Source organism: Sorghum bicolor, chromosome 10 (assembly GCF_000003195.3).
Source record: "Sorghum bicolor cultivar BTx623 chromosome 10, Sorghum_bicolor_NCBIv3, whole genome shotgun sequence".
NCBI classification, from domain to species: domain Eukaryota; kingdom Viridiplantae; phylum Streptophyta; class Magnoliopsida; order Poales; family Poaceae; genus Sorghum; species Sorghum bicolor.
In genome coordinates, this window is record NC_012879.2 from 49,053,038 (window position 1) to 49,123,980 (window position 70,943).

The window sequence follows — 70,943 nt, forward strand, 5'->3', positions numbered from 1 at the left end:
CTCTCTCTCTCTCTCTCTCTCTCTCTCTCTCTCTCTCTCTCTCTCTCTCTCTCTCTCTCTCTCTCTCTCTCCTTCCTCGTCCACACACCGCCTACTTCCATGGCAGAGCTCCCTCCACACCCACGCACACGACGAGCTCAGGTAGCTCTTGAATCCTCCATCCTCAGCGTCGGGGAGCGGGATCTACTTCTTTCACATCGGGGAGCTACCTAGCTCGATACGAGCGTGAGCACGGCCGTTGCTAGTCCCCCTCCATGCGAGCCCGGCCATCACCGGTCCGCCTATGTGCGAGCGTGGCTTTCCATGTGACGCAGGCCGAGAGGGCTTGTAGGGAGAAGAAGGAAGAAGACTGAGAGAATGACAAGCGGGCCCTATTTGCCAATGTCTACTAGAATGAATTTGGGGGCTGCTCCTGGAGTAGAAGAGAACAAACTAGCGAAACAAAAATAGGGGAGCTCCCAAATCAAAAGTGGTCATAATTCTAGAGTTACTTAAGAGCAAGTATAGTGACTGGCTGTAAGCTGACCAAATGTTGAGGTGGAGGAGAGGGGAAGAGAGAGAAGAGGAGCGGGATGTAAGCTTACAGCCAGCTTAGGCACAAGAACTAAGAAACTTTGTGAGAAAGATAAGTAGATCATGTATTAATAGTGAATAGCTAACTACTATATGAGTGGGTTGGAAGAAGGCTACAAATAACATTGCAGCTAGCAGGTGGGTTATATTATTAGGCTTGCTCTAATATCGAAAGCTTAAGCAATACATCCCCCGAAACCTGAGGGGAAAAAAATTGGGTCTATACTGCTGCTGTTTGTGGCTGCGCTTTAGGGTTTGACTAGGGTTTAGGGTTTGGCTAATAAGCCATGGCAGAAAGAGTACCGTTGGCTGATTTCTTGTGAGAGAAAAACACCGCTGAATGGCTGGCAGATTCGGTTGATAAGCTTAAGCGAATAAGACATTCTCGGAAAGCAAACAGTAACATATGGGGATGACATCGTACACAGTGACTATTACAAGGATAACCAAAATGTAATAAATGTTACCAGTGAAGGAAAACCTTGACAGTACTGTTAGATTTTCCTTGGGTGTGTTCAGGCAACTCTGTTAACATTTGCAATGCACTCATTGTTGTTATAACTTAATTATCTACATGCATGTACATTTTGATCATAATAAGTAAGAATATAAGATGATTCAACAAGGCTCTAATGACACTGATTTTCTATTACAAATTGTGTTTTTATAATAAAGTAATTATTTTTGGTGAGGCTGATCCTAGTCCTAACAAAACAAAATATGCTGACTATTCACTGACAAAGGGTATTTACCTATGATGCTAAGAGCACATCCAAACTCACTCTCAAAATCATCATTTATAAAGCCATTTGTATAAATATTGTTTTCTATATCTTTCCACCTATTCTATAAAAATTATTCCCGCTCTTCATCTTTACTACTAGGAAGAAATTTGGAACAGAGAATAGCTACATAGAGAACTTTAATTAAATAAGTGTTGACATTTCTTAGCACAATCATCAAAGATAGAATAGGACTCTACCCCTGACAATGGCACTAGAAATGCTTATTGATATTTCTAATATGATTACAAATAAGAAATTCAAACCCTACAGGCATTAGAAATATTCGAAACATCTCCTAGCATTGCTTAAGTCAGGTTGTCATTCCCAACACAACACCAAAAGATGTGGTTGTACTTATGATCATGGCACTATATAAAATGAATAAAGCTTATCCGCAAGCGCACTGATAAAATACACTCGTTGTAGCATTTCACCTAGGAAAGTTCTAGATATCGTTATTTATAATTTTACCACTGGGAAGGCACCTGGAGGTATAAAAGCTATATCTTAAACATGTGATAAGGGTTCCACTAGATCAATACTCAAAACAAGGATCGATCATAAATAAAGGATAATTAATATTAGATCAACGTAATCCCAAAAAGTTTCCACCGAACATTTTCCTACTTGGACGTGATTTTGGAAAGAACTAGAGACTAACTCCTAGGGTTATTCTAACTATAGGTCATTGAGCTACATTAATTAGTGCAGTTATATTCAGCAATCATAGTCATAACTTAACTTGTATCCATACACAAGAGACATTGCTAAGGTGGGTCAGAAACATAGCAAGATATCACCCTGCAACTCAGCCTTACTAGTCCTATATTCAGGGAGTGGACTATGTAGGACTCAATAAAGTTGTCACCTTCGCGATCTACCACATGACCCGGAACATAGGGTGCATTCACAAATAAGCATTGTCTAAGTACCACGCTTACACAACTTTTACCACCCACCCCTAAATTCAAAGGGTAAGCGCTATACGAATAAGAGTATAAACACAAAGCTAATCCAACTATACTAAATATATAATTAAAGTAGGCAATGAACATTATAATTATGAATATATAATTATACCAAGTCATATCAAGTATTCGACTCAAACACAAACTAGAATAATAACTAGAGGGAAACATGAACTAGACAAGAACACGATGAATTAGACGATAAACTAGATAATGAACTAGACGAACTAGAACAAGAACAAGATGAACTAGATGATCTAATTGATGAACTAGAAGAACAAAAGATGAACTAGAAGACAAACACAATGAACTAGAAAACAAATAACTCAAATAGATTAACAATGTTGAATACAATAGAGAAATACAAGGCTTTACCTAGTCTCCTCGCGACTATATCCAGAATCCAAGCATTGCTTGACTCCTCTAATTTATATTCTTATGTTTCTAGCTATACCCTAATTGGTGGAGCTCAAAACTATGGGATATGATTGACTGATAGATCTATGGTTGAAAGCCCAAGTTTGGTTTTGGTAATTAATGACACCAAGTTGCTAATGCCTTGTGATTAAGTGATTTGAGTTAGGCATAGCAACACATGAGATGAAGGAGCAAGGTGGCATGGAAAGGTGGCCACTTGATCACAAAGAGATGTAGCATGATGTGGAGATCATGATGATAGACAAGGAGCTAAGTTATCAAGGCAAAGGTATAAACATAGGGTTTTACTTTTGCCGGTCTAAGATGAGTAGAGAAGTGATTGATCGGGTTTAGGATAGATAGCCGACTATCAAGAGGGGAAATCACGGTCATCTCTCGAATCAAGTGCTACTAGGTCCATATCTTGAGCATATGCATTAGGATCTAGTAAAGTGCTAACTTAACTCCTTTGGTGAAAATGTTTGTGAAAAGCTAACACACATGCACTTTGGTGGTGGACACTTGTTTGTGTTAGCACATTTACAAAGGAGGTGGAGTTCCTAGGGTTGAGAGGTGGAGTCCGGTGAGTGTTTCGGCGCTTTTGAGAAAAATAAGTGTATATTTTCTATTGCGCCGGTGGGAAATTTGGAGAAGTCGCAGGAATGTTTCTCAGTTGGAAACACTCACCGGACGCTCAGTGCGGAGGCACCGGACGCTGGCCCGAGCGTCCGGTGTACTGTCAGAGCTTGACTCTGCTAGGGTTGAGCACCGGACACACTCTGGTAGCGTCCGGTGGTTAGCGTCCGGTGTGAGGGTTTTTGCAACCCTCTCTGCGCACGAGTCCGGTGAGCATCGGACCGTCCGGTGCCCAGCGTCCGGTGAGGTCGCGAGTTTGACAAACTCTCTGCGCATGAGTCCGGTGTGCACCGGACGTGTCCGGTGTGGACTTGCAGAGCGTCCGGTGTGTTGCAGGTAGCCGTTAGAAACTGATGCGCAAGATTCAAGATCGACACGTGGCCAACTCCAGTGCACCGGACGCAGGGGGTCGAGCGTCCGGTGCTCACTTAGTAGCGTCCGGTGACCCCGTTTTCAGCCCAGTGAAAACAGCCAACGGCTAGTTTCTTTGAGGGGCTTATAAATAGTTGGTGGCCGGCTTTGGGAGGGATACTCTTGCACATTTGATCACTTGTGGCATACATTGAGCTAGAGAACACTCCCTCCACTCATCTCCTTGCTTGATTGCTCATCCTAGTGAGATTGAGTGAGATTCAAGTGCATTGCTTTGAGAGTTGCATTTAGTGGCACTTGTTTCTTGAGTTTGCTGCGGATTTCTTGTTACTCTTGGGTGTTTCCCGACGCCCTAGATGGCTTGGAGCAGCGGTGGTGTTGAGCTCGTAATTGGAGATTGATTCGAGCCTCACCAAGTGATTTGTGAGGGGTTCTTGAGCCTTCCCCGCGGGAGATCGCAATTGGCTACTCTAGTGGATTGCTCGTGGCTTGGAGGATCCCCATCTTGTGAGTGGATGTGCGGCACCCGCTGAGGGTTTGACTTTGGATTGCCAATTAGCTCGTGATCCATCAAGTGGGTGTATCGCCACAACGAGGAGTAGCTTGCCGGGAAGCAAGTGAACCTCGGTAAAAAATCTTGTGTCATCTCTTGCCGAGGTTTCTCTTGTGTTTGTGCACGTGATTGATTGGATATATTTCTACTCTACAACGTCGGTATAACAATCACTCCCCTCTCCTTTACCTTTGTGTATACCTTACTAGTTGTGTAGCTTGTTTAGCTTAGCTTTCTTGTTTAGGAGTGTAGCAAGCTTCTAGTTGTGCTTTCTTGTTGTAACTAGTGTTTAGCTTTCTTGCTAGACTTGTGTAGGTGGCTTGCATAACTTAGTTGTGCTAGTGCTAGAATAGCTTCGCCTTTTGTTTTACTAATCAACTTGTCTAGTTGAAGTTTGTAGATTTTTTTTAATAGGCTATTCACCCCCCTCTAGCCATTTGGACCTTATAATGGTGGACTATGACAGATTGATTGAACGATTGATTGATTAATGCCTCCAGGGGGGTCTGCCTATGCTTATATAGTCCGGTGGGATAAACCGCAACCCTTGGATCAAACCGACATAGAACAAGGGTCAAGATGCGTTGTAGAGGTCGGTTAGAGGCCGTCACGCAAAGAAAAGGTGGTTTCCAGATGGGCTCAAGCCGGCTGGCCTGGTATGTGGGGCCGGCCGGCCCCACCTGGCCGCCGCTGGTCTCCCGCTTCATTTTCGTGTCTTCTAGTGTCTTCTACGTCCTTCTAGTGCTTCTTTCCCACCCGTTTGCGCAATGAGACGTGTCGTGGATGGATTCTTTCCTTTCCCAACTTCTAGATAGATCCTTAAAAAAAATTATTTCACAGAACTATGAAATCTTGTCGGTTTAGTCTCTGGTCTTGTAATGGATGATGGTTCTAGGGTCTTGTAGAGTCTTCCAGGTCGTATCCATCGAGGACTTTCTCTCTGTTGCTCCAAATATGACAAATGATATGTCCGTTTTGATCGTCTTGACGAGGTCTCCACAATGTGTACTCAAATTCTTCACTTGAGATACTTTTATATAGTGAAATATTAAATATCCTGCAAGGCAAGCGAGAACAACACAACTCGTGGAACTCATTAGAATAAACCCCTATAACTTTGCTTTATAAGTGATTTTAGATCTCTCCTATGGTTAGTTGACGGATGAAAATTTAAGTTAATTGCCATCAACGCTGTTGGAAGGTCTTTTTTTACTAATAAAAACTATTTCTCTTAATTGAGAAAGATAAGAGGCTTTTGGAGTTGCTCTAAAGAACCCAAATCTATCTTAACTGGAACCTATCTTGACTTAAATGATGATACTATGTACAAATAGTAGTACAGGTCAATTGTTGCCCCCATGATTGAGTTAAGAGTCCACAAATTTACACCACAGGACCACAGGTGGTTCTCATTGAACTGAGCTATTTTGAATCTCAATTTTTGCGATAAGTACAACTACGGATATGCCAAGTCATAATTTTTCTGAAAGCTTCTAGTTTTTTTTTCAGGAAATTGCAAGGTTTTCAATATACATATATGCCACCTAGCATGTATACTTTTTGTCCCGGCTGTGCTTCATACTGTCTTCTAATGTGGCTGCTTGCATAGTTGTGATCGAATGCATTGCATAACAAGTAGAGTGAGAGCACATGCTCTTAAGGACAAAAAAAAAAATCGCCTCCAACTGGTCACTGAGATCTATCTACACTTACGGTACACCATCTGACAAAAACATGCCATTTCAGGTAATATCTAGTTAATATAAAAACTATAAATAAATATCACTAAATACTCTACTTTTATAAATATCACTAAATACTCTACTTTTAGTTTCAAAATATGCAAGATATATGTATAAATTTTGTACTCGCAATGCTTGCAAAAGTCTTACGTTTAAATGATTTTAAAAATACATATTAGAAGAAGCCAGTAGTAAAAAAAATATATGCATCAAGATCGTACAAGTCAAATGTGTATTTTTGACTGGAGGTAGTACCTATTAGCATCTTGCTCTCGTAAAAGACCTTGATTGCCTACTCAATTACTAACATCTTCACTAATGTTATCTCTAAACATATATTATTTCATTTTTATAGAAGAGAGAAACAACTAAACTATCTCTTAAAAAAGAGTTATTTTCATACACATACTCGATGATCATTTAAAACTATTCATATTATAAGCTCTATGTTAAAAGTTAATATTATCAGAGAAGTTGTCATAGATAATAGATATAGAGCTAGTAACTAGCTTCTACTGCAGGGTGCCCTGATGGGTGTTTAAACGTCCGATGACATTGTGGGATAGTAGTTCCAGTTCCAGCAGCCCACGAAACTTTTTTTCTAGCCTTTCGTTATAGTCCTGAAATGAACTTTGTGACTATCAGTACAACTGGAAGGGTACAATTTACAAATGAGACTGTTACTGTTACTATTTACATGTCTCAACAGAAAATTTGTGTCAATTCATTGAAATCATAGAAAACTTCATAAGCTATGCATTTTCTTCAAGTGCCCGCTTGCTTTTTTATCGTGCGCTTCAATTTGAAAGTTGGCCCAGTTGCTAAAACAAGCTTTTGGAAATGGTTACTGAGGCCTTGTTTAGTTCTAAAAAATTTTGAAAAATCGACACTGTAGCATTTTCGTTTGTATTTGACAAATATTGTCCAATCATGGACTAACTAAGCTTAAAAGATTCGTGTCGTCAATTCCGACCAAACTGAGCAATTAGTTTTTATTTTCGTCTATATTTAATACTCCATGCATGCAACTAAAGATTCGATGTGACGGGGAATCTGAAAAATTTTGCAAAATTTGTTGGGAACTAAACAAGGCCTGAACATGATTTGCAGACAAAAATACAGCAAAATCAAGAAGATAACTTCTCACTGTTATTTTCCTCAGATAAATCTTTTTAAATACTTTCCTTCTATCTCAAGTACTAATGAAAATGTTACTGAACATGATTCTCTTAAGCACTAATGATTTTCCAATCTGGCAGCCACCATCAAAAGAATCATGTCCTTAACTTAGTTTCTTCTATCTGTTGTCGCAGATTCATAATACTCGAATCATCCCTAGGTTATCCAAGCAATCTTGTCTTTGTATTGCACTCTACCGAAGCTTGTCTTTGATTAACCTCGACTTGAGACGTTGATCCCAGAATGAGATCATTGCCATGATGGCAACTCCAATGAGAACCTCTGGGCATGATCTTAATGCACCAACTGACCAACAAACTATGAGAAAGACAAACTCCAGATGATACTCCACACCAATTACTCAAGCAACAGATCAGAGCTAATACCTCATCTACGTCAAACAAGACCAAGCTATGTCAAACATAACAGCTGTTCCTTTTGACTGCTGAGGAAGCCATACACCTGTTTCAAGTTTCCTCTAGATGGCCGTGCATTTACAGCAAATTTGCAGATGAATACCAGCCTCTTCCTCATCTCCAACTTTGTGACATCTCTTTTGACAAAATAATTTCCATAGTCAAAGCATCCTTGAAAGAAACAATTAGTTATAACTTATTCATTCATGATGCAACCATATTTGACATAATTAAAGTACAGACACAAGAAAGTAGGACCTGCGGGCACAACTACTCATCAACAATCTAGAACATGCATCATTATGTTTCTTGGCATGGCATAACAAAAGTGCATCTGCAGGAACTAATAATCTCAAGCACTAATGCAAATTAGGAATAGCATCAAATCCTTGTGTAGCAGTGTAGCAGTTTTGCAAGAGAAGCAACATTATTATGCTTACCGTTATCATCGAATAACAAGGCCAATATTGCCAAGGCCACACAAATACTTATATCTTCTCCTGAAGGGAAGTAAAACAATTAATCAGAGCTCAATTAACCATGGACAGAAATGCAAGAAATCACATGACATTCTTATTTGCTGTGCAAGAAAAATAGATGAAATACTGTTTCTTTTTGGCAGGTGAACCTTGCTAACTTACCATTTTGACAGCACACAAGGATTTTTCTCCCAGCAATCAAATTCCTCTTAGCAAAGTCAACTGCTTTTGGAAGGTTTCTCATCAATGAAAATCGGTCATCCTTTGAGCCCTACCAACATTATCAGCATGATGTAATGTAAGAAACCTTACATAAAGTGAAAACACATAAGGTCACAGAAAGGTGCGCTTACCACAATAGATAGCTCAAGGTAAGAATTTTCTGATGAATTAGAAGGTAGCTTTGACGTGCTGTCACAGTTCAGTATGCAGTCCACACCAACTAAGGCATCTCCAACTAAACAAAAGGGCATACCAAAATAACTACCATAAATAGAATAAAGAATTCAATAACACTCTTCGCCAGCAAAATAGTAGGCTTAGTTTCCTCGCAGAACTAAATTAAGTACAGAATTATTATATGGAAGTGACTGCTTGCCACACAATTACTAAGTATAGCAGATAAAAAGTAATCATCTAGACATATATTTGCAAATTTTCATATGACACATGACAACAGAACACGCTATACAGAAAATTGCAAGTGCCCAATTATTCATCATACCTTGGAAAGTAGATGATACAGCAAGGTTTGATGTTCCAATCCAAAAGAGTGGAAGACCACTATTAGAACATTGTGCATCCATTGTACTGGTACAAGGATCTAAGTTCATAGCCCACGTCTCGCTTGTCTGATCATCATTACATTTTGCAGCATCAAGGCTCTTCAGAGACTTAGATGTAATTTGAGGACAATGTTCACCTCTCTGTGAACGATAAACCCTATCTTTTTCAACAATATCTGCAACTAACTGGTTACAATGATCTGGTCCAGCATCAAGAAGGTCATATGAATGCTTCCAGAATAAGGTAGGAGTTAGACCACGTGCCCAACTCTCTTCATCGTCTCCTGCTCCAGGAATATAGTGCCAGCTGAATTCTGAAGACATCCTTTGTGTAGCAACTGCTTCAGATGCAGATGTGGAAATTAGAATAATAGGAGTAAAATCCCATGACTCAAGTTCCGGCACTTCATTTAACCATATACGTGTCCTTTGTGAGATCCATAGAGGACGTAGTGGTTTTTGCAAACCTATTGCAAGAGAATTAATATCTGCACCACACGATTCAAATTGGTCTGTCCATTCATCAATACGCCCCTCTATAGCATTTTTCTCAGTGCCTAGAACCCATACAGGAAGGTGCACCGAGCTATCCCAATTAGATAAATCAGAGTTATTTTCAGCATCTCCATTCAGCAGAGTAGATGACTACAAAGAAAATTGAAATATTATGAGAACAAGTGGACAAAGAAATCATATGACTCTTACTTCAGATAAAAACGATAGAAATATAACGGGGATTTTGTTATAGACACTGCATAATCCAAGCATCAATTACTGGAAAGGTACTATAATTTTTATCTGAGATAATATTATTGGCATTTATTAACAGTATTGTGAAGCATTGCTGAAACTAGTGAACTACTTATTCCTTGCATCATTTGCTCCTAAAGTTAAGCTTAACCTAAGGATACAGTAAACAAAAGGAGGCTTCTGATGACATGTTCACAGTGCAGAATTATAGCAGGATTTAGAATTAGAAAGGCATGACCAACCACTTGATAATTCACTTCGACGCTTTTGCGGAGAGCACGCAGCCGGTGCCTCTCAATTGCTCGGTTCAGGACAGAGCACCAAATGGGTATGGTCTTTGACATGCTATCAGGGAATCGTTTCCCTCTCCTTGTTGAATCAACTATTATGCACCCTCCTCTCTCCCCTGCTCAAAGGAAACAAACAAATAAACTGAGGCTAAATCAAGCTATTACTCAGAAGTTTAGGTCTTCTGCATTGTCCAGGTATATTTATGCTATTCCCTCAAAACAAGGGTGATCTCCAAACACATAGACTCAAACTCAAATATCAGGATAGTTTACCTAGGATATTTGTGCTTCAGTTCACCCCAAGCTTGTGTTATGAGTATTGAGAAACCAATGAAGCAAAGTTCCTCAACCTTCTTGGCCAGGGAACGAAACTACACTCATAAATCCTAAATTCTGGTTCAAGATTCCTGAAATGCCAGAACATATGCTAAACCCAGATTTCAAGGTTCCTGAAATGCTTTAACAGTAATATAACTTTGCAATTTATTATTATTTTTTGAACAATTATTTCGTTTCATGGAAAAAACATTGTATATTATATTAAAGTTGAAAGCTCCCCCAATTCACAAGTTGAAAGCACCCCAATTTACAATTCAATCCAAGTAAAAACTACCAGGATCAGCCGTCTACCAAACTGACCACAAAAGATGTAGTACGAACAATTCAATCCAAGTAAAAACTACCCGGATCAGCCGTCTCTCGCTTTGAGTAAGCGAACGGCACCAATAATTTTTCCAGTATGGAGTAGCAAGAGCCACCAAACTGACCACAAACACAACTACACAAGTGGTACGCCAAGAATAATAAGAAGAGAGAAGCAGCACGCACCAGCGAGGAGGGCGAGGTGGAGGTTGAGGCGGGCAGTGGAGAAGGACCAGTTCCCGGCGTGGCCATCCGTGGACTTGAAGTAGCAGGTGGCGGCGAAGGCACGGGGCGGGGCGTACCAGAGGCCGCAGCGGAGGTTGGCCACCAGCGGCAGCGAGGGCCACAGCGCCGCGACCTCCGCTACGAAGGCCGCGTCCTCCGCCACGCTCCGCAGCGCGTTGTACAGCGTGCTCGCCCGCCGCTTGATGCGCCGTGCCGCCTTGTAGACGCTCAGCGTCGCCGACGGCGCAACGTCTGCCGCAGCCTCCGGCGCCGCCGCGGCCATGGGGAGAGGGGAGAGAGAGATGCGAGCTGCGGTTTTGCGAATTGGGGGCCGGGAGAAGTCCGAGCCCATGAATCATCTAGATGGGCCAAATTCTAGTTCAATACAAAGTAGTGTCCCATCAACGTGAATTCTCCCGGATTTCGGCCCACGCAAAGGAGGTTCCAGCGAACTCGAACAGTGTTTTTCTCCTGTACCAAATCAGTGAAAATATTTTTAATCATGACTTTTCAGTAAAATGAATAGAGTGATGTTTGTTCCTTCATCCATCGGCAGTCAAAATTCAAAAAGGCTAAGGCCTTGTTTAGATCTAAAAAGTTTTTAGATTTTAACACTATAATACTTTTGTTTTTGTTTGACAAACATTTGTTCAATCATGGAGTAACTGAGTTTAAAAGATTCATCTCGCGATTTATAGATAGATTGTGCAATTAGTTTTTATTTTCATCTATATTTAATGCTTCATGTATGTGTCGCAAAATTTAATATGACAGAAAATCTTAAAAAGTTTTTGGTTTTTAGGGTAAACTAAACAGCAGTGGCGGAGGGAAGGGGGGCCTGGCACCCCCCAAGCTTCCCATAACTCCCTTAATACACCTCATAGATTAGATGTTTAATTATTTAATTAGCTAGTTAATGATATTATCTGTACTAAGATTTTATTCTTATTTTATATTAATCTCTAATAGTTTCTTATACAAATAGATATTTCTAATATTTTCTTCATATCTTTTATTTTTATTATTGCCTATCAAACATCAGTTTGTCCCCTACCACACACTCTAATTAGCTAGTTAATTGAAAATCAGCATTTTTCTTGTTTAATCATTCTGAATTGATCTCCAACAATGGGATCTATATTATTTAGCATTAGTCTTCCTATTATCTTTCTTATCTCCTATGTTTCTATCATTATTCGTCTAAACTCTAAACAATCATTTAGCCCGTTGTACTCAACTTTTAAACACTAACAGTGGTATGGTGTTTCTGTTTAACCTTCTATTTAAATGACCATCTTTACATGTTTAAGTGATCGTTTTGTCTAAGACTAAACGATATGTAACTGATTGTTTGTCATTTGATGTTAGGATCTAGTACTAATTAATTTTGCCCCCGTTTAACTACTTGTTTTATTGTGATTCTTTTCCTAGGCAAAGAAATAGAATGATCAAGTGAAGGTTAGAGGCCTGAGACTAGTTAAATTTCTCTTTTATTTTTTTTATTTTTTCTGCTTTTTTGCATCGCAACGCAAACGTTTGTTTTGGTGCTATGTACACCTTTGTCATATAATTTTTGATACACGTGATTGTTTTTGGTTTGCACGACCCCCTATGTTTAAATCCTGGCTCCGCCCATGTAAACAAGGCCTAACTTAACTGAGTCATTGATGATCTCCTGCGTAAACCTTGTAGACCAACGCCTTGTTTAGTTCCCACCGAAATCCAAAAAGTTTTCAAGATTCTTCGTCACATCGAATCTTGCGGCACATGCATGAAGCACTAAATATAGATGAAAACAAAAACTAATTACACAGTTTGCCTGTAAATCACAAGATGAATCTTTTGAGTCTAGTTATTCTATGATTGGATAATATTTGTCAAATAAAAACGAAAATGATACAGTACCGAAATCTGAAATCTTTTCGAAACTAAACAAGGCCCAAACGAGGAATCAACACTGGCTTTCAGGTGCCATCCGTCACCAGTCACCAGTCACCACCAGAGGTGCCAATTTCCGGCCGCAGTTAATTGACTGTTTTAAGCAGAAAACAATCAAGAGCCTCGACGTCACGTTAACGGCTACTCCCTATGGTTGTTCGGCAGTCTTCATCCGCAATCGAACGCGATCTTTGTATGTTAAATGATAGCGTTTCCACTTTTCTGTGTACTCTATGGTTGTGTCAATTTGATTTATCACCAAGTTCTGCCACATCCATCCGGAATTCAACTTATTCATCAGCCGAAAATGACACATAGGAGGGGGAGTTGATGCAAACTGCAGCAAACGTCCAGCCAAGGTGATCAGCTATGTGCAACACTGCAACTACATCAGGCATAACTTGTATTACAGGCATAACATTTTCTATCTTATAGGTACTCACTTCGTTCTAAATTCTAAGACATTTTAGCTTTTTTAGATATGTTGATTTTACTATTTACATAAATTTAATATATATTTAGGTGCATAACGAAATCTATGTATATATAATAATTTGCAATGGACGGGTAGAAACACTGAAATAGTTTAACGGGAACTATTACAGACTTGTATACAATGTAGTGTTAAATTTCTTCTCATCGTAAAGTCAATCTTACCATCTCCACATGATTAGATTTTTTTTGAACGAAAAGGCAGAAGCTCTATGTCTTAATTTAGCAAGAAAATTAGATTTTTATGTACAAGAAGCACCCATGGACCATGGTGCCCAACACAGCGGTCCTAGAACCCAAAGAAAAGCCCTCCCCCCATTCTGCATTTGAACTATGTCTTCTTTGGTCAATGAGGCGACCTGCTGCGATGTCTTGTACACATTTTCAAAAATCCTTTTATTTGTCTTCCTCCACGGGTTCCACACAATGTAAATTAGTACTCCAATAAAACGCTTGTGTTCATACTGTTGCACCTTGTGTGCCACTTCCTCCCACCTTGCATCCTCTTGGGGCAGCTACACATTGAAATTTTACTAGGAGAGTACCTAGCCTCAAAGAGCTCTTGCAAAGGGGCACAACAAAGAAAGGTATAACCATGTCTCGCTCCAAAGGCCCATTACACAAGATACAATGCTCCTGATGAGGCCATCTTCCTCTTTTATAGATTATCTATCATTAGGATTTTTGTTATGCATGAGTATCGAGGTGTGATCTTTGCATTTATTTCCTGCTTGCGCCTTCTAAAGCCTTGTTTAGTTGGGGAAAATTTTTGACTTTGTTTACTGTAGTATTTCGTTTGTATTTGGTAATTATTGTCCAATTGTGGACTAATTAGGTTCAAAAAATTTGTCTCGCAAATTACAGACAAATTGTGCAATTAGTTATTTTTTATCTATATTTAATATTTCATGCATGCGTTTAAAGATTCGATGTAACGAGAATCTTGAAGTTTTTTTAGGACCTAAATAATAATAAGGTATGCGTGGAATCTTTTGGTGTGATCCTTCCAACTGAATCCTGTACGCCGAAATGTGCAGAGTAATTTTCGTCAACCATAAGTTTCCAAGTTGTAGAATCCTGGACGTCGGGCAGCAGTTGTACATTTTGTAGTCCGATCCATAGAGCGACGAATTCTTAGATTTGTGTGGAGGCTGTGATTCTTGTCTGCCATATTTGTCAAAAAGAAAACCATATATTTGTCATCAGCAAAGACGGTTTGGAGCTGTATTTCCTTTGCACTTCAATTCGTATACGCCTGTATTTGTGTTGGAATATGACGACAGACTATAATTGTTTGCTGAAACTGGTATTCATATATTTTGACCGTTGTGTCTGAATAGAACTTCATCTACTAAAATACAAATAGAGTATAATTGTTTGCTGCAACTGGTATATGCATATATTTTGACCGTTGTAAATAAAATACGAATAGAGTACAGGAGAAACAGGAGTCCAAAGAGACCACATGTGAAAGGTAACAAACATCCACAAGCAGCAAACGCGCAAAGAGTATCTGATATTAGTTAATTGTTGCATCTAGCATATTGTATTTCTTAAGCCTTGATCAATCAATGCAATATATATAAACCCACGTGACAAAGAAAGCTGCAACAGATCCGCTTGAATATATATGCTAGTCCGCGTGGACATCGCGACATGTAGATCTCAGCCCTTGTTTAGTTCCAAAAAATTTGATAAAATGGACACTATAGCACTTTCGTTTGTATTTGACAAATATTGTTCAATTATAGACTAACTAGACTTAAAAAATTCATCTCGTAAATTACAGGTAAAACTGTGTAATTAATTATTTTTTATTCATATTTAATGTTCCATATATATGCCGTAAGATTTGATGTGACAGAGAATTTGAAATTTTTTTAAAAGTTTTTGGAACTAAACAAAGCCTTTGTTTCTTCTTATACTAGTTAGCGCACCAGAGAATAATGCCCGTAGGTATGAACGCCGCGTGCGCCGTGCCATGTGAAAGTGATCAGTAAGTTTGGGCTTGTGATACACTGATACACATTTGTTTAATTACGTACGTACGTATGCGATGCGAATTTGAGGACCACAATTGTTGGCTGATTGATGAAAGTTTTGTTCATTACCAGAATTATTATTTTGGTACATAATAAAGAAAAGGAGGTAGTAGTAGCAAAGACTCTCCTACTTCAACTGCATGCGCTGGCGCTGCCACCGGTACTAGTATTATTGGAAGCGAAGAACCTCAGTCATTGATAAGGTTCCATAGAATAAAGGCAAAATTTGCTATTGGATATGATGGCTCTTTACTGACGAATATTTATTTTTGAGCGATTTCTGTAAAGACACTTTAGTTCTTGACAAATTAGTTGGTAGACACCGTATCTAACAAAATATTTTTATAAAATAGATATAAAATCATATAAGTATCCTAAAATTATACCATAAAATCGTCTAGACTTTACATGATGAGAATCACACAGTAAAATATTGTTTTGCACTAAAAATAATTATTTTGTCTCTATTCATAAATAAACAAAGTTAACCATGGTTAATTTGTTGATGTATTTGTAGGACACTAAAAATCTTGAAAAAAATCATAGAATACGTACATCACCAAATCATGACTATGCTAAAAATATCAGCTCAAGATAATAAAATTCATAATGGTATATTTAGCATAACTGAGTTATAGATTTATCTTCTGTCAAGCTTAATTGATATATGAAACTTTACTATTTTGAGCTGATATTTTTAGCATAGTCATGATTTGGTGATGTACACAATCTATGATTTTCCAAGAATTTTAGTGTCCTACAAATACATGAAAAAATTAACCATGGTTAACTTTATTTATTTATTTATGAAGAGAGACAAAATAATCATTTTCAGTGCAATACTGTGTGGTTCTCATCATGTTGAGTCTAGACGATTTTATAGTATAATTTTGGATACTTATATGATTTTATATCTACTTTATAAAAGTATTCTGTTAGGCATGGTGTTCACCAACCAATAATTTATCAAGAACTAGAATGTCTTTTAGAAATCACTCGAAAATATGTGTCTGCTAGCAAAGAGCCATCACTTGACATGTCCAACAACAAATTTTGCCTATAATAAAACATGTCTATTTGGATTTGAAAATTTCTGATTCGAGTATTCGACTCTAACATACATATGCTTATGGTTTGGTCTAATTATTCTTTCGCTCGTTGGAGCTGTTATCCTTTGAAATAAAAATCCCTTTTTCTTTATGTTTATTTAAGTAGCTACGGTATCAATAGAGGAGCATGCGCGTAGGAAAAGAAAACCTGAAGAACAGTATGGTTACCTTGAGTGAACTTGCCTAAAACATGTGTTTCATGCATGGAGGTGGAGTGTAGCCAGCAGTGTAGCTGCTTGGCGATCCACATCCCACTGGATGCGATGAATCAGTCGCCGTGATGCAACTTGCTACTCCGATCCGATCCTTCAATAATTCGATCTCAGCTCAGCCAAGCCAGCCTTGCTGACTGCTGTAACATATAGCGCTCGTTCGTTAGTGATGTTGAGGCCATTTTCCGCTTTGTATGGGACACATGCTACACACTATCTCCGATCGAGGACAAGCATATTGTTGTGTTGGAGAAAGTCTCCATAGTGTCATGTAATCTCTTGAATTGACTTAGGTCCTGTCTGAATTCCAATTGCTCCCGTACTCCTTTTTCTAAAACTTGCACAGATCTTAAAGCGGCTCATTTAATAACTAATTAAATTATTTTACTAATTTATTTTCAACTGCCCCCGCGTGCCCCCAGACCATTCAAGCCCACCACATTCTTAGCCCACAAAGCTAGCAAGGAGCAGACTCATCGGAGGAAGAGATGTGGACCTCTTCATGCGAGCTCTCCATGGCGGCGCCGGCAGGCGGCAGCGCTGGCTTTCCAGCGGCGTACGGCGACGCCATGATGGCGAGTGCATTGCGCAGTCTCCCGGCTCTCCACAGCATTGATCCATTCTATTCTTCGTAAGCGTCATCGGACCTCACTAAAACAAAACGAACGCATCGGACGATTAGCTACACAATCCTGCAATATAAGGAGGACAGAGGCGGCGACATGTCCCAGTCCCAACATACTGGTCTGCAGTCTGCTCCTTGCCGGACCTCACGAAAACGGAAACAGAACAAGGGGTTTTGGGGTTCGCCTTGGGTATGGGATAGGCATGCACCGGGCTTGAATGGGCTCAGGTGAAACCTGGTAAAAGATACTTTTTAAAAATAATTAGTTAATTAGATAGATGTTTTTGAAATCTGTGCAGTTTTTAGAACAGGAGTACTGGAGCACTTCTTAAAAAGAATTCTAATGGATAAACTAAGGGTCTATTTGGGCAGGCTCCCTCGGGCTCTAGCTCAGCACTAGAGTACTTGAGAAGTTTAAAATAGTGGCTTTTTCTGATTTCACTTTCATTTTTATAAGAAGTGAGAAAAATGACTCCTGTGAATAGAATTGCTACTATTGCTGGTGTATGTAGGAGAAGCCAAAACAAAAAGTTATGCCAGACATGCCTTAATTATCAGCCCACTAGTCATACTCCTTGTTAGACTTTTAGGCTATAGATATGAGCTAACAAGATAAGTTGTTAGTCCTGGTCCATCCAAACAAGCATTTATTAGACAACATTTATAATGAATTATTTTTCGAGTTACTAAATCGGTGTTTTTACTATGTATCTAGACATAGTGTATATCTATATACATAGTAAATACAACATATCTAGAAAAGCTAAAAACATCTTATAATTTAAAAAACAGAGGGAGTATTAGATAGAAACTCACAATTTAAACCCCGAGAAGTCGACATTGTTTATGCAATGTCCAGCCGACTAAATACGTCCTCCATGATGATACCTACTACCTCTATACCCATAAAACAAGTCGTTTTGGATAAGATTTGAGTCAAACATTGGCAATATAAAATCATAAATAACTTTTAAATTGTTGAATTTGAAAATATAAAAACTATATTAATAGATTTGTCTTAAAAAAATACTTTGATAAAAATATATCTATACCACTTTTTGATAAATATTTTTTAAAAAATAAGAAGTCAATATTAGACTTTGGAGACCGTGCCATTGTCAAAAAGACTTGTTTTATGGGTATGGAGGCAATATGTATTATTTGGTCTGAAGTTGGCGTTGGCAAAAAGAAGACCAAAATAAATGGTATAATTGTCATTGTTTTGACTTTTGTAGTTTAGCCATTAGAAGATGTTTTTAAGCCATGAATTACCAAAGAGTGAACTTGCAATCAAATCCCACCTATATGATGTTTATAAAATATATCAATGTTGAAGCGATATGAACACTTTATTATTACTCACTATTTTTTCTTTTAATAAATTACGGGTTATTAGTCCATTTTTCTTCTGATATATATATTTGAACTGTATTATATGGAAGAACAATATTTGTTCTCTAAATTTAAGTTATCATCTCAAAACATCATCTGTGTTCATCCATGTGTTCGCTATAGTTTGTGCTACTGTAATGCCTTTGGGGCTTTGTTTAGTTCTTGAGAAATTTTGCAAAATTTTCCATATTGACAAATCTTGCGACACATGCATGGAACAATAAATATAGATTAAAAAATAACTAATTGTGCAGTTTTTTTGTAATTTGCGAGAAAATCTTTTGAGCATAGTTAGTCTATAATTGGACACTATTTATCAAATACAAACGAAGTGCTACCGTGTCTATTTTGTCAAAAATTTTATAACTAAACAAGGCTCATACTCTTGGTTTATCTTCTGCAAGAGTTCCCCTCACCTATAGCTTTTTTCCCTGGGTCTACCGCTAGTTAGAGCATCTCAAGGGTTATGCATTTTTAGTTTTGTATTTGATGGAGTTTGCAAAGTTCTAAATAAAAATGGCAAGGATAAAAAGGCGTGATCTCCAATGGCTTTGTATTTTCACTTGGCATTTGAGGAAATTTTAGGCCCACACTTTTTTCCACGGAAGGTTTTTCTCTTGGCGCGCAATTTTCTTCGTCGCCGGTAATTCTTCGCGCATCGCACGCCTTCGTATCGCGGCATTCCTCGCTCAGTCATCATCGCCCCGTCCAGGTCCTCGTGCCACGTCGTTTGGTCCTCACCCGTCATGAACCTCGCCTCTGAAAGGTCCTAATATGGCTAGAGGGGGGGGTGAATAGCCTATTTAAAAATTCTACAAACTCACTAGAGCAAAAGGTTAGTAAATAACAAAGCGAAGCTTTTTGCTCTAGCTCTAAAGGGGTGTTTGCAAGCCACCTACCCAACAATTCTAGTTGCTAAGATCTCTATGCACACAAGAACTAAGCTACACAAGTCAAAGTAAGCAACTAAACTAATTACACTAGTTTGCGGTAAGTAAAGATAAGATGAGGTATTTATACCGCCGTGTAGGGGATGAACCAATCACTAATATAAACAATCAAGCACCGGGAGAATGCCAATCAAACTCAATTGAGACACCGATTTTTCTCCCGAGGTTCACGTGCTTGCCGGCACGCTACGTCCCCGTTGTGTCGACCAACACTTGGTGGTTCGGTGGCTAAGAGGTGTAGCACGAACCTCGTCCTCACTAGGACACCATAAGAACCTACCCACAAGTGAGGTAGCTCAATGACACGAGCAATCCACTAGAGTTACCTTTCGGCTCTCCGCCGGGGAAGGTACAAGACCCCTCACAATCACCGGGAGATGGCCACGAACAATCACCAACTCGTGCCAAAGCTCCTCCGCTGCTCCAAGCCGTCTAGGTGGCGGCAACCACCAAGAGTAACAAGAAAACCGCAGCTAGAACGATCCCTAAGTGCCACTAGATGCAATCACTCAAGCAAATGCACTTGGAATCACTCCCAATCTCACAAAGATGTTTAATCTATGAAGGAGATGAGTGGGAGGTGTTTGCTTAGGCTCACAAGGATGTCAAGTATGTTAGAATGCCAAGAGAGTGAGCCCCAAGCCGGCCAAACACGTATTTATAGCCCCTCAAACAAATAGAGCCGTTGGCTCTTTTCACTGGGCAAACTGCGGGGTCACCGGACGCTCTTAAAGGGGCACCGGACGCTCAACACCTGCGTCCGGTGCTCCAACGTCAGCCGCGTGTCAGAGTCTAACGGTAACCTGCAGAGCACCGGACGCTGAGCAGGTTGGCACCGGACGCGTCCGGTGCACACCGGACTCATGCGCAGAGAGCTCCGCAAACTCGCAGGGTCACCGGACGCAAGCCACCGGACCGTCCGGTGCTCACCGGACCCATGCGCAGAGAGGGTCGCAAAACGCCTGCACACTGGACGCGCACCACCGGACGCTCAAGCCAGCGTCCGGTGCCTTACCCTAACTGGGCCAGGCACTGTCTGCACCGGACGCTCAGACTCAGCGTCCGGTGCTCCAGAAGCCAGCGTCCGGTACACTCTCGCGACTTCTCCAAAAATTCCCACCGGCGCAAAAGAAAATATGCACTTCATTTTCTCGAAAAGCGCCGAATCCCGCCTCGCAAGCTCGGCGGGAGGGAGAGAGGAACCCATCCTCTCTCTACCTTTCAAACTCCACCTCCTTCTCAAAGTGTGCTAACACCACAAAGTGTGTACCAACAAGTGCACGTGTGTTAGCATTTTCACAATCATTTTCTTTGAAGGAGTTAAGTTAGCTCACTAGGTTCTAAATGCATGCACATGAACAATGACACCTAGTGGCACTTGATAATCGCTTAGCCAAAGAATTCCCCTCTTTATAGTACGGCTATCTATCCTAAATGTGATCACACCCTCTATGGTGTCTTGATCACCAAAACCAAAACCCTAAGCAATACCTTTGCCTTGATCTCCATAGGGTTTTGTTTTTCTCTTTCTTCTTTTCCAAGTGGAGCACTTGATCATCTTGTGGTCATCACCATCATCACCATGATCATCTTTGCTCCATCACTTGGCATGTACCAACCTCATTAAGTCTACACACACTTAGTATAGAGGTTAGTACTAGGGTTTCATCAATTATCCAAAACCAAACTAGGGCTTTCAGCCTCATCCTGAACCTCGCCCGTCCTGATCCTCTGTGGCAAAGCTTCCCGGCAAAACTTGGCGGCACTCGCGGGTGGACGGAACGCAGCCCGAGTCGTGCGGGCGTGGGGACGATCACGATTTGCAAAGCCTGGAGGGCTTGGCATATATGCCAAGTCTGGACCTCTAAATGCGAAGTTATGCAAATTGCAAAGTCTAAATGCAAAACCATTGGATAACACATTTTAAGTTTTTTTTTTACAAATTAGTAAATGCAAAGTCAAAATGCATAACCCTTGGAGATGCTCTTAGAGCATCTCCAACAGTTATGCAATTGGACTTTGCATTCTTGAAATTTGCCAAAAATCTTAAAAATGGCTCTCCAACAGTTTTGCATTTGACTTATGCATTTTGGCAAACTTGGCATTTGATGGACCAAACTTGGCATTTTTGCATAGGCACAATGGCTTGGCAATTTTGATATCCCGAGAATCTTGGACTCCTTGTCGTGCTCGTACTCCCCACGTCGTGGTAGTTTCCCGCGATACGAGTCCTCGCACACGATTATTCTCTTTCCCCTGCGCGCCGCCTCCTTTCTTGGCGCGGGGACGAAGGAGATCCATCGCCGCCTCCTTTTGTTGCAGCGACGCGAGGCTAGGAGATCCATCACCGCCTCCTCTCCTTCCTTCATGCGACGCTACTCCAGCTAGGAGATCCATCGCCGCGTCATTTTGTTGCAGCGACGTGAGGCTAGGAGATCGATCGCAGCGACGAGATCGGATCTCGACGACCTGGACCAAGCGGCGACGTGGACTTGCGGGACGACACGGCCGCGCGACGCGCGAGACAATTGGCGGCGACGAGCGAAAAAATTGCGCGCGACGGGCTCCCGCGCGACACGCGAGAAAATTTCCCGCGAAGATGAAAGATTCCCGGACAAAAATAGTTGGGTCCACTATTTTGGGAAATGCCAAGTCAAAAATGCCAAACACTTGGAGATGAACTTATTTTTTCTTTGGCAAAACGTTTAGGGACTTGGCAAACTCCAACAAATGGCAAATTCCAATTGCATAACTGTTGGAGATGCCCTTAAGGCCTTGTTTAGTTCATCCAAAAACCAAAAAACTTTTCAAAATTTCTCGTCACATCGAATCTTGCGGCAAATGCATGAAGTATTAAATATAGATAAAAACAAAAACTAATTCCACAGTTTGCCTGTAAATCGCGAGACGAATCTTTTAAGCCTAGTTACTCCATGATTAAACAATGTTTGTCAAATAAAAACGAAAGTATTACGGTGTCAAAATCCAAAAATCTTTTTGAATCTAAACAAGACCTAAACCCAATCTGATCTAAAGGTTCCATGTTCTGTTTTAATCCGGACGGAGATCACATGAAAAGTCCATAATCCAAACTTATAGTGCAAAATTGTCTGCTCTAGTACTAATTCTATCCGTAGTTTGACTGCCCACGCCACGCACGTTGACCGCGTGGCAGTTGGCAGGGGCCCAGGCACGCGTTTTAACAGCCTTTTTTTTTTTTCTTTCAAATCTGGCTGCCCCTGGCCGGCCCCTAGCAGCAGTAGCAGGCCTGTGCGCGTCACTACTCTACTCCCGCGTGTATAAAATCTGGCGCGGCGGCCCTGCCCCTTTGCCTCTCCGCACCGGGTTTCTCTCAACAACAAAAATCCCCCCCGCAACCGCCGCCCCAGGCCCCAGCGCACGGCACGCCCGCCCCGTCCCAGGCGGCCGCTGAGATGGCGCAGGACCTGGAGATGGCGGCGCGCAACGGCTCCGGCTCCGGCGCCGGCGCCGACGGAGCGCACTACTACCCTCAGCAGCCGCGGGACGGCGGCGCCGGCGGCCAGGAGCTCGACGACGACGGCAGGAAGAAGCGCACCGGTAAGTGATCGAACCACCGCCCATATGTCTAGTACGTCTAGCCCCGCCGCCGCCGTCTCTTCTGTTTGTATATGCGTGCCTCTCCCTGCTTTTTTTTTTTTCTCTCTGCCTTTGCTGGAATTGAATAAACTTGTGCGGACAGTCTGGCCGGCGTCCATACGGCTCACCATTGGTAACATACTCGAAGTAACCGTTGTTCTTATTGTTTGCTCCGGAGCGCTCCTGTGTTGCATTGATGTTCCCATGATGGAGTTCAAATCCTTTAGAACACTATCACAACTCTGAAGAATTTTCTCGTCTAGATTCGTCTAGACAATTTGCTTTGCTTTTCTCTTTCGAGGAAGTACCGAGAGCGTGAGGAGGGCCACTCTTTTTTTTTTTTTGGACAGGCACGCATGCCTGTTTCAATTATCCTCCCTTACCTTTCTCTTTGATTAGCCAATCTCTCCTGCGTTGTTAGCACAACACCAACCTTGTATGTAACGCCAAATTTAGCATGGGCGGTGTAGTTATCATCTGCCTTGTATAATCATATATTAGCCATAATCATAGTAATAGTTAGTAATGGCTTAAAATTTGGGCGGCATCGACGGAAGCAGAATCAGCAGGCCACTGAAGCTTGTTGTGGATGAGCGCGTACGCCATACGCGCTAGCCGGTAGCTATTCAGCAGGTCTTGTATCCGTCGTCCCTGACATCATGACGTGCACCGCCCAACCAGTTGGGGTTGGGGACGGCAGCAGCTGTTGCCGCATCGTTGCCTGATTAGCTCCATCGTGTTTGTCTTATTGCGCCCCGGGAAGCAAGGACGAAGACGCCGTGGCGACGACCGGCGGGCATGGGATGGGTCGTCGCGCTGGTCCAGCGCTGACCCAGGTCAAATGCCACGGCCGCCGCAGGGCTGGGGCCATCCTGTGGTCGCCTCTTGTGGCTGTGCAGCAGCAGCTGCTGCAGCTGTAGCTACGGCCACCACAAGTTGCTTAGGCCCTGTTTTTAGTTGACCCCGAAATCCAAAAAGTTTTCAAGATTTTACGTTCGAATTTTGCGGCACATGCATGAAACAATAAATATAGACAAAAATAAAAACTAATTACACAGTTTGTCTGTAAATCGCGAGACGAATCTTTTGATCTTAGTTAGTTCATGATTGGACAATATTTATCAAATAAAAACGAAAGTGCTACAGTAGCGAAATCCGAAATTTTTTAGAAACTAAACAAGGCCTAAGAAACCAATGATAACTTATTCTTTTGATGAAAACCAATGATAACTTATTCGTATCTAGTTTTAGAGAAACTTGATTATCTGTCTATCTGTCTCATAAAAAAAATAACATTCTAGAATTTTTATCTATTTGTTAGACCATCTCCTATAGAAAACATAGATTTATTATTGAGGGCCTATTCGATTCTCCATGGAATACAAAATACAAAATATTAACTATTTTTTTAATGATAAAATATAAAATTCTAAAATTTTTAGGGTTATATTTAGTTTTATCCAAAATGCAGAATTTATTGTCCTCGTTGTGGCCTCTTGAGGCTCTTTAGACCTTTTTTTTTTGTCTCTTGAGGCCAAAATCTTAAATGGAGAATGACAACCATTTTGCCAAAAAAAATTGCATAGTGTTTAATTCCATTATTATGCAAAATGATGGACCAAAACCTAAAATTTTTTGGATGAAAGGGGCACTAAAACACCCTATGAATGCACAATTGAATCAGTTAATTACACATGTAGCTATAATTAATTAATTAATATTTACATGGTATTACATTAGACTGGATATATATAAGTCAAAATCAAAGTATACTTGTCTTTAAAATCGGATTGGCCCACGTACACGTTTCAGCTGCGTCCTTGTGTACTAATGTGAAAATGGAAGTACACGGTTGCGACTTTCTGATTGTTTCACAGATTCCTTCTTCACATGGAAAAAAGTTACAGTGCTTTTTGACACGCAACGCATCGGCCTGAATTTCTATGCCAGGGCCCAGGGGGCTATATTTTCAGCTAATAAACATTCCTGACTGAAAGTTCCATTTTGTCTGATCTTCCTGGTGGTTCTCTTTGAGCAGAATCTGTGTCCTTGACGCAAAATCAAACTACTCTTGTTTTTTTAAAACTTAGTGTACTCTTTATTTTTGCTTCACATGGAAAACAAAAGAATACTATACTGCTAGAATATTCTGGGTCAGCACTCAGCAGAGTTTGTTGAGTGCACAATATGTGCTTTATGTATATGGCTGCACCTTTTTTTACGGGAGCTATTCGGCGAGGAGATATCATATCCAGGAGGCAAGAGTCTGTCAACTGCGGCGATGAGCATACCAATGCAAGAATACATATATGTGCCATAAGGCCTGCCGTCTCTGACTTTTTGGCGCAGCCCTATGAAATCTTTTGCTCATTTTTTTTTTGAATTAACCCCCCACCCCCCCTCCCCTCTGTTTTAGTTTTGCAGTCTTGCCCATTTTCTGAAGAAGCATAGAACACCTGACATTGTTTGTTCATCGGGGAATTAATTTTACTATATATTCACTTGTTTTTTCTCGTTTCACTAATGTAGCATGAGTTCATCTGCTTAGACTATTTTTTATTAGATTATACTCCCTCCGTATAGGATTTAGAAATTGTTTAGGACAGCGACTCTCTAAAACACAATTTTGACCTTTTATTTTAATAAAAGTATTTAGAAAAAATGATATATATATTTTTATGAAAGTATTTTTTTTAAGACAAATCTATTCATATAATTTTTACATTTGCAAACTCAGCAATTTAAAAGTTATTAATGATTTATATTCTCAATGTTTGACCTAAATTTTATCAAAACGATTTCTAAATCCTATATACGGAGGGAGGGAGTACACTCTGCATTACTAGGATGACCAGGGGTGAGGATGACGAGTACGTCACAAAAGAAGTGCATTTCCCCTTTTTTAAGAAGTCCATTATCTTTAACCTTTATCTAATCTATATAAAAGATATTAACATCTGTTGTACTGAATGAATATTATATTAATTATAGAATATATTTTTATAATAAATCTATTAGTGACATAAATGATATTTTTTTTTATAAAATTAGTTATTTTTTTTAGAATGTGAGATGAACATATATTTTAGGCAGAGGCAGCACATGCTACTGGACGAGATAGGATAGCCTTTTGTGCGCCGGCAACTTCCGAGCGATGACAGCAGCAGATTTTAGCACACCGGACCAACGCAAATCAGGGAGCCTTTCACCTTTGTTGACCAAGGGGCATGCAAGGCCTTTTTTTTTGTTGAAAAATCATGCAAGAGACCTTTGTCTCGCTGAATTATGCACCTGTGGGCAGTGGGAGGGTGACATTTATCTCCGGGCTTCAGTGATTCCTTTGGACTTTGTCCCTGTCCCTTTGGTGACCGTGTGACCATGTAAGACAGAGACATGGGTCAATGGCATGTGCCACTCGATTTGGTTGTAGGTAGCAGGTCAAAACTATAGCTTGTTGATCCCCCAGCCCTACTTATAAATTTTAAATTGCAGAAATGTAATCAAGCCTGCCAGAGTGTAACTTAGAGTCTGTTTGAATTTGCTCCATCGACTATGCTCCATTTTCTATACAAATGTGTCTAGCGATACTAATTGGGTAGCTCGAATTTTGAGCCATCCATTTCCACCCCTAAGAGCAACTCCAAGAGTTTGGCTATTTTCGTTGCGGAGGCTATTCTAGAATTTGCATAGCAAAAAGTAAGCTGTAACAGTGTACTATCCGGTTTTGTAAAATAGAACGTTGACTATCCCTTGATTTTCGGTGGCCATATATAGCCAAGCACCGACGCTGACTATCTAATTTTGTAAAATAGCAAGGCTGTTGTGGACTTTTCATTTTTTTAAATTTTTCTGTTTTATAAAATAGCTAAACAATGAAATTTGGCTACTAATTTTAGCCAAGCTCTTGGAGTTGCTCTAAGGCCCTGTTTGGTTCCCTTGCTAAATTTGTACCAACTAAAATTATTTTAGTTACTCTTGGATGACTAGTGGGACTAAATTATTTTAGCTCCTTTTAGTCAATGTGTTTGGAAGTTTAGCTACTAAAGTGACTAAAATTTAGCTCTAAAATTTAGGCCATGTTTGGTTCCCCTTGCTAAATTTTAGTCACTTTAGTAGCTAAAGTTCCAAACACATTAACTAAAATAAGCTAAAATAGTTTAGTTCCATTAGTCACCTAAGAGTAGCTAAAATAATTTTAGCTAGCTAAAATTTAGGAAGGGGAACCAAACATGTCCTTAGCAAGGGAACCAAAAAGGCGTGTAACTTTAGAGCCTACGACACTAGTTCAAAACTGTGCCTTGTGGGTTCTTCTGAGATGATGAAGAAAACTTAGCTCTAATAAAGTCAATTGTTTTATGATTGTATGTATTGTGTTATATACGGATGACTGATTGGTTTTACAATATCTTGATAATTGTTTCAGGAACGGTATGGACGGCGAGCGCGCACATCATCACAGCCGTCATCGGCTCCGGTGTGCTCTCCCTCGCCTGGTCAACTGCACAGCTGGGCTGGGTCGTGGGGCCGCTCACCCTGATGATCTTTGCCCTCATCACGTACTACACCTCTAGCCTTCTCAGTGACTGCTACCGCAGCGGCGATCAGCTCACTGGCAAGAGGAACTACACCTACATGGACGCTGTCGCCGCATACCTGGGTACTTCTTTGCGCTCCCATCATCCCAGACAAACCAACGGTTCGTTTTCTGAATTTCGACAGTGAAGATGATACATGTCGTGTATAATGCAGGTCGATGGCAAGTCTTGTCCTGTGGTGTTTTCCAGTATGTTAACTTGGTTGGAACTGCCGTTGGGTATACAATTACAGCGTCCATCAGTGCAGCGTAAGTAATTCTTGAAATGGGCTCATTTATATGTTTTGGTAGACTTCAATCTCATCGTCGATTGAGATATCCCTTTTGGCTGAATGATGATGAGCAGGGCCGTGCACAAGGCTAACTGCTTCCACAAAAAGGGACACGACGCCGATTGCAGCACCTATGACACCATGTACATGGTTGTATTTGGGATCGTTCAGATCTTCTTCTCTCAGCTCCCTAACTTCAGTGACCTTTCGTGGCTGTCCATCGTCGCCGCCATCATGTCATTCTCTTACTCGACCATCGCTGTCGGCCTCTCATTGGCGCGGACCATTTCAGGTGAACTATCTACAAGGCTATAAACTCTATCATGGTCTCACACAATACGATTAAGGCCTTCTGATCATTCTCATTCTCTGATGCCACATTGTGTTCTGTAATGTACGCGTTGTCACAGGCCGTACTGGTAAATCAACTTTGACTGGCACTGAGATCGGAGTCGACGTTGATTCAGCCCAGAAGGTCTGGCTGGCGCTTCAAGCTCTCGGCAACATTGCATTCGCTTATTCCTACTCCATGATTCTCATTGAAATCCAAGTAAGCACAAGCACTGCATACGATCGAAGTGTATGTTCAGAATTAGCATTCTGAAGACCGGTCGTCAGTCACTAACTCTGAACTGAAATTTCAGGACACGGTGAAGTCTCCTCCCGCCGAGAACAAGACGATGAAGAAGGCGACCCTGATGGGCGTGACGACCACCACGGCGTTCTACATGCTTGCTGGCTGCCTTGGGTACTCGGCGTTCGGGAACGCGGCGCCAGGGAACATCCTGACCGGGTTCGGCTTCTACGAACCTTACTGGCTGATCGACTTTGCCAACGTCTGCATCGTGGTGCACCTGGTGGGCGCGTACCAGGTCTTCTCGCAGCCCATCTTTGCGGCCTTGGAGACGGCCGCCGCCAAGCGCTGGCCGAACGCCAAGTTCGTCACGCGCGAGCACCCCCTCGTGGCCGGCAGGTTCAACGTCAACATGCTCAGGCTGACGTGGAGGACGGCGTTCGTGGTGGTGAGCACGGTGCTCGCCATCGTGATGCCCTTCTTCAACGACATCCTGGGCTTCCTCGGCGCCATCGGGTTCTGGCCGCTCACCGTGTACTACCCAGTGGAGATGTACATCCGGCAGCGGCGGATACAGAAGTACACCACCAGGTGGGTGGCGCTGCAGCTGCTCAGCTTCCTGTGCTTCCTGGTGTCGCTCGCCTCGGCGGTCGCGTCCATTGAGGGAGTCACCGAATCGCTCAAACACTATGTTCCCTTCAAGACCAAGTCATGATGACTGATGACTGAGCTTCTGCGTGTACAATGCAATGGCCTACCACACACCTTGCAATGCTCACTCAGGGTCAGATGTTTAACAGTCGCCTTTGTTGTGCCATAGCTCAGGGTAGGAGAGGTTCAGTCATTATGGATGGATGCATAATGTTATCTCCGGTTGTGTAGAGAGGTTTCGATGGCGTCTTGGATATGTTGTAAAGTGTGCAGAAGCTTGAGCTGATGATGTAGGAATCGAATTGTTACAAGCTTTTGCTCAAATTAAAATGAATTAAAAGGTAATGCAGCCAACGCAAACCGAATTACAGTGTTGGTTTCTCCGTCTTTATCCTGGTCGACCTACTAACGTGTGTTGAGCAATTATACACTAATAATCTGGTTGCAAATTAACGCATGCGGTTTAGACACATATGATAAATGGATTAGGAAATTAAGGCCTCAAGTAGCTAGGTCTCAAATGGCACTGTTGCTTTTTCATACTATATTGTAGAAAAATTAGATCATTTATGTAAGTACAAAAAATATTCATCAAGAAGAAAAAGGAGAATATGATAAACTTATATGTTATTTGCATTTGTTAGAAGAAAAAATAATGGACTACATTAGTAACTAGAGGAAGTATCTAATTAAAACGTCTGAAATAATAAATTTTCCATTCATGTCTTGATAGTGTCTAGTGAATAGTGATGGTTGACAACTTATATGTAGTTAGGTGAGGATATATAAGATACAATTATGATTTTTTTTGACAAACGATACAATTATGATTGTTGAAACCTTAACTAAAGCCTCTTGGCTCTTTCATGACTTCTAAAAAAAATTCCCTGGATCGATTTTTTAATGTCAAATAGAGAGCTTAAAGATCTGGATCCCTATGCTGCGTAGTGAATCGACATGGCCATGCAGATAATTTCAAGATGAAACTATATTAAATGATTCTATCAATAAAACATTTATAAATTGATGTAGCCTCACCAAATAAAGTGGAGGCTATAATCTCATTTTTTAACAATAATATATTTTACTAAAAAATAGTAGTTCCCAGCACATCATCGATCAATTAGGAGTCGAATTGTGAAGATACAAATTTGAATTAGAGCTTCGCAATTCATTATATGTTATTCAATTTGGTCTCCTAAGAGCATCACTGACCAGATAAAATTTCGCTGAAATTTTATGAATTTCGGTAATTTCGGTGGTGGCCGAAAGAAAAATCTAAATTTTTGCAATACACTAATACATGCGATATATAACTCTTAGGCTCATATTTTTCTATTGTTTATATTGTATATTATTCTATTTGATGGATGTGTAGTCATAAGTTATTCTAATATTTGTTTAGATTTATTTTTTTAAAACATATTTCATGTCCTAGTCTAAAAAATTTTCGATAAAATTTTGGCCGAATTTCATGAAATTCGGTAATTTTGGTGGTGGCCGAATTTTTTGTGATATGGAAATTTAAAACCTTGTCTTCAGCAGCAACCCTTCATTTTAGGGCTCCTCTATTTTTGAGGACTTAATTTTCTCAAATTCATCTCAATATTTAATGACAGATGGGACCACCCAGTCATTTTTTTTCTCCTTTCTCTTATAAAAAGAGCTACCATCCAAATCTCGATCGTCTTGGCAATGGAGGGGACGAGCTAAGATCCACCCATCATGGAAGTGGAGGGGAGAAGTCAAGATCCATCAGATGAGGAAGAGGGCATTGGAAGGAAGGAGCCAAGATCCGACTGTCGTGGCAATAGAGGATGAGCAAAGATCTACCCATCATGACTACTGGGGAGGAGCCAAATGGGCTAGTTGAGGAAGAGAAAGATCCACTCCTTGAGGAAGAGAGGACACTCGAAGATTCATCATGCTAGGAGGATCTTGTCGCGCATGACTCTTTAGGAGGATCTTACCCAACCCAAAGAGAGGAACTATTGGAGACTTGCTAGAAGATGGCTTTGCTAGGGAGGGCTCAATAGTGCTCGATAGCCCGACGTGCTCGATAGCCTGACGGGTGCCATTGAGAGGACAGAACATGGCGCACGAACACTCACGAGAGAGAGAGAGAGAGGCCGTGATGACATCAGGCTAGGATATCGAAAACTTGCGGGTGAGAAACCACCTCAACTGGTAAGTAGATGTCGGGTAGAGAGTCCTTAGAAATATGGACCAAAGAGAGATATTCGAGGTGTTTAGATATAAGGCCTCAAATATGTATTTTGGGGGCCTCAATAGGGTCTTTGGTGGAGTTATTCAAAGTAATTTTTATATCCCCATACAACTCCCTCTTTCTCTCTCTCATACACACATGTCCACGTGCATCTCATTTGTTGGGCCTCTCTTGTTTGTCTCATGACCCCGCGGGTCTTCTCCGTCTTCGGGCCCCGGCCGGGGCCATGACAGGCGTCAACCCGTGGTCATTCCACGCCCATGTTTTATTTACTTCCCCATGCCTCATTCATCACTTCATTTCCGTCGATCGATAGCGTGGCGCTCGATCGCTCCCTCGCCGGCGCCCCTTGCCTATATATAGTTTCCTCCGCCCCTATTCCCTCTCCCGACCACTGCCCGGCCGGCACCGCCATCGGAGCACACACACACGTCCTGCTGGTGTCCTGCCACCACCGGGGCGGCCGATCTCGAGCGAGCCAGGCGGAAACCAATGCAACAACTGAGCACACATTCCATTGTTTCTGCAGCTGAGGTCTAGGGCACACGTACGGGAGCAGTAGTGGAGGGGTTGAGTGACGGAGGAGAGAGAGCCATATATATCATGGAGGTCGACATGCCAACCCGCGGCGGCATCCATGGCGAGGTTGACGACGACGGCAAGGAGAAGAGGACAGGTAAGTAACCTGCTTTAACCATCGCACTGATGTTGAATCGATCGATCTGGAGGGTTTCGTCTTCCTCCTCGATGTTTTCATGAACAAAAACATGCATGGGGGCAGCAACCGAACGTGCATATATACATGCCTCCTGCAACGTGAGGTGACAGTGGCGGCACCATCAATAGAGCCGAGTTCAGTGAGATCCGACAATGTGATATGCTACGGATTATTATGAAATATATATGGATATATATTGGATATGTGCTGGACAATTTTCACTAGTAAATGCAGCCTTTAAGTGTTTAGGACATGATATTTCACAGTTTTATGATACAGGCAGGCAATAGCTAACAAAAAAGAGAGGTATATACAAAGTGATATTTTCCATTTTAGTTACTACTGTATTGTATAGTAGAAATGATCAATATATAACTGCAGTACAGGCTGGCAATAGCTTTCCGAATGTAGGTTATGTATCAATTCCTTAGAAATCCGTATCCCAATCTTATTTTAATGGCTTAATTACCTTTATGTTAGCAGCACACTTTAGTGAAAGCTAGCAGCTCAACTAGTCTTGTGTTGCTACTCACTACTCCGTTCCAAAAACATAGGAATTTTTTGTTTTCTTCCGAGTCCAACTTTTGTAATGATCAAAATTATAGAAATAACATGTACCAACATCTATTACACCAATTTGGTTTTTACTAAACCTACTATAAACTATATCTTGGTACTTGGTAGTGTATTTATTATGTATTGGAGATGTTAATATATTTTCTGTACATTTGGTCAAAACTACAGAGGTTTAACTTAGGACAAATCTAGAACCTCTTATGTTTTGGAATGGAAGCAGCAGTGATGATTTTTGTGGTACAAATTTCATGTTCCTCAATTATGTTTAATTTTTTCCTACTGAAGCACACATTTTTGTTCTGTTTTGCACAAAAACAAAAAAAAGAGAGAATTTTAGACTAAGACCTTTGGTTCTGCTTTGAAAGCTTATTAAACATATTTTACTGGTGTTATAAGTTTACAGCAGAGTTCACAACCAAAAGATAGTAGCCAACGCCACACAAACCTACACCCCTTGCCACATAGCAGAAACAAACATAGAGCAAAATATAGCAACAAAGGTATGGGGTGGCATGGAGTTTAGGTAGCTGAACACCAAGCAGAAATTTAAAGGGTCTGGCGCAGCTTGTGCCTCTTAGAGTTCATGTATGTATTTTATGCTCCCTTCTTATCAGTGGAAGCTGGTAACCGATCTTTTGAAAAAAAAGGGCTAGGTAGGCTAAGAGGTTAAGTGTTTCACGCGTTTGTCACCATCTTGAAAGGCCATCCTTCATCATATTTGAGTAACTCCTCTGACTTCTAGACTTTGCCCTTCCTTGCATCTTCTTTCACCGATGTAAGAATCTCAGCATTTTGTAAGCCACGTTTTTGGGAGGTTTAAGGCCAGTCTTAGTGGATAATTTTATAGTATTATTTTCAAGACTGCCATGTTATATAGAATGAAACGAAACTTGAATGAAACACTTATCCTCAATGCAAAGTTTCATTCTACAGTTTTATATTTAATTTCATTACTCACATAGAGTTGGTAATCATGTCATAAGAGTTTATGTAACACTGTTATGTCATAAAAAATGTTTATGTAATAACCTATTTAATACAAATAAAACCCATATGAAACTCCTTCTAAGACTCGCCTAAGAGCATCTTTAGGAGTTTGGTATAATTTACTTGCTAAACTAATAGATCTAGCAAGTTAATAAAAGAAATAACAACTTTAAATTTTGTTCTTCTCCAACAATAACCTATAATAGCTTTCTAAAATTTAAAAATTTATAGTAGGGTCCACATCTATTTGTTATTTTTGGTTTACTAGAGCCGATCACACCTTTTACTAGATGGATGGAGAGTTCACTCCACTTTGCAAACTTATGAGTTGAGGAGGATATTTGACAACTTTTTATTTTAAGTACCTCTTTTACCAAACTGTTGGAGGAGACTTTTTTCTTTTTTTTTTGCTAAAAAATCAAGATAGGGAGTTGTTTTACCAAACTTCTAGAGATGCTCAACAAGAATATTATTGAACACCCAATCATTTTTAGTGTCCCATAAACTCCAACCCACCCCCAACCACAACTACAATCCTCCTCCAGCTGTCATGCCACACCATCTATGAAAAAAATTGAATTTTTAACGACAATTTGGCATACCACATATCTAGAGATATCCAGTTGTATAATTACGTAGACCCCGTTTGGATCCATCTAGTATAACTAATAGGTCATTAGCTGTGTATAACTACTATTTAATTGTTAGCTAGGTCTAGGTGATGATAGGACATTAATTACCTTAGATCTAAACAGAATTCAGCCTGAAATCCTGAAATACTTCACTTGCGAGAATACTCGACGTCCTAGAGTACCCTTGCGCTGCTGCTGGTTCGCTTTGAAGCCGTCCGTTCGCATCGCCAGGCATTAAACACCAACGCTTCAAAGCCGCCCGTTCGCATCGCCAGGCGTTACGACTTAGGCTCGCTCGCTGTTCTCGCACGCGCTCGCTCGCAGGATGGACGCCGCTCGCAGCTCGCTCACCGCCACGGCTCGCCCGCCGCACGTCGCTCGCCTCGCGTCCAGCGCTCGCCATCGCCGCAGCTTCGTGTTTCGCTCGCCGCCCGCCGCTCGCCTCGCGTCCTGTGCTCGCCATCGCCGCAGTACGGTTGCATCTCGCGCTCACCATCGCCGCAGCTTTGCGTTTCGCGCTCGCCATCGCTGCAGCCTCGCCGTTCCATGGAGATGGACATGGTGCCATCGCCGCTGGTGGTCATAGAGCTAGAGTCAGAGGCGCTTGCCGCCGAGGACGTCGATGCGGACTCGCAGGAGCCAGACGAGGTGGGGTCTTGTGGGGATGTCCATGAGGATCGTGTAGCATGCAAAATCGCCATGCAATCCAAAAAACAACGCGGCTACTAAGGATCGAACCCTCTCGACCTCACCCCTCAGGACGTAGAGCCTTAGCCAAATGAGCTACGCTATATTTAATAAGGGCAAAACAGGAAAGCTAACCCTTACTTAATGACACCTTGGTAATCACACTCATGTCCTAAATGTCAGATATGGAGGGAGTACAATGCATTCTGTGTAATGGCAAGGTTTGTTAAAAAGAAAGTCATGATTTGAGAAAAAACTCTATAATTGGAATTATCTATGGATACAATTCGTCATTTGATTGTTCCTTTAAGTTATATTAAAATTTTTAGAATGCACTATATTGAATAACTGTTTGATATGGATGCAAAGAAGTTCTTATAGTGGAAAACTTTCCTGAAGCCTCCACTCCGGTTGATCCACCCATGACCCATTCCATAACTTCAGGAAAAAGAACAGAAATAGCTCATGCGTGATTTCCCTCCCTTGAGAAATCTGCAACTTTGTTTTCTATGCATGGCAGGGACGGTATGGACGGCGGCGGCGCACATCATCACGGCAGTGATCGGTTCCGGCGTGCTGTCGTTGGCGTGGGCGATGGCCCAGCTCGGTTGGGTGGCCGGGCCGCTGATCCTGCTGCTCTTCGCCGGCATCACCTACTACACCTGCTGCCTCCTTTCCGACTGCTACCGCGTCGGCGACCCTGCCACCGGGAAGCGCAACTACACCTACACTGAGGCTGTCGAGTCCTACCTAGGTACTACTACTTGTTACTTGCAAGCAGCACTTAACAAGAACCTGTTCATCACCTGCAAATTCAGCCGATCAAATATGCAGAGGTCAATGTAACTGAGTAACTGACATTGCAAGATCTCTATATGTTTCTATCTTGCGCGTGTGTGCAGGCGGATGGTATGTCTGGTTCTGCGGCTTCTGCCAGTATGCCAACATGTTCGGCACCGGCATTGGCTACACCATCACAGCTGCTGCCAGTGCTGCGTAGGTCCCTCCAACTAATTAATTAATTACTTTTGTGCTGATTTGATTTACTGTAGTAACTAAACTAAACCAAATGATGTCTCTAGCGCTACTTGATGGATGGATTTGATTGGCTTTTTGGTGCCACTGTGCAGGGCTATCCTCAAGTCCAACTGCTTCCACTGGCGCGGGCACGACGCCGACTGCACCCAGAACACAGGCTCCTACATCATCGGCTTCGGCGTGGTGCAGATCATCTTCAGCCAGCTCCCCAACTTCCATGAGCTCTGGTGGCTCTCTGTTATCGCAGCCGTCATGTCCTTCTCCTACGCCACCATCGCCGTCGGCCTCGCCCTCGGCCAGGCCATTTCAGGTACGTACGGTATACGCCTGTAATTGTCTCATCAACAACACCAATAACACTACTCATTCTCTGGCTGGCAATGGCCAATGGCTATGGCAGGTCCCACGGGGAAGACGACGCTGTATGGCTCGCAGGTTGGAGTGGACGTTGATAGCTTCACGCAGAAGATATGGATGACGTTCCAGGCTCTGGGCAACATCGCGTTCGCCTACTCTTACACCATAATTCTGATTGAGATCCAGGACACGCTGCGATCTCCGCCGGCCGAGAACAAGACGATGCGGCAGGCGTCGATCGTCGGGGTGGTGACGACGACGGCCTTCTACCTGATGTGCGGCTGCCTGGGCTACGCGGCGTTCGGCAACGCGGCGCCCGGGAACATCCTGTCGGGCTTCTACGAGCCCTACTGGCTGGTGGACTTCGCCAACGTCTGCATCGTGCTCCACCTGGTGGGCGGCTTCCAGGTGTTCCTGCAGCCGCTGTTCGCCGCCGTGGAGGCGGACGTGGCGTCGCGGTGGCCCTGCGCCAGGCAGCAGCACGGCGGCGTCAACGTGTTCCGCCTGGTGTGGCGCACGGGGTTCGTCGCGCTCATCACCCTCTTCGCCGTCCTGCTGCCCTTCTTCAACAGCATCCTGGGCATCCTCGGCAGCATCGCCTTCTGGCCGCTCACCGTCTTCTTCCCCGTCGAGATGTACATCCGGAAGCAGCAGATCCCGCGGTTCAGCGGCACCTGGCTGGCGCTGCAAGCCCTCAGCGTCTTCTGCTTCATCATCACCATCGCAGCCGGGGCCGCCTCGGTGCAGGGCGTGCGCGACTCCCTGAAAACCTACGTGCCCTTCCAGAGCAGGTCGTGATGATGAACACGGTCCCCGTACGTCGCTACGTGCAGTACTGGTCTACGCGTTTTGTAAACAAGATCATATTCCTAGCTAATTAAGTGCTGATCGTGATCGGTTTGGAACCTGCTAGCTTCTCAAGCTCCTTGATTCCAAGACAGGATTTGTGATAGTGGATTATTGTGTATTGGTGTGTTTGGAACCTGCTCAAGCTCCTCATCGCTGCCTCCATAAACTGAAACTCTTGGGGTACCCAAGTACCACGCCCGGTGCGCCTGCTGTCACGGCTGAACGTGCTGATGAACCTATCGGACAACATGCTATCCAGCGAGATACTGCAGCCGCGCGCTGTGCACGCTGTTGCCCAAAATCGCTGGACTTCTCCCAAAAAAAAATACGGTAGCTCAGCAAGGATGGCTTGCTGGAGAGCGTGGCGGGGAACCCGGGGCTGCGCATTGCATTTCGGCTGAACCTTGCGGACCCGGCGCTGTCGCGATGGCCGCAGCAGGTACTCTACTATAGTATTTGGAGTGTTTGGTCTGTGGAATCATCTTGGAGAGTCAAATAATTTATGTAGAAAAGTAATAGAAGCCAACAACGTGTATTGATCTCGAGTGAATATATATGTAGTACAACAAATGGAGGTTGCTATCTTCAGCAACTGTCCTAGTCTATGCACGATCTGTGCTGGTGGTGAGCGCGGTCACCATGCGTTGGTCCAAGCAGTTCCTGAGTCAAGCTCATGTACTCTATCCTCAACAATTTAAACGCTACCTGCACTAACATGTTATCCACTCATGTTACTCATGCCGCTCAAACATGCACGTATATGCTAGCCACGTACACACTTGAAGATCACGTACACGAACTATAATATCCTGGCCCAGGGTTTAGTAGGATTAATAGGTACTCATACCAATAAGTTGTAACTTCTTTTCTAGAAGTCTATCTCCAGAGAACTTTAAAGTTAAACGTGCTTGGCCTAGAGAAATTTAGGGATAGGTGACCGTTCGAGAAGTTCTTCCCGAGTACGTATGAGTGAGAATAAAGTACGTAGAAAAAACTAGTGTTCGTGGTTTCATGGGCATGCGTGTCGCAGTTGTGTAAGTATGGTGTGTATGGTTGGTGTAGACCCACAGCGGTCACACATGCGCTGGCACTAGACACACGTGGGCCGACCTCATGGAGGTGGAACGTTACAGAATAGTATCAGAGCTGATTCTCGTGGTTTCATATGGGCACGCGTGTTGTGTCGCAGTTGTGTAAGTATGGTGCGCATGGCTGGTGTGGACCTAGAGCGGTCACACATGTGCTGGCATTGGACTCGGATACAGATAGATTTAAATCTGTCTAAACAAATTCAGTCTCGAATATGGTAGGAAAATATCCATACTATTTTTATCTGGGGCCATGAGTGTATATATATATATATATATATATATATATATATATATATATATATATATATATATATATGATAATTCCTTTTTACTACCGTTAGTAGTTACTCCCATATGTACATCTCTAGATTTAGGACGTATATGGCCCGATGAAGTGTATGTAGACGAAGTATATGATCATACTAAACCATCTAAGGTAGTATATATGTTAAGTATGCATATATACATAGAGTATGTGGTTATACTTATTATATATACTACAATAGTGCCATTTTAGTAATATATTAAAAAATATGAAATGTTTTGAAAATTTTTCGCATGGTAAGATCTAGACTATCTTAATATAAGTATATGAACATACTCCTCAAACCGATAAACAAGTATGAATACATACGTAATGTGGTTTATTGAAGATGGGAGTAATTACTCCTGGGAGTACAGAAAATGCATCCTATATATATATATATATATATATAGCGCTATTCTACACCACAAGTCAAAACTGAACTGAAAAAATACTGAGTAGTACTGAACAATGTTCAGTATTATCTAGTAGTACACTCAGGACCTAAAATACTGAACAATACTAAAACGTGAATACTGAACGATACTCGATTCTGTTCAGTATAACACTTCGGCGTAGAATAGTATTCTACACCTAGGGTGTAGAATAACACTTGTATATATATATATATATAGTTTCTAGTATATATATTTGGTTCATTGAAATGAATCTAAAGAACTATACATTTGGCACAAGCAATCAGTAATTAGCTTGTCGTCGCTTTCTATTTCGATATTTATTTATTTTTGATTTCCTTCAACATATATATAGTGTAAGTTAATTCTAGTAGTATTATACACTTTAAACGTCATATTAAGGATTTGTTTGGTATGTCTTCCCTTCAAGTGCTCCTATAGAGGAGTTGGAGCACTTGCGAAGACACAAATTGCAACTTCTCATAAAAATTGTTCCGACTCCTCTACTATATATTCACCAGAAAACAAATCATCCTTCTAAAGTATGTGATTTGTTTCCTTCGCTCCTCTGCTGAAACTGCTGCCGGAGCCATGCTATGCATACCTTTAATTAGGGTGGTAGTAGTCAGGACCTACAATAGACGATGAGCCATGTACCGGGAGAATGACCACCGCGAGCTGGAGTCTGTGCTTGTTGTTTAGGATTAGGGTTTCTAATTGTTTGAGTGGAAAAATCGATTCTCCCTTACATTTAGTTTGGTAACCTCATGATGATAACATGTTGAGAAATCGAGTTCCTTGCACACAAGAATTGAGAAGGAATTTGCTCTTTATTTAATTTCATTGATTTGTTGAGTACATGTATGTATACACGGATGTTCTTAGATGTCCCTTTCAGCTCCGGCCAATCCGTTTTATAGAGGGGAGGTACCAGCAAAATTTGTTGTTCTTAGTCTTTATTATTACTCAATAATTTGGCTACCATTCAATCTCAAATTTTCACATTTGCTGTCTGACTTTCATTTATTAACAAACGTACTATACTCAACCATTAATTACATTTGCTTGCTGCATTTTGCTGGTCTGTCTTAGGGAGTTGAGAACAGATGATTATCCTGGACCAAACATATACTATATCCAGAATTCCAGTTACATCGGCCAAAAATTTCGTGCCTATCGTGTACACGTCCACAAAATTCCAACAATCCCATCTCGACTGCGACCTGGGACCCTTCTATAGCCGTGCACTAAATTAAATATTCGTATTATATCCACTAACTTACAGAAAAAGTGAGAGAAAAAGGAAGAAGCTATCAACTGCTACCATATTATGCGTATAATCGTGTACTAAATATATATGTAAGAAAAAAATCCACAATAATGTCTTGAATCAATTTTGCATCGCAGCTGTCTCTTTCGGCACGGGTGAATCACACTGTCGTTGCTGGGGCTCGCAATATGGTCCGGACCGTGTGAGCACCACCACCGGCCGGCAGGCAGCAGGTGGTGCGTCCATTTCTCGTTTCTGTCCTGCAATTTTCAGTGTGCAGGAGCACGATTGTCTCGCGTCCGGCCGGCGTCGTCGCGTCGTATTGCAGTGGGGGCATGTGATGATCAGTACAGAGCACCTGCCAGCGCGAGGGACACGACGGCGATGAGGACCTCATGGAGGACGGACGGCGGCACCCGCGCCGCGGCTGTGGCGGATCCGACGACCACCTGGTCGCCGCCGAGGTATATCATGGTGGCGTTCATCAGCGGCAGGCCTCCTCCTTGCGCCCCGCCGGCCGCCTTCACGCTGCAGTTGCATAGGAAAACACACAAGGAAAAAGTGAGAAACTACAAGTCACATGTATGTCAAACCATTTAAAACCAAGTACAGAAGATTTAAGCACGGTGACACGGCACGGCGCCGCGTCGTGCCTTGGCACGGTCAGGGCCGGGCTGCACGTTTGGCCATATATATATATATATATATATACTCACGCCGTGGGCTCGTGCAGAAAACAACATATGATTGATGCAAAGAAAACATAACACACGGAACACCGGAAGAGGCGTGTATACACAAAGCGGTGTGGTCAACAACTCAATCAATTCGTGGTCCACCGGGGCCAACAAAACCCAGGCGGCGGTTCATCGATGCTGACTCGCGGGATGCGGACGTCAGGCAGATGGGCATGGACATGGAGGGGAGGGGGTGGGCAGGCGGGAGCGGGCGGCACCGCCGTTGCTGCCGACACGGCTGGCCATGGACGCACCGATCGAGCACCTTGTGCGGCGTGGTGGTCTGTCTGTTGCCGAGACCGGCCGGGTGATGAGCTGTTGCCTTTGCCTTCTAGCTTCTGGAGCCACGGAGAAAAAAAAAAAGGTGTTTTGGTTTGACGCAATTTGTCTCGCACAGTCATGCTTACGCACACCGATCGAATTAGAGAAACAAAAAAAAAATGAATCTTTTCTGTGACACTACACGTACTAGTCATCACGAACAAGAAACTTAGAGATCGCAAGTGACGTAACGTAACGTAGCAACGTGTGTGTATTTAATTTAATTACCTGGTTGTGCTGGGGCAGAAGGTGATGGCGTACGTGGTGTCGCCGCCGGCGCAGGTGAAGGTGGAGGTGGCGTCGTCGTACGCGTAGCTGTACGCGCGGGGGCACGCGTTCTTGAAGAACTGCGAGTAGGCCGACGGCTTGCACGTGCTGGGGTTCCCGTACTCGCCGTTGCAGCAGTACTGCGCCGACCCGAACGCCTCGCACGCGCTCTTGCACGCCACGCCGCCGGTCGTCGTCGTCGACGCCACGCGCAGGTCGGCGGGGCACGCGCCGTTCAGGTCCACCATACACCCGGTGGGCACGCAGCTGCCGCCCGCGGCGGCGGCGGAGCCCTGCGGCGCCACCAGCATCGGCAGGTTGTACCCGTCCACCAGGCTCACGTCGTAGAAGTCCATGCCCCCGCTGCCGTCCATGGTGAACTCGGCCAGCGTGGCCGGCGGGGCCGCCCCGCCGCCGGCGCAGTCCTGCCTCCCCGAGCCGCAGTCGCCCGTCACGCAGGCGAACCTGCCCGTGCCGTCGGCGGAGGTGGAGGTGGAGCAGAGCGTGCGGCCCCACAGGCGGCCCGACCACCCCGACGGCACGCTCATGGCGCGCGATTCCCCCGGCGCCAGCGCGAAGCCCGTGGTGTCCATCGCCGCCGAGCCAGCGCTGGAGAGGATTCCCGGCCACACCGTGTGCTCGCAGTTGTTGGTGACGGTGAACGACTTGGACGCCGCACCTGTTCGATTCCATGATTCCATCCGGCAACCATAGATTAGCGAAACATGCATGCATGCATTTCTCCGGCAACGGATTGGAATAATACAGCAAGAGGAAACGGGATGATCAGACCAGCAGCAGTCTTATCTTACCAATAATTGAGGCGGCGGCGAGGGCAGCTACGAAGCTGACCAGGGCTAGGTGAGCTCTCGCCATAATGTTGCGGTGCGGCGGCTAGTGCAGAGGCGAGAGCTCTCCGCTGCCGCTCTCCTTCTGGGCTGTGGCACGGCACCAAGATAAAAGAAGATAGTGGGGGAGGCCAGGCGTGCGGTGTGGTTAGGATGGAAACGGGACTTTTGTTGGCGACGGTGTGTCAATGAGCCGCTGATTTTTTAGAAAGCTTATATTGTTATGTGGCCCACTACACTCCGATTTTTGTTACCCAAAAATCTGCTCACACGTTGGGATTGTACTAATGATCTAGAGAGGTGTTGAACCTCGTCTGTGAGATAGGAATATTTCATTACCACAAGAAAGACAAAAAATTATCTTACGATTGCTAACAAACACTCTAGAAAAAAAAGATAAATTCTATAAATTCTCATGATTGTCAAAAACATTTATCCTTTAATTCAGTATTACTCTAGTCATTATCAACATCATCATCATCGTCATAAATAATTGCCATTAGATTTATTTTGTTTCCTAAAAAACTTAACCATTTTGTGCCTTTAAGAAAAATGCATAAAGTAACCCCTGAATTTGTATTTAGTATTATCCAACTCTTTTATTATCAAACATAATCAAAGTAAATCACAAAAAAATTGCATCTAAATTACCAACCTCTATTATTTTATTCCCTCTGTTTCAAATTATAAGTCAATCTAACTTCTTGGATAATCAAAGCATCTCAAGTTCAATCAAAATTATAGAGAAGATTATAATGGTTTAATGATATCAAATATATACTATGAAAATATAATTAGTAAAGAATCTAACAGTACTTATTTGATATTATAAATGTAATTATTTTATTATATAAATTTAGTTAAATTTGAAATACTTTGCCTTTCCAAAAAAGTTAAAATAATTTGGGATCGAGGGAGTAAAAGATTATCCATCACTACTATTCTGAAAGATAATTTAAAATAAATCAAAGATACTTTTTTAAAAAATTACTTGTGTTTGCCTTTACGAAAGGTAACGTAAAATGACCCCCTACATTTGCTTTCAAATTACCAGTATATGCCATTTTAAAGAAATACAATATAACATAGTTTTCTACTGACATAAATTGATACGCTAATTTATATATAAATTATCCACATTAGCCGTCATAAAAAGCGAACATAAACATGTCCCAAAAATATAATATATATCAAGAAAAATAATTCACTATAGAGTTTGCTATATATATATATATATATATATATATATATATATATATATATATATATATATATATATATATATATATATATATATATATATATATATATATATATATATATATATATATATATATAAACTTCTACAATTTTTAAGTTGAAAATAAGCATAATGATATTTTCTAGCATGTAGATCAAGTAAACATGTATCTATTAGGATAAATATTTGTTTTTACAGTTTATCAAGCACAAAAAAATTCCTAAACAAACTACATAGTAATGACACCAACAATTCCATTCAAATTATATTAATACTCCATCATAATAAGTTTGTAAGTTGTTATTCTGAATAAGTTAAACATTTGACTAAAACATTATGTCCTATCAATATTAATAATTTAATTTAATCCCTGTATTCTCTCTCTTTCTCTAATATATAATTATGAAAATTTCAGTCGACCATGTTTTTTCTGTCCGCAAAACCAAGGTTTTTTTTAAACTTTTTCTGTCCGCCCTCCTCGATAGCTCGCGATGTGGAACTAAACCATATGAATCAAATAACCAACCGTGCGGCATCTTCACTCCAGTGCTTCTAATGGGCTGGTGGCCCATTAAGGGCATGGTAGGCCTGCATGAGTCCTTCTTGCACTTGTAGCTTTGCCGCGTCCTCTATATTACCTCGGACGCAGATTTAGTAACTTTCTTTCGTACAAATTGTAACTTTTCCTATGCTATTCAACGTCTAATCAAGATCAAACGAGAGAGATCAGTTCACGGACATGACGAAATCAACTTTGCCAGACCTGTATGCGCTGGCATGGCAAATGATCTCATGGAGCTGGCCCACAAGTTGACGGATTGGGCCTTGGTGCACAACTATTCTCATTTGGGCAAGGTATGCGGACAGCCAAGGGCCTGAACCAGAGCCCAACATGCTAACAACAGCAGACGTTAACAACACAAATTAAGGTTTAGTACCATATCAGTACCTTAACAATGCTTGTACCTAGGAGGACCTACAAAAGAAACCACAAGTGCAACCTTGATTCTTACTCACCTGGACCGTGTCTATGGTTGATCAATAAGGGTATTGGCCTAGGTTTAGTAGCTTTCATTGCACCTGGAAAGAGCGCTTGCCTACCATCTCGTCAAATAGGGAGTGAGCGTCATAATTTATTATGGTAGAGGAGGTACGCGTTCGCGCGGTTCCTTCCTACCAATAGTTAAGTTAATATTTAAGAAAACTATATTTTCTTATTTAGAACACATGAAGCGTATGACGAAGCGACCGACCAACATGTCCAGGCGTGGTGGCCTCGAGGTTCCGATATAGGGGCCTCGACTTCCTGTCCAACACCGACATCCTCCCGGCAGAGAAGGAGCTCTTGGTGGCGTAGCTGTCGACCGGCAGGGACTTCGCGAGCGCGGCCTTGGCGGCGCCCCTGGCCGGCGAGCGACGCCCACGTCCCCGCCGCCGTACGCACGGTGCAACGGGAGAAAAAAAACTATCAAATCTATATCTCTATCTCTATTACCTAATAAAAAACATGGAGTCAACATTTAGTTTACTCGTCATTGTTACAACTTTGAGCCTGTTTGTTCGGTGCGACTATGCCATGAGCACTTTGATCTGTTGTACAACATCATTAGTGCAGCAGGTTTATTTTAGCTGTGACTGATAAAGCAACTTTATTAATGCTAAAGCGGAAGTTACTTTGATAGAACAATTTCTTCTGCTGTTGAAAACAACGAATAGTGTAGAATTATCCTCCTATTTATTTTTCTTAATTAATTAATTAATTAATTATTTTTCAACTTATTTTATTTCCTTCTTTTCTCTCTCGCCTATCCGTTGCACGCACAGAGTCACCACACAACCTTATCTTCATCCACCACACGCTCACACAACTCGGCTCTTTCATCTCCATCTTTCTTCCATGGTCGTCCTTGTTTCTTTCTTCCTTGGCGGCCCGCCTTAGGTTGGCTACAACACCCAGTGCGCACCTCTCGCATCCATCCACCTAGAGCCACGACCTACACGGGGGAGACCCATGCTCTAGCCCGCCCAGAGCCATAATGAGCTGCCGCCGTCGCTATACTTTTTCACCCGTTGCAATGCACAAGTACTTTTACTAGTTTTTATAAAACGATGTTACTGCACAAATAATTCTCTCATACAATGCAAAATGTTAAGTGTCAGGGTCCAAGTTAAAACTACTATTTATGCCATTGCAAGAACCAAGAGAATAATCTAGGACCTATGATCATTTTTTAGAAAAATTTGAATAAAATAGATATAACAAGCACTAGAGTTTCAACGGAACAAGCAATAGAGTTTCTACCTTGTCTTCAACCTCTAGCTCTTCACTGTTTATAACACACCGCAACTCTTGATTCATCGTTAAGTTGTCCTTCTCCGACCACCCCCACTCGAGTCTGCCTCCTCCTCCGACCATGCTCAGGTCCCATCGTGGAGATTGCTTTGGCTTCGAAGCGCCTGACTTTGCTAAGGAAGAAGTAGAGAGGTTGTGGTTTGTGTGTTGTGTTACACTATGAGGAGAGCAGGGCTAGCGCGCTAGCCATGGCGTGGTGACGGTAGTGGGGCGGGTGATGAGGGTCATGTGGCCTTCCATGTCTGTGTTATTCACTAGCTACGACATCTTCACCTCTGTGACAGCATTGCTAGTGCTGCCATTCTTGGCAACGGTGCAAGCGCCGAGGCAATGTCGCCGAGGGCATTGCGCATGCTTGTGGCGCGGCTCCACTCGTTATTTGTTGTCGCGGGGGTCGCGCCCTTGCCCATCTTTGCGCTGCTCGTGGCCAAGATGTCGTATACCATCTTCATGTTTGCGACCACATTGCCCTTCATGCTCACCTTCCTGCTGCTTGCCAAGGCCTGTATCACTGCCATGCTCTCGATCGAACGACAGCGACGCATCGCCACCTCTGCCTTGGTGGCACCGACTGCTCCCCGTCACCGCACTCCCACCACGCAGGGCCATCGCTCGCATGTACCCAATGCCACTTGCCACACATCTCCTTAATGCCTTCCTCATGCTCTCCACGATGGGACCTAGGCAGGGGTAGGCGAGGTCAGAGGAGGAGGCGGACCAGGGTGGGCAGGTGGTTGAAGAAGGACAGGCAGCGATGAATTAGTGGTGTGACGGTTTGTTATGGCAAATAATCAGTGAAAAACCGGAGATCGAAGACAAGGTTAGAACAGATATTTTCCTAGTCTTCTGTAATGAAATCTGAGAAATAAATAAACTAAATACTACGGTGTGTTATGACAAATGTACGTAATTTTATAGTGGTACTTGACATATTTCGTGTTGGCTGTGTGTTTCGGTCAATTTTCGTTTGAATGGTGTCTTGCAGACTGCGTCCACATGAAGCGGGCACAGCAGAGTGCACCCTATCGTGCTAGTAACCAAGGTTCTGGGATTCTTTTTGAAAAATTTCCAAGCCTACCAAATTAGACGAAATCCATAAAATTTGGACTAGTATTCAGTCAAATTTTGAATGAAAATTGTTTAAATTTGAACAAAATTTCCACAGTCAGTCAGAAGTGGCAGTGGGCTTGGAGAGGACAGCGTAGACGCGTAGGTGGTGATGAAGATGCATGGCGACGATGCGGTGGTGGCAGCAAGAGGCGCAGGATGGCAGTGACGACATGTCAGCTAGGCACGGTGAAGGTGCGACAGCGGGCGTCGGCCAGGGAGCAGCCATGGCACGTGGAGCGGCGTTGAGGAGCATCCATGAGCGAGCGAGCTCGGATGTTGGGGGAAGCAACCACGTCGTCTCTCACGGTTGCTGCAGGAGTGTGAGGAAGGTTTTCAGCTGGCGGCAGCTCGCAAGCTAGCAAGCGACGGTTGGGACCGTGAGGAAGGTTAATTTTCAGTGTCGTGGGTTCTTTGCTGGGCCATAGAATGGGCTGAAAATTTAAATCGGGCCGAAATATTTTGACCAGTTTAGTTTTATCTCAGGCTAGACCAAAATGGACGAATTTCGGTGACCGAAAACCCTGCTAGCATGAAACCTAACACGGTGGTATTTGCAGGGTCTGTTGTGTGTCGACTGCGAGAGGGAGAGACACAGTTCGTTTCACTTTCACACCCATCAAGTTTTGGCCCCCATATCACTAACGTGGCGCTCGTCGGCGAGGAGGGGGTCTCCTCATTTTTTCAGCTATATATAGCCCCATTCATTGGCTCCCTGCGGCCCCTATTCCCTCTCCAACTCCAAGTGCTCCAGACCCACCACCGTGCCGCGCTCGGCGGACTCTCTGCTGCCTGCCTGCCATCTCGTCGTCACCCACCGGCGCGCAGCGAAGCCAGCCAGCGAGCGAGAGCAAGCAAGCACGCGCCAGACAGCAGCAGATCGAGGTTCCTGCATATCTCAGCGCTCGAGCACAGCGACTAGCCGCCTCTGCCCGCGCGTGCAGAGAGAGACGAACAGAGAGAGAGAGAGAGAGAGAGAGAGAGAGATAGCGAGGTGGTGATCCATGGTGGGAAGGATGCGCGGCGGAGCCATGGATTTCGAGGACCGCCTAGCGACCCTCCCCCGCGTCCGCGGCGACCGCGACGACGACGGCAACGAGACGAGGACAGGTACGTCGAAAGCATCGATCCATCCCTCACCACAGAGCTAAAAATATACTTAAAAATGGCATGCATGGTTTCCTGCTCGCTCGCTTCTTGTTCATTGTTCCTTGAATGTTTCGCGTGCGTTGGGACTGCGCGCGGCGGTGTCGTCGTTCCGTGATTCGCCCTGGCTGTGCAGATAGGAGTATTTGGAGGCGAAACCAAACATTTCCACGCCGAGAATTAAATCGGGTGCTGGTCGTCTCCTACTCCCTACTATCGATAGAGTTTCGATCAGCATGCACACCTCCACCTACTGCATGCTAATAATAACCCACTGTATTACAGCTTGGGTTTATTTCTAAATCATTATGCCGGGCATTATATTACGATTCTTTCTAGTATCTATAAAGGAACAAAAAAAGATGGAAATAGACTGACATTTGAGAGCATGGATGAACACTAGTATATATATACTGTCCATCATTCTCTTCAACATATTTGACAACAAGAAATGATTGGACTTCATCAAATGTATTTTCTTGGCATGTTGTCCGGTTGTGGAGGCCTGGCTCAAAATATTTTGAGCACACGAATTTGTAGAGTATTCATGCACTGATTCTTCTGTTATTTAAGGAAGGGAAGTAATAAGCTGATAAACTTATTGTGCCTGCCTCACTGGCGCCCTGCGTGCATGAGCAAGAACCAGCACATCATGTGTGCCCAGCTGGTGATTTTAATTTAAAGCTGCCAAAAATAGGAGTGAAAGCTAGTATTGTGGTTTACTGTTTTGTTTCCACTTGTACTCTTTCCAAATTCCTATTTATGTGTTCTTGGATGAGCAGAATTAATTATATGTGAGGATTTAACTCCATTCCACACTCATCCTTAGGGCACTCCCACAATGCTAGAAACTACCTATTAATTTTTATAGACACTATATATAGAAACTATGGTCTCAATTGATAGTTTCTATAAAATATTTTTCTATCCAATCATATTTATTCGCTCTCCATTCTTAGCCAATCATATCACTTCATGTCTTGGATTTTGTGTAGACATGGTTTCTAACTTAGACCTAGGCCTTGTTTAGTTCACCTTGAAAACCAAAAAGTTTTCAAGATTCCCCGTCACATCGAATCTTGTGTCACATGCATGAAACATTAAATATAGACGAAAACAAAAACTAATTACACAGTTTAGCTGTAAATCACGAGACGAATCTTTTGATCCTAGTTAGTCCATGATTGGATAATATTTGTCACAAACAAACGAAAGTGCTACAGTACCGAAAACTTTTTACTTGCTCTCTCTCTTCAATAACTCTCTTGCCACATAGCAAAATGCTTAGGTGGCACTGCAATTAATATCTATAGAAACCACGATGTTTTCTGCATTGGGAGTGCTCTTATTACTGCCAAATTTGCCACATATATCCTTAGATTAGTTAGATTTACTCTACTTAACAAAATAATCTACTGGCACTCACTTGGCCTTGAGCTTCGATCGAGTTGACTCCTTTCCAAACTATATATTGTCATTGTCGTAGTATGTCAAACTTTTTTAAAAAAAGTTTGACCATGTTTAATTAAAAATACACCGACATCCACAACATAATTTTTTCATCAAAGAATATATTTTGAAAGTGTATTGTTTTAATTTGTTGATGCTCATAGTCATAGAACTCACATAAAACCCTACTGAGCAGTGAGCCGGGCTTAGCAACTATTCCAAACATGTGGCTCCTCTGGCGGGCCCTACCATGGAAGTAGCCACAGGACTATAGGTTCCCCTCCGTGAGACCATGACATAGTTACATAGGCAGGCACGGTTTCCAGTTCCACAGTTAGGCCCATCCCAAATCTTTATATTTGAAAACTTTTAGCTGTAAACTTTACATTTCGAATAGATGCTTTCTAAATTTTTTGGTCTGCAATACATAAGACAGATTTATCCTAATTTAATGCTTGATTTGTTTATTAATTGGGGGTATACGACGTCCAACTCGGGTCCCTAAGCAAGTTTACACAGTTTTGGGTCTCTAGGGTCCTAAATTCCAAATCTTTACAGCGCAAATTTTACAGGCCTCTGTTTAGATTCATTCTTCCAAAAAATACTTATTTCTCCAAAAGTTTTAGTTTTTTTTTCTGCATCTCGTGACGGAAGAATTAGGCTAGCTGCTACCGACTACTGTATAGTACCAGCTAGGCAGCTAGCAGAAGGCCGGCGTGAGAAGTAAAAAAACTTTAAAAAGAACGGTGGATATGATGCAGAAGCTGCAGAGAGGCGGCCGATCTCAGCTTCCAAGCACACTGAATGAATGAATGCCGCCAATAACCTAGGTGCGGCGCTACCGGGCGGGGCGAGCGTGTGCGTGGACTCGTCTCGATCGATCAACGCGCCCTAGCTAGCTTAGCTTAGCCGCTATCCATTGATGACCTCGGCGATGGTTTCCCGTAGCTTTCTCGCCGATTCTTGGCTATGGCTCTGCTCTGCTCTCTGCTGCTTTCTGCATGGCACACGCCGAAAGGGAGTGACAAGGTTCCGTATGCCTTTCTGTAAGTCTGTCCTTTTCTGACTTTAGTTTTGTCGTCGTCGATTCTGATCGTCGTTCTGTTATGATCAGAGGAGGTTTGATGTATGCGTCGTCGACGACGACTGTTTTGTTTTCATGTTGATTATTTATTAATATTGAGTGCAGATGGTACGCATTTCTTCCTTCTGCATGCCTTGAGTTGAGGATAAAAGGACGTTTGCTAGTAGACCATCTTACATTCCCAAAATCCTGTGACAATGCCGATCGGTCCATGCATGTTAATTTCCGAGATCATGCATGCTACCTAGGCACATATATTAGAGAGACTTTTCAACTTGTTAGTTATAATTAATTTAGGCCGTTCTTTTTCTTAACGTGTCATATGGCTTTGGATCTGACTATATATTTAGGAGCAACCTCAAGAGCAGGAGTCATCAAATTAGGTTCCATACTTTTAATTTAAGGGCTACTTCTAATTTTAAGGGTCTTATTTTTTCCCCATTAGCCCTCAAGTTAGGGCTTCAAATCCATTCTAGTAGACACAGTTATATGGAACCAACTCGTCATTTTCTCCTTCGTCGCTCCCATGAATTGATCTATGGGTGGCACAATGGGAGGAGCACTGTAGACAACATGGCTCTATATATGCATGGTGGAGGGACGACTCACTAGGAGGAAGCATAGCGGGAGAGCACCGTAGATGGCACAACTCTGTGCTAGGTGGAGAGACTCACTAAGGAGGAGAGGATGGACAACATGGGGGAGGAGCGCTTTTGACGGCTCCAGGAGTGCAACCATACACCAATGCAAGGGGCCTCATTAGAGCCGCACCAAGGAAGGGATCTCACCAGGGAAGGAGGTGGTTGCGGAGTGAGGCGATCCGAGGATCCGCGCTAGAGAAGGGGTCTCCTCAGGGTTGGTGGTGGCTACGAAGAGATCCAACCTAGGGAAGGAGCCATTGGTGGAAGCTGCCTGGTCGCGTAAGATCTAGAGCCAAGCACGATGTGTGGGAGGAGAAGAGGTGGGCACCCGAAAGGAAGGAGTTGTGCGCACGAGAGCAAAAAGCAGTCAAGCGACGAATAGGGGTTGAGGGGTGCATCCATTAGAATGAGGTTAGGGTTGAGATTTAAGGGTCCTCTTAGTATGAGAGTTTGAGTCATGACTCTATTGAAACTGTGTTTTTTGAGTGAGCCATTAAACTAATAATTTAGGTTTGGGAGGTATGAATAGTTAGGTTGGGCATATTTAACCCAAAAAACAAGGACCCAACCAAACTAAATGTCAGTTTTGGTTTTTTGGTTTGGCTTTGGCCTTGTTCAGTTGGCAAAATTTTGAGATTTCGGGTACTGTCTCACAAATTACAGGTAAACTGTATAATTAGTTTTTGTTTTTGTCTATATTTAATGCTTTATGCATGTGCCACAGGATTCGATGTGACAGAGAATCTAAATCTTTTGGCAAAACTTTGTAGGAACTAAACAAGGCCTTTGGTTATGACATCTGGAGCCTTTGGTACGTTTTCGGCTCAGTGTTCGGTTCTACCCTTAAGCCAAGGCCTCGTTTAGTTCCCAAAAAAAATTGCCAAAAATTTTAGATTTCCAAGCATTAAATATAGATAAAAATAATAACTAATTGTATAGTTTGTCTCTAATTTACGAGATGAATCTTTTAATTCTATTTAGTCTATTATTGAACAATATTTGTCAAATACAAACAAAAGTGCTATAATGTTTATTTTGCAAAATTTTTTGAAACAAGGCCCAAGCCAAGAAACCATTCAAACGGAGGAGTACTCGTACGTCCAGTGGCCCAATCATCCCTCCGCCTATGCCCTTCCCCACCGTGGCCCAACAACTCAGCCCAGCAGGCAGTAGCCCACCGCGTCCCCTCCTTGGCCTCCCATTCATTCGTCTCATTCCAAACCTTAACGAGTTGCGGCGCCGGCACACCGCTACGACACATGCGAGCGGCGAGGCGGTGAGCAAGGCATCGTGGCTGCGCGTGTGAGCACTAGCAGCGAGGCTGCAAATAGGGCGCCACGGCCCGCTGTTACGCACGCGAGGGGTGAGCAGAGTGCTGAGTTCTCTTGAATCTCGGTTGAAAAACCAAAGACCGAACCGATCGATGAAACCGATCATCGCTTTCTCCTTTTCTCTTGAACTGATCGGTTGCAAACTTTCCCAAAACCGATTTTTTCCTAAAGCGAAGAACCGAATGCCTTGAATAGGGTCTCTACCGGAGTTATTTTAAGCTTGCTAATTCAAGCGGTTCAGAGCTCAGGTTCATGCATTATATTACTACGAGTATCCCTTTATTATTTCTACCGAATCTCAATATTTTAACCCATCGATTTCTAACGAATGTCAATATGCTGATGCTGATTTGTAAGCGAACAGGATTTATACAAATTATGCATGCATGCACCTGCAGGGACTGTATGGACGGCAACGGCGCACATCATCACGGCGGTGATCGGCTCCGGCGTGCTGTCGCTGGCGTGGGCGATGGCGCAGCTGGGATGGGTGACCGGGGCTGTCACCCTGGTGCTCTTCGCGGCGATCACCTTGTACACCTGCGGCCTCCTCGCCGACTGCTACCGCGTGGGCGACCCCGTAACGGGCAAGCGCAACTACACCTACACCGAGGCCGTCAAGAGCAACCTGGGCGGCTGGTACGGTTGCTTCTGCGGCTTCTGCCAGTACGCGAACATGTTCGGCACCTGCATCGGCTACACCATCACAGCCTCCATCAGTGCTGCGTGAGTCGATCGGAGTCGGAGTCGTCGTCCCTTTGTTTAATTAATTTCTTCAGCATATATATATATATATATATATATATATATATATATATATATATATATATATATATAACTATATATATATGAACTGATGACTGCTGATGCCTGACTGACATTGTTGCCTCAACGACTAACATTAACATGGCATGAAAATGTATGCCTGCTGCAGGGCCATCAACAAGTCCAACTGCTTCCACTGGCACGGCCACGACGCCGACTGCAGCCAGAACACGAGCGCCTACATCATCGGCTTCGGCGTGGTGCAGGTCCTCTTCAGCCAGCTCCACAACTTCCACAAGCTCTGGTGGCTCTCCATCGTCGCCGCCCTCATGTCCTTCTCCTACTCCACCATCGCCGTCGGCCTCTCCCTGGCGCAGATCGTCACGGGCCCGACAGGGAAGACGACCATGACGGGCACCCAGGTCGGGGTGGACGTCGACTCGGCGCAGAAAGTGTGGATGACGTTCCAGGCCCTGGGCAACGTCGCCTTCGCCTACTCGTACGCCATCGTGCTCATCGAGATCCAGGACACGCTGCGCTCCCCGCCCGCCGAGAACGAGACCATGCGCCGGGCCACCGTGATGGGCATCTCCACCACCACCGGGTTCTACATGCTGTGCGGCTGCCTCGGCTACGCCGCCTTCGGCAACGCCGCGCCGGGGAACATCCTCACCGGGTTCGGATTCTACGAGCCCTTCTGGCTCGTCGACTTCGCCAACGCCTGCATCGTCGTGCACCTCGTCGGCAGCTTCCAGCTCTTCTGCCAGGCCATCTACGCCGCCGTCGAGGAAGCCGTGGCGGCGCGGTACCCGGGGTCCACCACGCGCGAGCACGGCGCCGCGGGCCTCAACCTCAGCGTCTTCCGCCTCGTGTGGCGCACGGCGTTCGTGGCCGTCATCACGCTGCTGGCCATCCTGATGCCCTTCTTCAACAGCATCCTGGGCATCCTCGGCAGCATCGCCTTCTGGCCGCTCACCGTCTTCTTCCCCGTCGAGATGTACATCCGGCAGCGACAGGTGCCGAGGTTCAGCACCAAGTGGACAGCGCTGCAGAGCCTCAGCTTCGTCTGCTTCCTCGTCACCGTCGCCTCCTGCGCGGCCTCCGTGCAAGGCGTGCTCGACTCGCTCAAGACCTATGTGCCATTCAAGACGAGGTCGTGAGCTCTTGCCTGCGACAGTGCGACGCCCATGTTTTGTATGATTCGGCCCTGTGATACATGTAGCATACTCGTGCCTCTTTTTTAGTGGCACAGAAACAGAGACTGGACTTATGAATGAAGTAGTAGAATGTTGCTGTCGAATGCAACCAAAGTAATAACGTCAACCGATCGACAGTTTCCCTATTTTGTATGACATCCATCACCCTTTAGGCGTATGTTGATTTGAGAAAAGTCAAACTACGCAGGTTTTTGCAAACCATAGCAAAAAGGTTGTCTAAATTCATCAAGAAAATCACACATGTAGATGATTTGATGATACACAACATTGTAAAATATCTTATCCAAACTCAACTTTGTTTGTGAGATATAAAAATAACAAATTTCAAGCCGGAAAGGTGTCCACAGGATTTGCTAGAAGTTTGTTATTTTTATATCTCACAAATGAATTCGAGTTTGGATAAGATATTTTACAAGGTTGTGTATCATCATATCATCTACATGTGTAATTTTTTTGATGAATTTAAATGAATTTTTTACCATGCTTTGCATAGGTTTTCACAGATATTGTAGTTTGCACTAGATTTGTTCCCATTTGGAATAGCTCCGTTCTATCTTTCCAACCATGCTAGAGATTGTTCTACAAACTCTACTCAAGAAAAAAATGTAGAGCACGTTGAGGACCAGGTCAACTACATGCTTTTTTTAGCACCTCAAATTAACAGAGACCGTTTCATTTGCTCTAGAAAAAAAATAGAGTTAAGGACCAACTCTAGGTTTTTTTTAAGCACCTTAAGGGATACTCTAGAAATATAATTTCTAACCAAGTGACAAAAAAAATTATTTCTAACCTTAAGGGGTACTCCATCTTTTCCAACCATGCTCTCAACTTCACTAGCTAAACCGGATCTACGAACTCTACTCAACAACAAGTACTGGCTTAACGTGGGGAGGCGTCGAGTTAGTGATGTAGAGGATGGATGCGGTCTTATACATATGCGAGGAAGGTAATCAAAAAAGAATTTCTATAGAAAATTTCATTGAATCTTATGAGTTCTTTTGAAATTTCTATACAAGATATCTTATAGAAATTTTGAAGGAAAATTAGCATGACATCCAACCTCATGTTTCCATTCCCTTTGTCTTAGAATCTAGACATGTTTGGTAGAGCTCTACTCCTATGATTCTTTGATGGAGTGATTCTAGTGGAGGAGCATGTGGAGATTTGTCGACGAAAGCTAGTCGGCAGTCTACCTTTGGGTATACCCACGGTAGTAGTTTATCGGTAGACGGTGCGCAAACTACGAACTCGATGGTGACGCAAGACACAGACAAACTTTTTATCCAGGTTCGGCCGCCGTATGGGCGTAATACCTACGTCCTGCGTCTGATTGTATTGGATTGAGAATAATATGTCCTAAGGGGGGTCCCTTGCCCCTCCTTATATAGTCCGAAGGGCAGGGTTACAGATCTGGAAACTAATCCTAGTCGGTTACAATTGCCATAGATAGCTCAATATCAATTCCTATTCTAACCGACTAGAATCCTGCTTGATCTCCACGTCTTGTTTCCTTGCGCAAAACTCCGAGCTGTCGGATCAAGCCTCGAACTTGTCTCGTAATGGGCCAAGCCTCCTGGCCCAAGTCTAGCCGTAAGGGTATAGGGGTTTATACCCCCACAGCTAGTCCCCGAGCACCATGTATTGTGAAGTAACACGCCGTCTTGAACTTCTTCGACCAGTGAAACTTTGACATCTTCAATAGGCTGGAGAATCGCCCAGACAGTTGCAACGGTATTTTGACCGACTCAAATGACAGTTGATCAACATTGGCATTGAAGAAGCAGGTTGTTCGAAAAATGCATGGTGCTCTTAATTAAAAAAGATTTCTTTCCTGGTGAAGTATGCCCACTTTACTTTTCTTAAAAGTATAGCCTTTCAAAAAGCAAGCATATTCACCGCAAGGTGAAGTGTGCCCACTTAGTCCCGGAGCCTGGTATTAGGTGACGTAGGCACGTGGTGCCAGGGTCAAAAGAAAAGTCCTCAAAGAAATTCTGAAACTGAGATGCATCACCAGATGCATCGTACCGATGTAGTCCCCGAGCTTGCTGGAAGGCGAAGTATGAGCCTTGTAGCAAGGTCTAAAAAATTAAAATTATCCAGTCCCCGAGCATCTCACGCTCGTTTGCCAGACTTATCAACCAGTCCCCGAGCGTGTAGTGCTTGGTAATTGATGCATACCCAGATTTATAAACTGGCGGACTGGTCGATCAGTCTCCGAACATACGGTGCTAGGTGGTCGGTGCAGTCGCCAGATCTCCAAACTGGCAGACTGGTCGACCAGTCCCCGAGCGTACGGTGCTCGGTGGTCGGTGCAGTCCCCAAATCTCCAAACTGGCAGACTGGTCGACCAGTCCCCGAGGGTACGGTACTCGGTGGTCGGTGCAGTCCCCAGATCTCCAAACTGGCAGACTGGTCGACCAGTCCCCGAGCGTACGGTGCTCGGTGGTCGGTGCAGTCCCCAGATCTCCAAACTGGCAGACTGGTCGACCAGTCCCCGAGCGTACGGTGCTCGGTGGTCGGTGCAGTCCCCAGGGACGTTAGTCATCCAACAATTTGTGTCTGTTATTTTGAAAAAAGCATCTTATCATGGAAATGGGTGATGTGACGAGACCTCCTGACGCATTGTCAGATGGCTGTATGAAAAGGTGCGCCCGGTAAGTGTACAGCCGCTCTTTGCGCGGTTCAAGATAAGGAACTCATTAATTAAGCAAAAAGGCCGCCGTATTAACTGCCGGTAATTATTGAAAACCGAAACGCCGCATCCGCCGTTGGGTCCGCCCATTTCCCAGGAATGCGGGAAGTGGGAGGGGTGGAGTTGTTGGTTATAAAAGCTTGACCTCGCCCCCCATATTGCTTACCCTGCCATTGCCTTCAAGCTTTCCACTCTTGCCTTTTACAACCTCCATCAGTCCGCCCAGCTCGCATCCATTTCCGCGGCGTCAATGGCGAAGAGCGACTCCAAGAAGAGGGCTGAACTGATGGCTAAGGAGTGGAAGAAGTCCCGGAGCAACGTCAGGTACCTCAATGACCTCATCGGCATGGGGCTACTGCACAGCCAAGAGCTCGGCGGCTGGAGGGCGCCAGAGGGGGAGAGCTACCCCGACCCCGTGCCGGTGAGATAGTGGTTTTCGATGATTTTTTCAAGAGGGGTTTTGGGGTTCCCATCCATCCTTTTCTTCAGGGGCTTCTTCTTTACTATGAGATCGGGATCTGCAATCTGCACCCGAACTCGATTCTTCTTATTTCCACTTTTATCCATCTGTGCGAGGCCTATGTTGGGATAGAGCCGCACTTCAATCTTTTCCGCTATCTTTTCTGTTTGAGGAAGAAGGGAGCGGTTGGAGGCTCCAAGATTGCAGGTGGAGTATACCTCAATCTTCGCGATGGGATGAAGAATCGATACCTCAGCTGCCCGTGGAACACTTCTCTCACCGAAAGGTACAAGAAGTGGTTCTACGTCAGGGAGGAGCCGGGCAGCTCCACGTTCTGTGACGTGGGGTACATTTCCGAGAAGAGGGTCAGTTGGACAGACCGCCCAGAGTTCGCCGGCCAGGTAGAAGACCTGATGAAGCTGATCGACTGGTCGCGTTTAGACGGACTAGGGGTGGTCGGCAACTTCGTCTGTCGTCGGGTGATGCCCTGCCAGAAGAGGGTGCACTCGGCATACGAGTATGCTGGAAGCCAGGACCCGACTAGGATGAGCCCTGAGGTCCTGGAGAAGGCGGAAGTGCAACAGCTGCTAAACGAGCTGTTCAACTTTGCGGACGGCAGCTTCGTTCGCAGTAGTGATCGGGTGCAGGCCTTCAAGCTGGGGCGACCAGCTCCCAAGGTAATGTTGCGAACTGATTTTGTTTTCCGAGTACTAGTTCTCCTAGTTGTTGATTTGTCTTTTATTTTTGCTGTAGATTGGAGACGTTGATCGGTGCGCGGTGTTCGTATCACTGGCGCCCGACATGGAGAATCCCGCGGGTGAAGACCCGCCAGAGAGCGACGCTGCTCGGTGTACTCGGTACACCAGCAGTGAGGAAGAGCAGAACCATCCCACCCCGACCACCGAAGACAGAGTGGCGGGGAAAAGGCCGCTGGCAGCAGACCCCTCCCCCGTGGAAGCGCTGCCGGCGGAGAGCAGTCAGGCGCCAAAGCGCCGTCGACTCGTCCGGATCACCGACAACAACGACGAGGAGGAGGAGGCCGTGCCGTCGCTAGTCCGGAGGCCGCGCGGTCGCCCGGACGTAGCGCCGGCCACAACTGATCGGGTGACCAGCGACCCTCCTGCACCGCGCGTCGTAGAGACGGGGGCGCAGGCGCCAACCGGTAGGACCAGGAGGAGGTTCACCGCGACGCACAGGCGATCTGACCTGTAAGTGCTTAATCTTACTTTCGTACTGCGACGTTCTGCGTTTTGTTGCTGTTTCTGACATTGTTTAAATGTCGTTTCGTTAACTAGCGCGGCGTCGGACGTCAACCCCGACCAGGTCGCTGAACAGAGGACAGCTGAGCCAGCAGCCGCCGTTGGAGATGCCGCGCCGCAAGCCACGGAGCAGCCTGCGGTAACAACCGCCGCTACGAGCGCCGAGGAACAACCGGTCCCGGTGAGTGCCGCGGCGAGCACCCCGACGAGGGATGAAGGGGCAACGAGGACCCCTCCCCCGAGTAACGTTGTGGGGGAGGAAGACAGAGTCCCGACTCCTCTAGCCGGAGAAAGGGAGGTCCCAACACCGCCCCGAGCAGAGTCCTCTTCCCCCATAGGCTCCCCTGGCCTAGACCAGGGGCTAGTGATGCCTACAACCGCAGCCGGTGGCGGTGCGGCGAGCGAGGAGCCCCGGGCGGCCTCTGACGACGACGTGGAGGAGATCCAGGATTGTCCCCATGACGGCCGCCAGCACGTCTACGTGTGGCGCCAACGCGGGGACCACTTCATTGGACACGAGGAACTCGCGGAGACGGAAGAGGCCGCGAGGGTGGAGCGCGCGGCCAAGCGTCTCGTGGACGAGGTTAAGGTAAGTGATCCTTGGTGCTGCTCGACACTTATATGCTGTGTTACTGGGTTCGACATATGTTCTTCCTGCAGGGTGCGATGAAAACGGCGAAGTACCGGAAGAGGTGCTTCGACCAGATCGAGGGGATGGTGGCCGAGAACGAGGCCCTATCCGCGGAGGTGGACCGGCTTCGGTCAGAAGTTGGGGAGAAGGTGGCCGAGATGAGTGCTCAGGAAGACCGTCATCTTGAGCTTACTCGGCGTTTAGCCGACCAGTATCGGCAGAGGACAGGTCAGTCGCGCCCGAGCAGCTGTATATAGCCGCGTGGTTAGTTCTATTGACCAGGGGATTGTTCTTGTAGAATTGGAGGAAGAGGTTGCGCGCCTCCGACAAGATAAGGAGCAACTCGGCCAAGAGCTTGCTGGGGCGCTGGAGGCCGGACGCCGAGCAGGCGAGGAGCTAAGCCACAATAATTGGGAGCTGTCTGGTAATAACCGTGGCTCCCCCTTTTTTATTTGGTTTGATCAATGTTCCTTTCCTTGTTCTTGAACTGACCTCCTGCTTGGTTTGTAGTGCTCAAGGTGAATACCAAGAAGCACTTAGACGAGCTGGTCAAGGATCGGGACTCCTGGAAGACTAACTGCATTAGGCTTTGGAAAGGAGTAGCCCCGGTCCTGACTTGATCAGTCCCGAGCTTCCTGAAGACCAGCCCCGCGCGCCGAAACTGACGCCGGTCGAGAAAGCGCAACGGGCGTGGGACTGGCTCCAGCAGTTCGTCAAGGACGTCGGGGAGTTCGCCGGTGCGCATGTCCTCAGCATGGTGCGCGCCCACTATCCCCTGGTCGACCTGTCCAGGCTGGAGAGGGGGTACCCCAAGGAAGTTGGCCCGCAGGAGGCAGACGACCTTCGAGCTGGCCTGCTGGACTTGTCATCGACGGTGATCGGTGACATTAACCTATGCGGGACGTCCACTCCCCCAGACCAGCCGGGGTCTGACAGATCGGCCGGGGAGTTGTCGGGGGCGTCTATTGCTGGAGAAGGGCGGTCGACGCCTGCGGTCTCGACCAGCCAGGCGCCGGTGGCCCCGACCCCTTTGTCTGGGCAGCAAGGCCAAGCGGGTGATCAGCCCGAGCAGTAGGCCTGTAGGATAGTCTGTAGGAGTAGACTAGTAGCCGCCCAGTGGGGTGTTTATTGTAAACTCTGTATGTAAAGTTTGTAATAAAGTTTGAATTTTGTCATGACCATGAATTTGAGCGCTGTAATGTTATCTGAGTGACGTATCACTGTGTTTGGTTGATAGCCGTTAAGAATCTTTGGCGCAGAGGAAGACTGTTGTACTCGTCGGAAGCTCTGCGTGTAAACAATACATAGCGAAAAAGAAAAACTTTTATTATTGCTGATTATGAGAAACTTACAAGCAAAAGGTACTGGAACTTATGGATAAAAACGGCGCAGTTTGTCTATGTGCCAAGAATTAGGCACGCGTGTTCCATCTGGATACGCCAGTCTGTAGGATGTGGGGCGTGTGACTTCGGCGACCACAAAGGGTCCTTCCCAAGGCGTGGATAACTTGTGCGTTCCTTCCTGGCTTGTTTTCCACTTGAGTACCAGGTCACCGACCACGAAAGAACGGTCTTTGACGTTCCTGTTGTGATACCGCCTGATGGCTTCGAGATACTTTGCTGTTCGAAGACATGAAATTAGACGCTTTTCCTCCATGCAGTTGATTTCGAGCTCCCTGGCGTTGTCAGCCGTTGATTGGTGGAAGTTTTCAACTCTTGGAGATCTGAAGGTTATATCGGACGGAAGTACTGCCTCGGAGTCGTAAACCATGAAGTAGGGTGATACACCTGTATTGCGACTGGACTGTGTTCGGAGACCCCAGACCACGGCCGGCAATTCTTTCATCCATCGACCAGGCGCTCTGTCGTTCTCGGTGTACAACCTTTTCTTTAGGGCATCAATGATCATTCTGTTCGCGCGTTCGACTTGACCGTTTGCTCGTGGGTGAGCTACTGACACGTATTTTACGACTATGCCTCTGTCATCGCAGAACTCCCAGAACGTAGTGCCAGTGAACTGAGTGCCCATGTCGGTGATTATACTGTTGGGGATCCCAAATCTATGTATGATTTGATTGAGGAACTCCACAGCCTTCTCGGAGGTTGCTTTGACCAGTGGCATGTATTCGATCTACTTCGAGAATTTGTCAATTAACACGAAGACGAACTTGAAGTTGCCGAGAGCCGGTTTAAATGACCCGATCATGTCGAGGTCCCAGCAGGCGAAAGGCCAGGACGACGGAATAGTTTGAATCTCATGAGTAGGTACGTGGGTTCTTTTGGCGAAGAACTGGCATCCTTCGCAGTGTTGGACCAGTTTTTCTACGTCGGTTACCACGGTTGGCCAGTAAAAACCTGCTCGGAAAGCCTTCCCGACCAGTGTTCTAGAGGCTGCGTGGTTGCCGCAAGATCCGGCGTGTATGTCGTCTAGGAGCTTGATGCCATCCTCTTGGGATATGCACTTGAGCAGCACTTCGGAACTTGCATTTTTTCGCATAAGTTTGCCGTCCACCAGTATGTAATTCTTTGATCGTCGAATGAGGCGCTCGTTCTCCGTTTTATCCTGAAAGCCTGACCCATCCGATATATACCTGATGAACGGGGTGCGCCAATCACGGATGCTGGTTGTCGGAGTAGCGTCGTCTATGAGCATTGCCTCAATAGGTTGCTTTTCGACCAGGTCTGTGCCCACACTTGGCTCATGGATGTCCTGGACGAAAACACCTCGCGGGATCTGGGCCCGAGATGACCCTAACTTTGACAGCGCATCCGCTGCCTGGTTCTTGTCCCGGACCACGTGGATGTACTCTATGCCATAGAAGTTGGATTCCCATTTGCGGATTTGTTTGCAGTAGAGATCCATCTTCTCGTGGGTTGCGTCCCATTCCTTGTTGAGCTGGTTGATAACTAAAGCGGAGTCGCTGTGGACATAGAGGCGTTTGACCCCCAACTCAACGGCTAGTCGTATGCCATGTAGGCATGCTTCGTACTCAGCGACGTTGTTTGACGCCGGAAAAAGGATCCTAAGGACGTAACGCAATTTGTCCTTGTTAGGTGACACGAAAAGTATCCCAGCGCCGACGCCGTTGATGTTCAAGGACCCGTCGAGAAACATTGACCAATGGTCGGAGACGTCGGAAACGGGAGGCTCGTTAAGATCCGTCCACTCTGCGATGAAATCGACCAGGGCCTGAGACTTGACTGTGGTGCGACTCTGGAAATCTAGGGAGAATGGGCAAAACTCCATTGCCCATTTTACAATTCTATCATTGGCTTCTTTATTGCGCAGAATATCCCCAAGAGGGAAACTGGTGGTTACCAAGACCCGATGGCCGTCGAAGTAGTGTTTTAGCTTCCTCGACGTTATTAGAATAGCGTATATGAGCTTCTGTATTTGTGGGTACCTGGCCTTGGACTCATTTAAGACTTCGCTTATGAAATAAACGGGTCTCTGGACCTTGTAGACGTGGCCTGGCTCGTCTCGCTCGACCACTATTGCCGTGGAGACGACCCTGTCGGTTGCTGCAATGTAAAGAAGTAGGTCTTCATTGGGCTGAGGCGCTGTGAGAACAGGCGGTGAGGTGAGGAAAGTCTTGAGCTGGGTGAACGCAGCGTCAGCTTCCTCTGTCCAGGAGAATTTTTCCGACGCCTTCAAGAGTTTGAAGAAGGGAAGGCCTTTTTCTCCTAGTCTTGAGATGAAGTCACTGAGGGCGGCCATACATCCGGTGAGCTTCTGGATATCCTTGACGTTCTTGGGTGGTCGCATGTCGAGCACTGCTTTTACTTTTGAAGGATTCGGTCGTATGCCGTCGCGGCTGATGACGTTGCCGAGCAGTAGACCAGAGGGGACCCCAAAGATACACTTTTTGGGGTTAAGCTTCCATTTGTACTTGTTTAGTGCCTTAAAGGTTTGGTCTAAGTTGTCGATTAGGGTGCTTGCGTCCCTTGTTTTGACGACGACGTCGTCTACATAAGCCTCGACGAGGTCGTCACGAATCTCGTCGTGGAGGCACTGCTGGATGGCCCATTGATAGGTGGCTCCGGCGTTTTTGAGTCCAAAGGACATGGTCGTGTAGCAGTATGCGCCGAAAGGAGTAATGAAAGATGTTTTGATCTGATCATCCTCCTTTAGCGAGATCTGGTGATAACCAGAGTAGCAGTCTAGAAAAGAGAGGAGTTCGCATCCGGCCGTTGAGTCGACCACTTCGTCGATGCGAGGGAGACCAAAAGGATCTTTAGGATAGTGTTTATTGAGATCAGTGTAATCAACGCACATTCTCCATTCATTATTCTTTTTGCGTACAAGAACCAGATTGGCGAGCCAATCGGGATGATACACCTCTTTTATAAATCCGGCTGCTAAAAGCCGTGTTATTTTTGTCCTAATAGCCTCCTTTTTGTCACGAGCGAACCATCGTAGCTTTTGCTTGTTGGGCCTTGCGATCTTCGAGACATTTAAGGAGTGCTCGATCAGGTTTCGTGGAACGCCGGGCATGTCTGCGGGTTTCCATGCGAAAACGCTCACGTTGTCCCTTAGAAACCTGACGATCGCGTCTTCCTATTTAGGATCCAGGTTGGCCCCGATGAGGGCCGTCTTCTCGGGGCTGCCTTCGACCAGCTGTACTTCCTTGTACTCCTTGGACTTTGAATTCTTCCTAGCGGTCTCCTGCTCGGGTAGTCGGAGCTGGTCGGGAGGTAGCTGTGCAGCTTGGGCTGCTGTTTCTGCCATGTGAATTGAAAGATCAATTGCTTCGGTGATCTTGAAGCTCTCCTCCTCGCAAGTGTATGCAGTGTAGACATTGCCTCTGACAGTTAGAACGCCTTTCTCTGTAGGCATTTTGAGGACCAGGTATGAGTAATGTGGAACTGCCATGAACTTTGTCAGCGATGGTCGGCCCAGTATAGCGTGGTATGTTCCTTCAAAGTCGGTGACCACAAAGTTGACGAACTCCGTTCGAAAGTGGTCGGATGTGCCGAATTGGACAGGCAGTGTTATCTGTCCTAGGGGCACTGAACTTTGACCTGGCAAGACTCCCCAAAATTGAGCGTCGTATGGCTTTAACTGTGCTGGGGTTATCTTGAGGGCAGGTAAACTATTGCGAAAGAGGATGTCGATGGAGCTTCCCCCGTCGACGAGCACGTGCTCGAATCTGATGCTATTGATGCAAGGATCCAAGATTAGAGGGAAACGTCCTGGCTCCGGGATAGCGGCCCACTGATCCTTCCTGCTGAAGGAGATTTCCCTATGTGACCAGGGAGAAAATTTCGGGTCTGCGATCAGGCCATCCGTGCTGTCTATGTTGAGGCAGGCTCTCTTTAAGAGCTTTCTTTCTCGCTTAGATTCGATGGAGACCTTGCCCCCGAAGATGGAGTGGACCACGTCGGTGGGACTGACATACTGGTGTCGTGGGTCCCTGTCCTGGTCCTCGTCCTCATCTTCATGATCGCGCCCGTCCTGTTTCCCATTTTTCTTGGCGGGGTCGTCTCGAGCAGCCCGCCGTGTGTAGATGTTTATTAGGACGCGACATTCCTCCATCGTGTGGTTGGATTTTGGATGCAGTTGGCATGGTCCCTTCAGCGTCTTGTTGTAGTCTTCCTGGTAGTCTCGCCGCGCATTGGGACGCTTGACCGTATTCACCTCGTGGTCGTGGTCGCGAGGGCGCTTGTCTCTGAAGTCGTCATGATTGTCACGCCGCCTGTCCCAGCCTTCTCGGTTGTCGGGGCGACGATGGTTCCTGTTGTCAAAACGACCTCGACTATCATCTCGTCGAGGAGGCTGGTCGGGACCTCTCGCATCGTCCCGGATGAGTTTTTCTGCGTCGTCAGCGTCGGCGTAATTTTTAGCCGTGGCGAGGAGCTCGGCCATCGTTGTTGGCCTTTTGCGCAGCAGCTTGTTCCTCAGTGCTTCATGTAAGTGCAGCCCCTTGATGAAAGCATATATGGCCTCGTCGTGGGAAATTTTCGGGATCTTAAGGCGCATATCCGAGAATCGTCGGATGTAATCGCGCAGAGGCTCATTTTTCCTGTCCCTTATCCTTTCGAGGTCATACTTGTTCCTAGGCTGCTCGCAGGTGGCGATGAAGTTGTCGATGAAAGCCTGGCGTAGTTCTTCCCACAAGTCGAAAGAGTCCTCGGGCAGGCCAAGGAGCCACTGGTGACCAGCCTGGTCGAGGACCACTGGGAAGTAGTTGGCCATGACGTGCTCGTCTCCTGCTGCTGATCGGACGGCGATCTCATAAAGAGTGATCCAGTTCTCTGGGTTTTCCTTGCCGTCATATTTTTTGGGTTTCTCGAGCTTGAAATTGCGGGGCCACACGACCTGGCGGAGGTGTGAAGAGAACTGCCTCAGGCTCGGGACTGCTCTCTCCGTAGCGCACCTGTTGATGCGGTCTCGGGCGTCTTTGGGAGGGATGTTGTATCGAAGATCCCTGTGGTGGTTTACTTCCTGACCACGCCCGCGATTCTGCTCGCGATGGCCGTCAGCATCCCGACCGCCATCGTCACGCCGTGAATCTTTTCGATGATTGTTGGGGGAACGACTGCGGTGGTGCCTGCTGGGTTGTGGTGAGGTCTGGCTGCGATGAGTCTGGTCGGAGGAGACCTCTGTATAGGAGATAGCTTGGACTCTTTTGAGCAGAGTGGCTGTCTGTCCCATCGCGGCGATCAGGTGTGCTCGAACGCTGGATCGGATGCCCTGGCATTCGGCAGTATCAGGGAGTCGATCTAAGTTGGCCATGGCGACAGCCTGAAAGGATCTAATTGGCCTAGAGGGGGGGGGGGGTGAATAGGCGTATCTTAAAAACCTGAAACTTAAAAACTCAAGTTGCGGAAGTTAAATGCCTGTCGGTACTACCGACAGTTTGGGCCGGTACTACTGGTGTAAGACAGCGAGTACTACCGACGTAACAGCTGGTACTACCGACGCCCTAAGAGAGCTACGAAATCAGAGTATATTGAGTTTTGATTTCAGATCTGAGAGTTACCCCACTCTCCTAGATGTAGTAGAGGGTGATGCTGAGGTTCCCTTGGCTCGGTTCTTCTCCAAAACGTAGATCGGCCCTTGTTCACCTGTGAAAGGGAGTAGAGAGGAAGAACACGAAGAACACAAGAACAAGGGTAGTCGATGCTACCTCCACAGCAAGACAAGATATTTTTCCCGAGGTTCGGCAATCCCCACAAAGGAGTTCCTACGTCCCCGTTGTTGAGGTGACCACGAAGGTCCGACCACTTAGGTCTCCTCCCTCAAGCAACCACACAGGTTAGCTCAAGATTTCCACCAAAAATCAAAGGGTTATACAAACACTTCGGGGTGCCCTCACAAATGAATCAACACGGGCAACCACGAAGAACTCCTAGCCGGCTAGGGTTCCAAGAACCCAAGAGTAACAAATGCAAACCAAACCGGCAAGACGAAGAATCCAAGTGCTCAAGTCACAAATCGAAGCTCCCAACTCTCTAATCTCACTTCTCTAGCTCGAATCTCTCAAGGAGTGAAGTCTAGGAGCAAAGAGGGAGAGAGAGTGGGTGAGACAAAGCTTGGAGACTGATTTCTCAGATGTAGAGTTGAAGGAATGGGAGAGCTGACGGTTAGAAATGAGGGAAGAGCTATTTATACATAGGTCCTGAACAACTGCTGGTACTACCGGGGCAACCACCGGTACCACCGGCTACCTCAGATCTAACGGTAAGAAGTCTCTATGATTTGCGAGAAATAAGCCTACCGGTACCACCGGGCTTTTGTCGGTACTACCGACCATTGCCGGTACCACCGGTGGAAGGCCGGTACCACCGGTGGAAGGCCGGTACCACCGGCAGTTCAAATCTCCGCAACCAAAGTGAGCGCAGATTTGGCCTGCCGGTACTACCGGCGTTTCACACCGGTACTACTGGTGCTGGCCGGTACCACCGGCCCGAGCCTGGTACTACCGGTAGTTCATTTTCTCGCAAAACTCAGGAGTAAGGCTGGCACTGCCGGTACCACCGGCCCTGAGGGTTGGTACTACCGGGACACCCTGGCAGAGAAGAAATTTCCTAGTGCTTCGTGCGTGCAAGTGTGTCTCTCAAGCGCAAGAAGTAAATTGACCTGAGCACCCTTATCCTCATCTTACCAACTTGATTTGCAACCCTCTTGATAGTGCGGCGTTTCCTATAACTCAAACAAAGAATAAAAACTTTGTAGCCACTTGAGTCGAAACACCGTTCATCCATTAGAAATTTAGGGGTGCTATAATTCACCGAATGTTTTCGTTCAATTCCATCAATGGACTAACACCTGTAGATTATGCTCGATAAACATGTTAGTCCCTAATTTTGTTGTCATTAATTATCAAAACCCACATCGGGGGCAAATGCACTTACAAACTCCCCCTTTTTGGTAATTGATGACAACCAACTTAGGCTTATAAAAATTGAAAGAATTGAAGCTTTTGAATTCCAAAAATCAGGTTGAGCTCCCCCTTAATGTATGCACTGGATTCGGAATTTCAAATCTTGATTAGAATCAAGATGGCATACATTAAGAACAAGCTCCCCCTAAATTTTGGAATCCGTGGGGTGCCGAAGTGTGTGTGAGATAATAAAGTGTGATGCATATGACAAGCTATATCACAAAGAATAAAAAGAAAGAACTTGAATGGTTATGCAAGAAAGAGAAGGACTTAAAGCTTATCATAACCATTCATAAACAACATTGCATCAGCACAATCCGAAAACAGCTAACACAAGCAGGATATAATAATGAAGCAAAGGTGTTTAGCTTACAATCAACCATCACACACAAAGTTTAAGTTTACCACATGGTTCACCATACGAGATAATCCTGATACCAAGCCTAATACCATATGAGATAAGCCTAACACTCCCCCTTTGGCATCAAATGCCAAAAAGGGTAGGCTTCATGAAGCTCCAAGGGGCAAAGGCAATAGGTGAACTACTCAACAATATCATCATCATCATCATCATCAAAGGCACTGGTTCACTGAAAACCCTGCTGCTGCTCAAACTCAGTGTCACACTACACCTCATCATCTTGTGCTGCACTGTTGCCACTAGCATCTGTTGCTAGCCCTTTCCCTTTGCTTGGACTTAGCCTAAATACATCTGACATTCCAGTCTAGGTGCTTACTGTCTGGCTAGAATGCAAAGCCAATGACTTGCTCAAAGATATACATGAGATACAGAGCATAGGGGAAGGACTGGTTGGAGGTCTAGGAACCCTCCTCAATGTGATGCCACAGGAGATCTATCACACTGAAACTCTTCTTAAGCCCAAAGCAAACAAGGATGGTTGCATCATGATTCTGAACTGAAGTAGCAACACCAATCTTTGGGTCAATAGTAGCACGGAGCAAATTGTTGAGCACATAGAAATAGGGCTTTAGACCTTCTGTCTTACCATTTGCCTTAGTCGGATCATCATCAGGCTGCTTCAATGAAATCAGCCCTGCCCACACCATTTGGACAATGACCATATAAGCTAGGAGCATCACAGACATGGTGATCAAACCCAAAAAGGTGGGAGAACTGGCGGTAATCATACTGACAGTGAAGGTCCTCAGTCATCTAGTGAAGTATCTTGTGCTCTACATCAATGTAAACTGTGGCCCAAAACTGACAAATAACCTCTGTGTTCCAGTTATGCTTGAATGTCATAAGTTGCAGGAGGTCAAAAACCAGTGAGCAGAAATTCTAAAGGAGGTGAACCACATAGTATACTCAAACCAACTCAAATTTGTCCAGTTTTCATGAAGCCATTACATAACTATGGACACATTTTGAGCTGTGAAAAATAGTTTTTGAAAAATTCACACAATTTTTCACAAGAGTTTTTGCCTATTCGAATACACACATGCACACACTAAGCATAATATCAGCCCTAGATGCACAAAGGTAAAGCAAAGATTCAATCATGGAATGATATACCTTTTGATCAATGGCCTTGTTGTCTCCATCAAGGTTAAGATGTCCGGTTGTTGGCATTGGTGTCTTTATGGGTTTGGCCTTGTCGATGTCAAACTTCTTTAGCATGTCGGTGGTGTACTTGGTTTGACTTATGAACATGCCGTCTTTGAGTTGCTTGATTTGGAATCCAAGAATGTATGTCAATTCCCCCATCATGGACATCTCGAACCTCTTGGTCATGATCCTACTAAATTGCTCACTAAAGTCCGCATTAGTACTACCAAATATAATGTCATCGACATATATTTGGCATATAAAAATATCATTATTGACTTTGCGAGTAAATAAAGTGAGATCGCCCTTTCCAATCTCAACCCTTGTTTAAGTAGGAAATCTTTGATACAACCATACCAAGCTCTAGGGGCTTGTTTGAGCCCATAAAGTGCCTTGTAAAGCTTGTAGACATGATCGGGATGATGTGGATCTTCAAAACCCGGCGGTTGCTCCACATACACGGTTTCGGAGAGGGGGCCATTGAGGAATGCACTTTTCACGTCCATTTGAAACAACTTGAAATCATGAAGAGCAGCAAAGGCAAGTAATATGCGAATAGATTTAAGCCTAGCTGCAGGTGCATAGGTCTCCCCAAAATATAAACCTTTGATTTGAGTGAAACCTTTGGCTACCAACCATGCCTTGTTCCTTGTGACCATGCCATACTTATCTTCTTTGTTGCGAAAGACCCATTTGGTACCTAACATATTTTGCTTGGGTCTTTCCACCAAGGACTAGACTTCATTCCTAGTGAAGTTGTTCAACTCCTCTTGCATGGCCATCACCCAATCCGGATCCTTCAAGGCATCTTCCACCTATTTGGCAACATAGAGGAGACAAAAGAGTAATGTTCACAAAAACCAACTAAACGAGAGCGCGTTGTTACCCCTCATTGTATGTCTCCCAAAATGCTGTCAACAGGATGATCCCGTTGGATGGAGTGATGAACTCTTGGGTGAGGCACTGCTGTTCTTGTTTGAATTAGACCATCATCTTCAACTTCATAGTC

At 44.6% G+C, this 70,943-nt stretch overlaps 5 protein-coding genes across 6 annotated transcripts; 3 read left to right on the top strand and 2 right to left on the bottom strand.

Annotated features, from left to right (window-relative positions):
* On the bottom strand, positions 7,164–11,135 carry LOC8061963 (tRNA A64-2'-O-ribosylphosphate transferase). The gene is made up of 8 exons (XM_002438517.2): positions 10,774–11,135; positions 9,898–10,061; positions 8,845–9,550; positions 8,474–8,577; positions 8,283–8,391; positions 8,082–8,141; positions 7,612–7,812; positions 7,164–7,531 (listed from the first exon to the last, which is right to left on the bottom strand). The coding sequence occupies exons 1-7, from the start codon at positions 11,093–11,095 to the stop codon at positions 7,637–7,639; spliced, it is 1,641 nt and encodes a 546-aa protein (XP_002438562.1). The 5' UTR covers positions 11,096–11,135; the 3' UTR covers positions 7,164–7,531; positions 7,612–7,636.
* LOC8061964 (amino acid permease 8) lies at positions 22,892–29,671 on the top strand. Its single transcript, XM_002437101.2, has 6 exons — positions 22,892–23,151; positions 27,614–27,847; positions 27,940–28,033; positions 28,131–28,348; positions 28,467–28,606; positions 28,701–29,671. Exons 1-6 carry the CDS (start codon positions 23,007–23,009, stop codon positions 29,343–29,345), a joined length of 1,476 nt encoding a protein of 491 aa, XP_002437146.1. The 5' UTR covers positions 22,892–23,006; the 3' UTR covers positions 29,346–29,671.
* Positions 31,888–37,408, top strand: LOC8076709 (amino acid permease 3). Its single transcript, XM_002437102.2, has 5 exons — positions 31,888–32,184; positions 35,629–35,862; positions 36,011–36,104; positions 36,239–36,456; positions 36,547–37,408. Exons 1-5 carry the CDS (start codon positions 32,112–32,114, stop codon positions 37,299–37,301), a joined length of 1,374 nt encoding a protein of 457 aa, XP_002437147.2. The 5' UTR covers positions 31,888–32,111; the 3' UTR covers positions 37,302–37,408.
* On the bottom strand, positions 40,203–42,803 carry LOC8076710 (thaumatin-like protein 1b). Of its 2 annotated transcripts, none has more exons than XM_002438518.2 (3): positions 42,571–42,802; positions 41,720–42,437; positions 40,203–40,961 (listed from the first exon to the last, which is right to left on the bottom strand). In XM_002438518.2, exons 1-3 carry the CDS (start codon positions 42,632–42,634, stop codon positions 40,778–40,780), a joined length of 966 nt encoding a protein of 321 aa, XP_002438563.1. In that variant the 5' UTR covers positions 42,635–42,802; the 3' UTR covers positions 40,203–40,777. The 2 variants fall into 2 exon arrangements, with proteins under 2 accessions (XP_002438563.1, XP_021304169.1); XM_021448494.1 differs by lacking the exon at positions 40,203–40,961 and adding an exon at positions 41,198–41,508 and having other exon boundaries at positions 42,571–42,803.
* LOC8061965 (amino acid permease 1) lies at positions 48,311–55,064 on the top strand. The gene is made up of 3 exons (XM_002437103.2): positions 48,311–48,416; positions 53,356–53,683; positions 53,892–55,064. The coding sequence occupies exons 1-3, from the start codon at positions 48,311–48,313 to the stop codon at positions 54,880–54,882; spliced, it is 1,425 nt and encodes a 474-aa protein (XP_002437148.2). The 3' UTR covers positions 54,883–55,064.

Bases quoted from the DNA above. Each gene is read 5' to 3' on its own strand.
- LOC8076709 (XM_002437102.2), top strand. From the start codon at position 32,112: ATGGAGGTCGACATGCCAACCCGCGGCGGCATCCATGGCGAGGTTGAC. The intron at 32,185-35,628 runs GTAAGTAACCTG...TATGCATGGCAG, and splicing joins CGGCAAGGAGAAGAGGACAG to GGACGGTATGGACGGCGGCG. The intron at 35,863-36,010 runs GTACTACTACTT...GCGTGTGTGCAG, and splicing joins GGCTGTCGAGTCCTACCTAG to GCGGATGGTATGTCTGGTTC.
- LOC8061965 (XM_002437103.2), top strand. From the start codon at position 48,311: ATGGTGGGAAGGATGCGCGGCGGAGCCATGGATTTCGAGGACCGCCTA. The intron at 48,417-53,355 runs GTACGTCGAAAG...ATGCACCTGCAG, and splicing joins CGGCAACGAGACGAGGACAG to GGACTGTATGGACGGCAACG. The intron at 53,684-53,891 runs GTGAGTCGATCG...TGCCTGCTGCAG, and splicing joins ACAGCCTCCATCAGTGCTGC to GGCCATCAACAAGTCCAACT.
- LOC8076710 (XM_002438518.2), bottom strand. From the start codon at position 42,634: ATGGCGAGAGCTCACCTAGCCCTGGTCAGCTTCGTAGCTGCCCTCGCC. The intron at 42,438-42,570 runs GTAAGATAAGAC...GGAATCGAACAG, and splicing joins CGCCGCCGCCTCAATTATTG to GTGCGGCGTCCAAGTCGTTC. The intron at 40,962-41,719 runs GTAATTAAATTA...ATGCAACTGCAG, and splicing joins TTCTGCCCCAGCACAACCAG to CGTGAAGGCGGCCGGCGGGG.
- LOC8061964 (XM_002437101.2), top strand. From the start codon at position 23,007: ATGGCGCAGGACCTGGAGATGGCGGCGCGCAACGGCTCCGGCTCCGGC. The intron at 27,848-27,939 runs GTACTTCTTTGC...TGTATAATGCAG, and splicing joins CGCTGTCGCCGCATACCTGG to GTCGATGGCAAGTCTTGTCC. The intron at 28,349-28,466 runs GTGAACTATCTA...GCGTTGTCACAG, and splicing joins ATTGGCGCGGACCATTTCAG to GCCGTACTGGTAAATCAACT.
- LOC8061963 (XM_002438517.2), bottom strand. From the start codon at position 11,095: ATGGCCGCGGCGGCGCCGGAGGCTGCGGCAGACGTTGCGCCGTCGGCG. The intron at 8,578-8,844 runs GTATGATGAATA...CCTTTTGTTTAG, and splicing joins TGTATCATCTACTTTCCAAG to TTGGAGATGCCTTAGTTGGT. The intron at 8,392-8,473 runs GTAAGCGCACCT...TAATGTTGGTAG, and splicing joins ACCTTGAGCTATCTATTGTG to GGCTCAAAGGATGACCGATT.